We start from the raw sequence: 68,580 nt of genomic DNA on the forward strand, positions 1-68,580 counted from the left end.
TTTTTTTTTTTTGTTACAAAAAAAACACAAAAATATCCGTTAAAGAATTTAACGTGACTGTAAATGATTAAATCTGACTTTGAAACAAAGGAAAAGTCACAGAGGACGATAAGGTAGCAATTCAAACGCTACTGTAGGTCGACAGTCGATGGAACAAAAATACAGAGTACGTAGTCTCTGCTGCAAAATGTGTCCTTGGTGACATCAAGCTGACGTATGAAGGCGTTGGATCAACTCGAGGAAAAAGAAGGCGGTAAAAAAATAACACACAACCTGGAGTTTCACCTCGAGTGTGTCTCAACATGAAAACTCTGATTTATTTGCTTAGAATGTGCCAGCTTTGAGCAGCTGGAGTTTGGAAGAGAATAAACGTTTTTGGGTTTACCCCTGATGTTCATGTGAGCAACACAAAAAACAAAAAAATGAGAGAGAGAGAAAAGTGGACAAATCAGAGAGTAAAAAAGAAAACAGAAGCAGTTTGGATCTTTACCTCCGTCCTTTCTTTGGATCCGCAGTGTTAGGTTTGAGCCTCAAATGATCCGTTCTACCTGCTTTAAAAGGCCGACAGCATAGAGATGCTATGGTAGAAGCGGAACCATGAGTGAGCGTAGATTAAAAAAAATAAAAAATAAGGATGCCGCTGCCAAAGCACGTCAAAACGCAGACAAAGAAGATGCTTGTGAAACAGCAAAACGCACATGGGCCGTGTTGTCAAAATACCAGCTCATTTAATGGCCGATTATGCCTGGCAGTTTGTGATGAAAATGAGAGACAGGGAGTCTTTGGTCAGCCTTTTGGCGCCGGGATGCTGTGGTAATTTCCTTGATTGGAATACAATTTTGAGGTTCAATTAATTCCAAGCTGATTTAGACTCCATTGCAGGAAGACTGATTCATTTGGGTTAAGCTTCCATCGGTGCCGTGCGGAACAGTGAGGAGGCTTTGACAGAATCATAGTGCAGAAGTGCAGAATATTCAAGCCCCCCTGAAAAGGCATTAAAAGAGCATGAAAAGGAGCCAAGGGTGATACTATACCCCGACAACATTTGGTTAATTGGAGATTGGTCACGGGCTGTAATATTTGACTGTAATCTGAAAGGCCTGTGAAAGCAGGAGTGTGTGGTGAGGAAGAGAGAGAGAGAGAGAGAGAGAGATCATCACAAGCTGTGAGGAGCAGCCAGTGATAAGATTAAACCTATTCACATCTTGTGGTGGAAAGTGAGCGGCACTGGCTCCTCTTTATCAGCCTCGTGTCTTACATCGTCACTTTTTTTTTCTTTTTGCATAAATAACTAAATAAAAGACAACGCAACAATGCTTGTTTCCCTTGTAGAACATTCAATAACACGGACTCAATGTGGTGTTTGAATACCAGGAGGAATCAGAAGTGGAGAAAATTCCGGCGTGAACATCAGCCCTGGCCTTATTTCCCTCCCCGTTCCTCTGCATACCCAAACTGACTCATTATGAACTTCAAAGACACAGATAGGAGTTTTAATTAAGAGAAATGCTGCAGAGCAGTGGAGATAAGCAACACCCCCCCCCCCATTTTCCCCTGCCTCCCCTCTCTCTCCTCACCCCTGAGTGCTCAGACAGCATCATTAGGACAGCGCGGAGGCTGGTGGTGCGCGACATCCGAGCATCGTCTCACCGCATGAACCGTAAGCGCCGCGCGGCTTCCTTGTGATAATCCACGCATCACAGTTCATTTGTGCTGATGCAGATTGACACTGTGCATGTTTCAGTGTACGCATGCAAACACAAGCACGGGATTATCTGCAGCAGCAGCAGCAGCACCGTTGCCGCCAAAGGTAGCAAAGAAGCTCGGGAGGAAAAAGGTGTCTGGTTCTGCATGCGTTCTTTTCAGATTTACGTGACTCTCCAAAGGTCATAGTTGAATCTGCTGCCAATGTGATGCCTGTGAATAAAAGAGGAAAGATAAAAATTCACATTCCTTGAATTTTGGATGTTGTCGAAAGGAAGCGGAGGAAAAGATTGTAAAGTAACAAACAGAAAGATAAAACATTGATTAAAAAGTTCATCGTCGTGTTGTCTGTTCGTGCAAATTCAAGTTCCTGGTATGAACCTGGTATCAGAGTTCACCACTGATCCAGGTGATTCTGGTGTTGTCGAATGATTTGAAGGAAGGGCTCAGCGTCAGGAATCAAGAGGAGCCCCGAAAAACATCTTTCTTTTTCTTTCTTTTTTTTTTAAACGAAACACGGGATGATGTCAAAATGGATTGTCATCAAAGCAAAATCTATCGAGCCTCAGCTCCTAAAATAGAAGTCATGCTGAGACAAAGTTTTCACATTCATTTGTAGTCCACAAATAAAACTTCAACTGACCTACTTAGTAAAATTAAAGTAGCCAATAGAATGGGGGGGGGGGGGGGGGGGGAGCAGCCTCACGAGAACGACACAAAGTAGGGACAATAAAACGTGCTGTGACATTACATTAAGTGCTTCCTGAGACTTCCTGAGACTTCCTTAGACTTCCTTAGACTTCCTGAGACTTCCTGAGACTTCCTGAGACTTCCTGAGACTTCCTTCGACGGCTATCACACCTGATCTTGCATCACACTATCAGCCCTGCCAAGCCAGGTGAGTTCTGCCTCGCGTCTCAGGTGAATTCCCTCCTGCATAAATTGACGAGGTGAACTTCAGACCGCCCACACGCCCCCAGGGCCAGTATGCAGTGGAAACCAGTATCAACAGAGAGAAATCCCCCCCCACCACCATCCCTTGGGGTAAGGCCTGATGTTGGAGAGATTAATTGCAGACTACGGAGCTGCTGCATGCTGGGAGCGCACATCGCTCGCAGGCTCAAATAGATTCATTCGACACAAACACACACACACACACACACACAAATCTGGTCCCCCCCCCCCCCCCCTCACAGGCAGGATCCATCAGCATGTTGAATCCCAGATGAACATCAACCCCCCCCCCCCGCCCCAGAGGTGATGCTCCTTTGTCTCCAGGTAGCGCTGCCTGGCAATCTGCCCGCCACCTCCTGCTTTCATGTGGCCGAGGGAATTATCCTCCCTTTTGTGTGTGTGTGCGTACAAACGCCGGTGTGTGTGGTTTGCGCTGGAGTGTGACGCCTTCACAGGTACTATCTTTCATATCTGTTTTCTGTTCTGGCAAGTGGCCAGGCAGCCTACCTCACAGGTGGCTGGCTGGCTGGCCTGTTTTTCTTCCCGGAGGCTCCGGAGCAAGGCAGCCAGGCTGCAGTCAGCCGATGATTATGAGAAGAGCAGTCATAACTCTCCGACTGCTGCACTCTAGTTAGCGGTGCGGGGTTAGGAAGTGGTTTGCCATGTGTGTGTGTGTGGTGTGCATGCACGTACAAGTACGGTAAGTCGCTGAGGCTTTTTCATGTACACAGCGTGGCCCATGAAATGTTCCTCTGTGTGCTCACGCATTGATGTGTGTCTTTGCATCCCCCCCCCCCCCGTGTTTAGTTTTATTTGTACAAGGATAGAAATTAAAGGTACAAACCCACAGTGTGCCACGCCGTTTATTTTGGGGAAGCATAACAACTGGTATTTCCCACTCTTCAAAGGACGCTGTATAAGTCTCGGTTTTTGCCGTCTTCTGGGTGCGCTTTCCCGAGATCCCCACTGTGAATCCAGCTTAAATGCTTTTCCATCCCTCAAAACTCCGACTGAACCTTGAAGACGACTCCGGAGTCTCGGCTAACTTTTTAAAAACCCAACAGATCATCTGAAGCTCCGACGGCGCCTTCACATTTGCGCGCTGGCGTTTGCCAGTATGAGTCGAGTCCTGTCATCAGGTCCTCAATGAGTCTTTGGCTGTGTGTGTGTGTGTGTGTGTGGTGTTTGCAGTCTTGCCACCTCTTTTAATTCCTCTATAAACTCTGCTTTGTGTGAGTCATCACACATTCAGACAAAATAAAACGCTTTCACTGCAAAACCGATCGCTGATTTTTAGCGAAGCCATTTGCCCGATAATTGTCATCAGATGCTTGACATGCTACACAACAACCATGACTTATGCTTCAAAAAGGAAACCCGGGATGAATGCATTTTAACTACCGGCCTCCCCGTTCAGCCTTTCCTGGCAGAGGGTGTGACTCACCGCGGCTCCTTTCAGGCTTTACTGGAATCCAGCAAGGCCGATCCTTGTCCTGACCTAAACAACATCAGCACCCATAGGCCGCAAGGACCCTCACTGTGTGTGTGCGTGTGTGCGTGTGTGTGTGTGTGTGTGTGAGATGCCTCATCCCCAGAATGGTGCAGGTATGTTTATGCTGCAGCAGAATGGGCCTGCAGGATAAGCAGCAGGTGGGCCTTGTCTCTATAGTGACAACAGATCGGTCCCGTTTGTTGATACTGGGCCGCTGGAGGAGAACAGTGCTACCCACTACGCCACCGTGCCACCTATTTTTAAATGTGATAAAAAATATTTTGTAATTCTCGTATTTGTTTCGTTTGTCAATACAGAAAATGAACTAAATAAGAATATCCAACATTAAAATATGTATCGGGACTAAATATTCGTCTTATGTGCTTCTAAGAGAAACAGAAAAATAGCGCCGCTCAGACCTGATTTTTTTTTGCAGCTGAAAAACATTTCACCCGAGTGATGAAAGTTTACGATAGTTCAGCTTAAATGAATTCAATTTTTACATCCTGTAATATCACATAAGATAGGAAAAAGCCAGGTGCCTCATCACTTTACAGCCTTGAGTCAATATTTCTGCAAAAATAAAAATCCCCCCCCCCGCCTCCTTCTGTTCCCTTTGATGTGTGTGTGTCTGGCTCTTACGTCAGACATCAGGGTCAAAGTCTGAAAAGGCAAGTCAATTTGCAGACAGACATCAGAGCGAGAGGCTTCTCCTGCACAGGTAGGGCCAGAGCTCCGCGGCCGCCTGGAACAGACAGCTCGGCTAATGCAGGTTCATTGTTGGCTACGTTACACGCATCGATTTACAAGGCTAGCGCAAACATTACATCTTGGGTTTCTGATGGTTGACTTTGGTGGCGGCGTGTCCACCGGCAGCCATAAAGGTTTGCTCGTCGGTACTTCAAAGGCCGCCGGTGAGCGCATGCTCCAACAGCCAGCAAAGCGCTTTATGGTATTGCCGATTTGCTCATGTGCCTTTATCTTCCTGGCTCTTAAATGTAACTGAGTTCATTCAGAGAGACGCGAGAGGGAAGACGGAGGTGAGAGCAATCGGGCCTTTTGTCCAGAGCGGCTGATGTCTAAGTGATGCTGCGCCACGATGCATCGCACAAACAAAAGCAACGGTTGTTTACACGCCGGCGGGCGTATCGGAATTTGGCTTTGACCAAAGTTAAGATTGAACTTTTTAGCTTTGATGTGCATGAGGATTATTTGAACCACTGTAAGCAAGAAAATATATTTCTGGGTGTTTTTTTTTTTTACTTTGAACCGCATTGAAGTCAAGTGTAATATGTGTCTTTTTATGAAATGTCAGACATCAAATAAATGCATCAACGAGTAATAATAATACACTATTCCCCCCCCCCAAATCAGCTTCAGTATGTTTTAATCTGAACCCCACAGGAATGAGGGCTGTTTCAGAGAATTAATTGCTCTGACTATTAAATTATGAAATGTGCAAAAATCTTTGGAATGTTTGGCAAGGTTTTGTTTTTGTGGCAAAGAAAACGAGCTGCATTTTTGAATGCTCATTTGATGATGTGGCTGAAATACAATTGATTAAAAAATCAAATGATTCTGATTTTTGTGACATTAGATTATGGCATGCTGTGCTGTAATGCAGGAGGATGGAGGGAGTGGAGGAGGCTGACAATAATTCTGAAATAAAGGTAAGTGTTATAGAACAGGCTATGGGTAAACGAAGACAGATACAAGATTAGTCTTAGATATAAAACACAAGATAACTGCAAAGTTTGAACATCCCAATTCTGCAGAAGCAGACAACAATTCTCCTCCGGCTAATGCTGAGTATTGTGACTCCCAATTGAATAAATTGAAATGAAATCCACTTAAACACACTTTAAACCTTATTGGGTGGGTTTAACTTCAGAATCTGACTTCACTTTGAGGTAAGGAAGAGAACAACACATCATCAACAACTCTCCCTGTAATATAACGGATCTGGAAGGCATACATCAAATGTAAACCGGGATGAAAGACGCAGCCGACGCAGCTCCTGTATGTGCCATTACACGCAGTGGAGTTCATTAAGCTGAGTATGTGCGGAGAGATAAAGGCCTCTGGACTGCGGGACTTCCCCTCTGCTAGCAGACTGCCTGAACATGACTGCCGGTGTCTTTGAATGTGCCGCACATGGCATGGCTCAGGGCGTATTCCTCGTCGGGCCTCAGATCCCAGATCCTGTCTTCTTTCCGCGCACAAATGGAAGTTCCTTCTCTCACGCCCTAGTTATACTCCACATACGGCGATTGAAATATGCCTTTTAATAGGGAGGAAGGATTGATTTATGACCATACCTTTATCATAGCTCACTCATAACCGCTGCCTCCGAGCACTATCCTGGGGAGAGGGTTTTTTAGGGGGGGGAGGAAACCACCTGCTTTGATTTACAACCCTCATAGATTGAACGTTCTTGTCTGGACTGCAAGTGTCGCTATCCGGGGGTTAGACGCACCGCCAAGCTTTGGGGGCAGTACAGACTTAAGAGACTTATGGTTTGAATAATGAGCTAAACTTGAACATGAATCAACAACTAGCCGGTAAAAAATAATGCATGATCTACAGTGGGGGGGGGGGGGGGGGAGTGGTTGTAGGACAAATAAGACGACATCCACAGCTTGTCACATGGTGACGGTTATCGATTCAATCAATCAATGATGAACTAATATTGAATAGACTTTTGTTAGAACTGGTTTTCATCATAATGCAAAATCATCACACGTGAGTAGCTCTGAATAAAATATTCAGTAAAAAATGTCTGTGCTATTTGGATGCTTTCTTATGTTGTGGCTTTTACAGTTTTTAACTGTTAATTTAAAGTAAATGGGATTTTTTTTTTTTTTTTTTAGTTTAAGATTGACTTCTGGGATTTTCGACCATTACTATACCATTTTCCAGGATATTGGGTGGTCAACATGTTGGAGTTTTATACACTTTGATATTTTATCTTGAGGATTATTTTCTCTGTAGCTGATTAGATGCAGCACAAGTTACCATGACAATGTGCCAGAGTAAAAAAGTGAACAACTGTCATCACCCAAGGTGTCGTCTGTGTATGAATCATTGAACAACCCTATTTTCCTTTCCTTGGTGCATCATGTATGTGCATATATTTACAGTATATATATCTTATTTTCTTAGATAGATAGCGGTGTTTTTATATTCTCCTTTGTCTTTGCTATGCTAAGTCGACACTTGCTTGCAACAAGGAGCCATAGATGGGACTCCCTCAAGTAAAACACACTGGCAATAACCCAACAGGGACTTCTGATACTGAAATGTAGCTCATCTCCTAGGGCTAACCGGCTCTCCTCCATTGTTTCATGGCTATCTTGACACCCACTCACCAGAATGGAGGCACGCTGCACTGAACCCTGGGATCTGTGATCCTGCCACCGATAGGCACAGCAGCTCCGCCGATTCCATTAAGCTCCAAATTAAAGCAGGCACATCAAAGAGCCTGCAAGGAGGCAGCGTTGAGATGTGACAGCGAAGAGGGGGGAACGAAGATGAGTGTGGGGGGGGGAATCATAAATAAAAAGAAGAAGGCTGATTCACGTGATCCCCGAACATGACAGATTCTAATCAAAATCAATGCGCGTGAGTGGCAGAGTGCTGCAACAATGCTCGTGTGGAACATATTAGCGGAAGATGAAAGCGTCAAAATGGCCAGCGAGATGAAATTATGTCTTTCACGGGAAAATAATTGGAAAATGTGCAGAAAGCTGGCTTATTTTGATCAAATATAGACGTACTTATATGCAAACAATCTTGCTTTCTTTGGCCCATAACAGATATAACCTGAGTTTCAGTGATACCTGAGATCATGTGGGCTATTTCCCTACTTAGCAACCTAAACATTCATTAAATGCAGCCACACCAATGAACAACACGTCCTTAGTTTCTGACAGCAGGTTGATAGCATTGTCTCTCCTGATAATCGTGTTTATTTTTCTGTCCAGGGTGGAACATTTGCAACAAATCCCACTGTTTTATCACTTGATGCTTGTGATTGGAGAATGGGAAGGACGCTACCTGCATAATTCCCAAAGTCTGTCTCCAGGAGCTCTTTTCAAACATCACCCGGGGAGCCTCGGGGGGGGCGGATATAAGAATCTCTCTATGGTTTCTGACAGCGGAACAAGTGCAATAAGGGGTATCGGACAAAGGATATTGCGTTAGGGGGGGGGGGGGGGGTGATGATGTAGGCCCTACAGCAGTCTGCCTGATTGCGTCGCCACACAAGCGTGCCTTCAAAGCCTTCTCCTTCCTACCGCCCACTTCGACCAGATAAGGGTCCCCCTCGTGATGTGGTTCACCTAGGGGACAGGAAGACATGCAGAGGGGTCAACTGCTCCCTGTGTCCAACAAATACCGTACATCTACGTCAACGTCAACATCAACAAGACTGTCTCACTTTCCAAACATACATCCGGTCTTGAATGCTAGCCTGGATCCTCAGATGGCTTTGATGGCTCTATAGGTTTTGTATTGGGGGGGGCATGTGGTGTAATACATCCAGGATGCTTGTTTGACTGCCCATACAAGTTCCATGAGGACAATGCTGATTGAGTCAATATGTTTGCTCCCATTTTTGTGCCGAGGAGAAGCCTCTGTTCTCGTGCGGGCGAGGAAGGGAAGCAGCAGACTGCCCGGCGTTTACAGCCTTCCCAACCTGCATTAATGGCGGCGCTGCTATAGGTCAGCCCGGCGTGACGTTGCATTCCTGCGTGCTGCTAACTACAAGCATCGTAAGGCTGATTGACAGCGGGCACAACGCTGAAGACAAGGGTCATGTCGGAACACAACTTTAATCTGCAAGCAACAGCTCCAGCGCTCGTGGCATTCTCGGATCGGCATACCAACCCTGACCCCCCCCCCCCCCCCGACACCGCCACGCCACGCCACGCCGAGACACACACACACACATAACAGGATTTCCCATACCTTTGCGACTGGTCCTACAACCCTCGAGTCTGCACTTGAAGCAGCATCAGCAGCTGTCACAGAGGCCATATCATGTTGCACAGCCAGAGGCCGCTCGCCTGCAGGATACTGCTCTCTAAGGTGGCTTTCACGACAGCGTTTCATCTTTTCCTTTCTTTATACCGCCTTGATATGTCTCTATCTGTATTGGTTTTAGAACGAGACTTTGGCTCCCGGTGCTAACAGATTATCAAACCCATCAGGAGATAATTACAGTCATCTGGGTGCTTAATTAAGTTTTTTCCAGTATCTTATAACAGCATGGCTCTGTTTCCCCTAACTTTAGTCCTCCACCACAAAACTACAGCCTTGTGACCTCGCCGAGAAAAAAGGTGCTTTCCACTGTTTAGTGGGGAAGACCTGAGGGAGTTTTGTCTTTCAACAACTAGGGCCTCCCAGAATCAGAGATCGCTTCAATTACATCATTTGGTCCAACCATTTGACGAATGGAAGATTTGCTTGCTGAGACAACAAAGGACGTGGCTGCAGCACAGTCACCATGGTGCGTAATAAAACCCAGGAATATCACGGTGTTTAGTCATTTTAACGACAAGGAACGAGGACGAGCTGCTCCCCGTGCCTGAATCTCTGCAGTGAGGGGAAACTGTCACGTGTGGCCTCGTCAATGAGCCAAAGAAAACAGAATCGGCTTTGCATAAAAGCAGGAACGTTACACAATAGGGCCTGTAATACCTGGTCAAACAAACCTTTTCTGAGAGGGACCCCTTTATGCTGGACGCTTCATCCAGCAGCAATCCCATTGTCTTTGGGAAAACCTGCTTCATAATATGACTAACTGTTTTAGCATTTTGTGACCTAAAATTGACAGATTGTCAAAATGAAATCCACAATCAAACAGCTTCCGTTTTATTTTGGTATAATAATGAATAATGAATAAATATCGAACATGCGTGAATCCCGTTACCTGGTATGTGCATGAGAAACCCAAAACCACAAGTCTCACTAAAGGCCATGAGGAGATGCGATGAGGAAGAAATAACAAGGGCAGGGCAAACCCCTTCAGAGAAGTGAGAGAGAAGAGCGAAGCCGTACGGATAGAGTCGAATAATGAGGTTTAACATTGGGCATCAAGGACGAAGATAAATGTGGTTGAAGTGTGAAGGTAGCCTGTAAGATCTCAGGCAGTCGTGGATGAATAGAATGTTTCTGCAACCTTGCAGATGTTTCCATGAACATGTGGTGGCTATAAAGCACAAGATGTGGGGATGGATGACAAAATTGCACATCTCTGTGAGTCTGTGTGTGCTGCTGTATGTGCGTGTGTGTGTGTGTGCGTGCAGGGTTAGGGTTAGTGTGTGTTTGTGTTTGGTGAAAAGGGTGGAGCATCGAACAGAAGCCCCTCGAGCCCAGACTTGAAAAGGCATTCTTTCATCATTACTAATCTCCCAAACATAAACACGAGCGCATCCACGCTGCGGATCTCTCCCAGGGCCAATGGGTGACCCTCCCCTGACTGCAGACGAGGGGCTGCATGAGCGCAGGACGGGGCCCGTGTATCAATCACTTTATAACAGTTCGTGCTTGTTGACGCCTTGTGAGATTTTTGGATTTTTTTATTGGGGGTGTGTGTGTCTGGGCGGGGGTGCATGTGTGTGTTCCTGTGCTGCCGGGTGAATCAGGCGCTAAACCAGAGCATCACACGTGAGACAGTTTCATTCATAACAACCGGCAATTAGTTCCTTTTCCAACAACGTAAACTATAATTGCATTTCGTTTCAACAGAAGAAATTATGGCAAAAGCACCTAAAACCCAGACAATCATGTTGTGTGTGTGTGTGCGTGTGTCTGTGTGTGGTTTAAGGACAGAGTGAATCAATTGTGATTGGGGCCACGTTCTCGATGGGCCCTGAAATGGATTACTGTACACGTATCTCAAATGTAACAGCTAAAAGTGAAAATGCTTCCATCGAACCGTGATTTGTTTTCTTGCACCTACGAGAAATGAACGCTGCGTCGTTATGACGCTACGAGACGATGAACATGGCATATCAAAGGCATTCTAGTTCTTCGGCATCGCCACGTATGGCTTGTTAATGTGAGGACGTGGAACAGATCTGTTCACACCGATGTTGGGGTTAGAAAAAATTACCTGAATTACACCAAATCCAGGAACAATATTTTGAAACTGATCGCTGCACCCAGAGAGGGAGAAACAGAAAGCGACTTGCTTTGGAATGGCTGTCGGGTTTGGGGGCAGCAGGGAATGCTGATCTACCACAGGTGGCGCTCACACGCTCAGCTCACACGACACACACACACATGCAGGCCGGTGTATAGACACGCACACATGCACTGTACTATTGCCTGTGCACAAGCCAAAGCTGTTTTTGCAGAGCATTTAAGCGATAAGGCCAGTGAGTTAATGCAGACATACTGCCATAATCCAGCCCCCCCCCCCCTCCCCCCCCCGGCCCCCGTCCTTCTGACTCTCATCCCCTTCTCGTCGTTCTCCTTTAACAGCTTCTCCCACTTCAGCTGCCTATCTGTGACAGATTAGGGGAGATCACCACGGATTACCTCAACCAGACGTGGCCTCTACACACTGACCATAGCCCCCCCCCCCCCCCCCCCCCTCGACTCCCCCCACAGGGAGAGGCAGAGGAGTAAGGAGCCAGATTTAAGTTTAGTCAGTCCTCAACTGGAAAGTTGATGATATTTGGATTAGTAATTCACATCCTGTGTGTACCTGTGTGTACCTGTGTGTATACCTGTGTGTATACCTGTGTGTGTACCGGTGTGTACCTGTGTGTATACCTGTGTGTGTACGGTGTGTACCGGTGTGTACCTGTGTGTATACCTGTGTGTACCTTGGCGGCCTCTGGGGACGCTGCGGAGAGAATATAGGTCAGGCTTCATTTTGGTTGATCGTCTTTGATTGTTGGATAAAAGAGATCCGCGGTCCGTTGCTCGCTAATGATCAGACTTTACCAGCAGCACTGGTGTCCAACGCAAACGCATCTGAAAGGAAAGTCATTAGTGCTTAAATTATTTTTTGCTTTTTCTTTGTTCCGAACTGAATAACTTAATTTCCGTGCAGCGCACATCGCTGCCCCCAGTAGCCTGTTGGGGTACTGCATGCTGTGAGAATATTTTAAACCCAGTTAACACGTATGTGTAATATGTGCAGCTCACTTTGGATATAATCAAGCTTTTCTTCACATTCTCTGTCAAATCATTATTAGCTTTTACGCTATGGGGTGCTAAATGACTGACATGGATCCGTCACCAAATGCAAATCCAGTTGTGCGAGGCATTTGATGACTAATTTCATTAAATATTATAAACAAATCATTTCCCCTTCCAGCCTCTTCTATCTGCACCCGGAAGCCTGTAAACAAAAAAGTGTGTACGTGTGTGTGTGTGTGAGTGAGAGAGAGAGAGAGAGAGAGAGAGCAGGTGTGTGCAAGATAGGCAAATGGGGGTGGGGATGAGGGAGACCCCACCTGGACTCAGAAGAAGCCGGGGACAGACCGGGGACAGACACACACACACACACACACACACACACACACAAAGGGCTGGCGGGGCGAGGTGCACGAACGCCATAACACAGCCAAAGCCCCATTGTTCTATCCCTGTTTCATGTCCCCTCCTTCTCTCCAAATATTTGGAGGAACGTTCAGGAATATCGTGCCGGCATTGAGAATACTGTACTCTGTATATTGTTGAAAGGAACTTGGGCAGTCTGAGCGTTTCTCCCTTCAAAGATGGTTGCTTTGTTTGCTTTGGGTTTTGTTTGCTCGTGTATTTGAATTGTGCACCGTGGTCTCGTGGATATCTCGTTGTTTCAGCATTTGAGACTGTTGGACGGAGAAGCACCCACTGGTTCATTTATTTTGGTAGCATCACGTGGCTCATTGTAATTGCGACACACTGGGGGGGGCAGGCTAAAATGATGCAAAGAAAACGTGTTTGTGAGAGAAGTTTCATCCTCCTTCATCATTAGAGTTCCGATAAGTCCGTTCCTGTGTGGACTCTCCGGGCGCACATTTCCATACCCGAGCCAAAGGGAAGCCAATGATTAAAAATACAAGACCACAGCTTTGCTATAAGGTTCAAAAACCTGACCGTGTGGAGCTGTGCTATTAATCATGTGATCAATGGGGATGGGCTCGAAGCCCGACGATGCAGGGTTACAGCATCATCTTACACAGGGGTTGTTTGATGCCCCCTTTCCTGGGGACCCCAACATTTGATTGGGCCCTGAGGGTGCCCCCAGGCGCTGCCCCATCACCAGGGTCTGACTGACAGCGCTAATGAATCTTGCCATCGTCGGGGCAAAGGGACCGCTTCAGAACAGACACCGAACTTCAATCGGCCCGTGTGACGTCCACAGAGTTTTGATTTCTCTTGCAATGGCGAGGGGGGGGGGGGGCACACACACACAAAAAAAACCACACAGACCCCTGTGGGATACAGGCAGCCCCGGCTTGCCTTTGAATATTTCTCTGTTTACCGCATGTCGGTTCCCAGTGTTGAAGACACACAGAAGACAGACGTAAGGGGGGGGGGGGGTTGTGGTGAATTTTTTATAAGTGAAAAAAGAGGGTGGAGGGAGGGCAAAGGGGCCAATAGTCCCATGGGATTAGATGCTGTCATGTGAATGTTATTATGCCAGTTTATCAATACTGTGGTTTTGGTGTGGTTTACTTGGCAAGATAAAAAAAAAAAAAAAAAGCTGTCAGGTGAGGTTTCGTTATAGTTTAGCAATGACGGGCGGAGCCATTGCAGCCATCGGCGCCCTCTGCGTCCCTTTCTCCATGCGATGGAGCCTCCTCCTCACTTTGTTCTATTATTCACCATCTCTGGCTTCAGAACTCTCTCTAGGATCTCCACGGGGTTACACTCTCCATCCTGATGGAAAGACCCCTGCGCCGCTGAGAGCCTGTTTACTCCCCGGCCCTGTGATCCTCCGGAGTGTGCAACCAGAACCCAAATCCACTTCCACGCTTGTGTCAGAGCCATAGCAAAAAAAATACATCAAAAACAGCCTGGCGAGAAGCCATTTGTTCATCTCATGTTCGCCGGCGCTTTTTGAATCCACTCGCTGAGCTCAAGTGTCGTTTCTCGAGAAGGACGGCCCACGTAAAAGTGAGCGATGGCGACGTTTGGCCAGACGTGGCAGAAACAAACAAGCTGCTGGACGCCCAAGCGCGGATCTTTACAGCTTCACCCACCGTGAGAGAGTACGCTCCCCTCTCAGAATGCTCATTTGTACCAGCATAAATAGTTATTTGAGAGATAAAAGCAAACATGTTTGTTTTTTGTTTGTGTTTTTTTTTTTTTTTCTTCCTTTCCTCAACTCCCCGCAGGCATTTATGAGCACTTTGGTAATAAGGACCAGAGAAGGCTTTAGCTGAAGAAGAGGAGAAGAGGATGCTTTGATGTACTCTTAGATTAAGTGAAGTCTAAGGCAATGTCGACAAAAACACACACATGCTCCGTTAGATAGATCCCTCTCTGCTGGGCCGTCCTCTCTGGTCCGTCTGCTCCGTGGCAGCAGGAGACGGGCATGGACCATGTCGACGGCTTCAGATGAACCAGTCCCCAAAGAAAAACGCAAAGTGTGGAGATGTGTTTTCTTCCCCTTTCCCCTTCTCACAAGCTTGTTTTTATCCCCAACTCAGAACCCCCGCTGCCCCTCCCCAATAAAAAGAAATCTAAACTTTAAAAAGACCGGGTCCCACAGTTGCTTTGATTTTTTTTTCTCATGATGCGTTGCTCTGCTTAAAAGAGATTTAGCAACGAGGCAATGCTCTGAAGACGAGCATCGCCCGAGCGACTCCACGGGGCAGCAGCAGCGTGTGTGTGTGTGTGTGTGAGGAAGCAGAGAGTGTGGCTCCTAACTTGTTATTGGATTTTATCGATATATTATTTATGGGAAACAGTGGATTTGACATGATTAGCAATTGTGTGAGAGAAGGGTTTGCCTTTTTTCGTGTATTCCACTCATTTACAAACTTTTAGACAATAGGGTTGAATACTAAATTTACCAGAATCGACCCAATTGCATCCACGCTATGATGCCTGCGACTAACGTCACATGACATCATCATATTGGACTTGCTTTTACTCCACTTTTTGCGCACAACTTTACACAAACAACACCTGTTGGAGAGTCCCAGCCTTTGACTACATATTGAATTTGAGGATACGTCGAATGAATCATGAAATATAGATTTAAAAACCGAACTTGCTGTGTCATATGTTTGAAACACGTGAAATTTGGGTCCAAATCCTCATCGTGAAATTAGTCGTGAATTCATTGAACACTGTTAGAAATATTACAGAAAGCATTGATAACATAGCGGATGAAGATGGTGTTTTTTTTTCTTCTTCTTTAGGTAAAACAGACAGCAGCTGTGGTTTATTGCTGCCCTCTACTGTTTATTAATGATCACTTTGACACTGTCTTATTTTTTTTTGGGGGGGGGGGGGGGGGCATTGGTCAATGCTATACTAACTGGGTACTAATTCTGATGTTGCTTTTTAAGTGAATTATTTTTGGGGAGCTTGAAGCAAAAGATCCGGCCTGTGGGATTTGATGTCGTGAGGATGAATCATTTTCAGACATAATCTACAGTGAGGAAGGTTAATAATAAATCAGCCGTGATGGTTGTGATCCTGTCCGTGCTGAGTTTGCTGTTGGAAAGTTGACCCTACGAATGAATGAAAACAGAAACAAACCTTGTGATTCCACACATGAAGCGGCTCCACTGTGGACGATGATGCGGTGATCTGATGCTGACATCTGCTGGATGCTTCTGAAGGGAACGCGAACGCGCCGACTCGTCCTGCAGAAATTCAGTCCACTCCCGTAGAAAGGTTTTAGCCTCCATCCTCACTTCTGATTAACACACAGATCATTTTCCTGATTGATCTATTGATTGCATAAAAGTAATGTGAGGGACCCCACGCGGTTTTCCAAAACCCAAGTTGCGATCATAAAACCTTCTATCCTACCAAAACATTTTATCATACAACCAATGTGGAGTATTTTCTTTAGCTTGACAAACAATTAAAACAAATATTGAAATATTGAAATTATTGATGCATCTCTAAAAACAGTACGTAGTTTCTTTGGTAGAAGAGACAAATTAGTGACAGTGTTCTTGAAACAGAAGGAAGTTAAAAGTTGGACCATAATGTATTTGTAAAAATACTGGCTCCTGTACTGCCTCCTATTTTCCGGTCTAATTAACTCAAATGGATTTGATTTGTTCTGGTTCATCTAAAGATTTTCCACAGGCCTTTGATATTCAGTCTGCATTTATTAAAAATTCAGTTTAAACTTCTCTCTCGGCCTGTGTGCCTCTGTGTGTCTCACAACACAGGGGTTTGGATTTGATGTGTTATGCAGACAGAACTGCAGGAAACTTTTGTGAATATTTTTTAATGCTCTCCCTTCTTATAATTAGGGTTGGAAAGGGGCAGAAATATTCTGCTAAATTTCCAGTAAGTTTCTGGTAAATTTACATGGGAAGTTAAGATGGGGAATTAAGGGAAATATTCCAATCCATATCCGCTCTGTGAATTACGGATATCTGCAGCTGAATTGTTGATATTTTTCTGCAACACATATCCAGTCCAGCTGTTAGATGTTAAAAGGACTTGCCATAAGTCAGTGCATCCACAGAAGAAAGTCTTTTCGTTGCGCACTATTGTAATACCACCAGGGGGCAGCCAAGACTATCGAAAAGATGAAACGCTGCTCACATATCAAGTCAACAAATGCACAACTACTGTGTGGAAGCAAGCAATTTGGTTCATTCCTAAATTAATGGTGAATCCAGCTGTGGAAGGATCATATCGGTAACAAACATAAAAAGAGGTGTTGATCTTTAATCTAATTATTTTATCTGTTTAAATTAAAATCTTGCACAAAACGACTTGTTTAATGACGCACCAAATTTATTGGGATTCATTGTGCCAAAGTATTTTAAATGCAAACAAGAACTGTTTTCCTCCCACCTCCAAAAACTTGCATATTAGATCAATTGATTTACTCTGTGACCCACAAAATGGGAAAAACGGAAGAAACTGGATGGATGGATGGATGAAGTCCTGCATCAGTCAAGAATGGGAGAACATTCCACCTCCTAAAAGCAAAGCAGTTGGTCTCCTCAGGTCAAAACGGTCACAGGCGTTCGAGGCCAACATGATAATCTCAATAATCTCAACAAGGATTCCAAAGTTAAGAAATGATTTTATTCACATATGATGTCTACTGTATGTTTGAACTCATGCACACGAGAAACCAGAGTGATGTGAGAATGAACAGGAACATCCGTAACTTTGATAACTGTTACATCCCAGCAGCCAGTCCACCCTCGGTTTGACTGCGACCTTGGATGCTTGTCACAGCAGGTTAAAGCAGATCAGGGTTCGTTGAGCTCCGGGCTGGCCTGAGGCCAGCGCTACTCTCTTTCTTCGGCATGCGTGTTAATACACGCGGCTCCTGCTTTTATTCCCACTGAGTTCACGATGAGCCACCAAAGAGTCCGATTTATAGCGCATTGCATATGAGAAGAAGAGCGTGCACGAGAAACAGACAATAATAGGGGACTAAAACAGAAATAAATCTTTAACTATTCCGTGACCCAAGAACACCCCATGTTCTAAAATCAATCAAAATCTGTTTTCCATCTGTTGCAAATAATTATGAAAATGGGCCTCATTTTCATAATTATTTGCATCATCAGAAGTCTCTAAAGAAAATAGACTCTATCCATACTTCCATGGGTGTGTGTGTGTGTGGCGTTCTGCGCACTTTTGGGTTGGGAATGCGCACACGGATTATTCTCTCCAGTCTGCCAACCGGTTGGATTGCAAAACTATGGAAGCCCGTTTCCGCCAATCGAAGAAAAAAAGAGAGAGAGAGAGAGAGCGAGGAGGAGACGAGGAGACGAGGAAAGGACGCGGAAACCGTCACAGTCTCGTCGTGTTGTCGGGGGAAATGGGACGCGGCCCAGGCTAGGCTGCGCCTCCGCCGCTCACAGCTCCCTTGTTGTTCTTTGCGCAGACGTCAGCTGCTTTTGAGCGGGCACACCCGGACACACACGCACACTTACACGCACACACACGCACACACGGAAGAGGTATTTCTACCCGGAATGCCCCGCCGGCTGAGCTAAAGGCTAGCAGCGGTCACAGGACGATGGCTTCGCTGCGGATCGTCGGAAAAGTTGCGTCGAGACTTCTGGGAAGTCCCTGTGGAGTCAAACCGGCTCGTCCGGTCGTTTTCCTTCACCAGGTAATGAATACTGTCGGTAAATAAAGTAATTGGCATCATTAACTGTGCAAAAAAAATACAAATAAGTCGCGTAAATTCACCAGGGCGTGTTGTTGACGCGCTGGTTTCCTGGTCTTTGAACGCAACACGACACTTCGGTGGAATGTTGTGCGGGACGGTTCCGGTTCGGTTCCGGTTCGGTTCGTCTGTGATCTCCGCACCGTCAGATGAAAAGACGTAAATGTTATAACGTGTGTAATATAAAACGTAAACTTTGGCTCGGGAATGTTTCCCCCCCGTCCGATGATGGATGCGTCGGAATGGCATCGCTCTCTCTCTCTCTCTCTCTCTCTCTCTCTCTCTCTCTCTCTCTTCCTGTCTCTCAATCTCCTTTGTTTTTTTCTTTTACTGCGGGCTGTAATTTTCACGCGGGATCCTACAACAAATAAATAATTCAAGTACATTACGGATCTCCACGGGGGGGGGGGGGGGGGGGGGGGGTAATCCATGACTGTACTTCTCATCAATACATCAATACAAAGTATCTCTTATTCAATCGGTCCTCTGAAGATATTGATCTGCCCTCCGGTTTTAATATCTCATCCTTTCCTGGGACACTTGTGCACCATCGGGATGCTTGTTGTTGCCACATCTGTCTGCACCAATCAGAGGAATGCTTGCATTGCGAGAGATGTAAAGTGGGACACGCTGCAGGATGCAAAAAGGCCAAACATGGCAGCCGAAGCATCAGCGAGAGGTTTCTGTGGCGTCGTTTCACCCCCAGGATTATTAGAGATGTCGAAGCAGATCCTCCATTGCAGGAAAATGAGCGAGCTGCCAGTGCAGCATGAACAGTAAATACTGTATAGCCCCCCCCCCCCCCCCCAATCTGCTCTGCATACTGAGTGAATATTGAGGGTTTGAGGGATCTTGTAGTTGTTTTTTTTGCCCTGCCCGGAGCGAAACGTTCGCTTTAGTGAAATGCCGTCAAGCAGACGCTTCCGTTGTCATGAGACGCTTTAGGCGGTTATCGTTCAAGTCGGCCTCACTGAAATGTAAAGGCAATTATTTATTTTTTTGCAGCAGTGTTTGTTTCCTCGCAGCTTGTGGCGTCTCGCTACGTCACGGTTCAGCCGTTTACCAGCAGCATTTGTGCCGAGGACAGAACTGCTCAGTCTATCGTTGCATTCCCAGCATGCATCGCGTAAAGTTAATTCATATTTTCCTTGTTTAACGGTCGACTTTAGTGCCGAACGCTTTGCAGCGCTGCACAGGCACAAAGCTTTGCTTCCCACCACCTGCACGATGCGCCGCGTCATCCCACTCCATCACTGCTCCTGATCCGATGGGATCATTAACCGGATAGAAGGAGATGAATGCAAATCGTTTTCAGGGTCCCGCGCTGACTCTTCCTGCTCCCAACCACAACGGGGACTAATTCCATTTCTCATTCTGGCAGCCTCCGTTTTCTCTCCCTATCTGGTTCCTCTCCTGCCCGCATGGCGCAATGCAATTCATCACGTCATGGCAGGCGTGCGTGTGTGTGTGTGTGTGTGTGTGTGTGTGTGTGTGTGTGTGTGTGTGTGTGTGTGTGTGCGCGTGTGCAGAAAGTCGCTTTGCTTTGTTCAGAGCTACCAAACCCTTGATGGGTGTCGTAGGAGAAAACCTCCCGGAGCCACATTCACTTTATCCCCCCCTCCCTCCCAGTCTGAGGGCTGATAGGATAATAATGCAGATTCAAACTGTCCCTTCCGGCACGGCTGTGTCTCTGGGCGTGTCCGGTCTTTCAGAACTGCCTTTGCGTTTCCGGTGTGGGAGCCGTCCCAATGAAACGCTCTGTTTGTATTGATCAAATGAACCTCCACGCAGGAGGCTGTTGTGTAAGTCTAGTGCAGTGCCGTGCACGCCGCAGCGCGGTGCACGGAGGGTTGCTATTCATCACGCAGCTCCCAGGATGCAATTTTCTGCTGCCTTGTGTTTATCTCGAATGGCATTGATACGTGTGCGGCGTGCACGTGGGGACATTAACGGCCTGGGGGGGTGGGGTCAGTCGGCTGTTGAATTGCTTCTGGTCGATCTGGCATTACGCACACGCACACACACACACACACACACACACACACTCCTCCCACAGTAGGTCCAGGCTTGTCCTTCATGCTTCTCTGCAGATCGGCTGAACAAGGAACCAACGTGTGGATCAGGACTAACATGTGACTCGGCTCTGAGCGCGTTGGTCTGTTGGTCTGCTGGTCTGTTGGTCTGTTGGTCTGTTGGTTTGTTGGTCTGTTGGTCTGCTTGGACGTGAAGGGCGTTCTAATGAAACTGAAGCTGTATTGACGTCTCAGTCCCGTGTGTGTCGGCAGTCGGCGCCTGCGCTCAATCTAATGAAGTGCTGTAGAATGAGCGGTGTATAAAAGAAATCGTTGTGTTTGAGGGGGGGGTCTGTTTCCAGATTGCTCTGATTCTGGTGGGTTGGACACAAATTGTCCCCCTTGGATGGCAGAATTTCCTTTTTATTATTATATATATGACATGCTCTATATGTTCCTTATTCATGGCCACAGCGAAACGTTCTTTCAAATCTCCTAATTCTTCCTTTCTGTGTTTCGGATGTTTGTGCCATCATATTCCCAGTTGCACTGCATGCTTCACTGATTCATCCCTTCTTCCTTTCTTCCTCCTCCTCCAGGTCCAACAGAGGCGCCCGACACTCGGAAGCTCCCGTGCTCTTTTTTGCAACACAGCACCGCCATCTAGTGGTAACAAACCTTCACTGCATCCATTTGCTAGTCAACGGAGTGTCGCATTGCTGCTCTGTGACTTTAGAGTCACTTGTTAATCATGGGAGCTTGATTTCATCACCTCTGCTCGAGAGCTCAACAGCTTCCTTTGTCATTGCGCCGCAGACGTCTCTTTGAAGTACAAGTACGGCCGTTTGGTGCTGGAGGTCCCGTTGCCCTCCAGGAACGAGAAGTGCCTGTTCTTCCTGCGGCCCATGCTGATGACTGTTGGAGACCTGATCACAGATCTGCAGAGAGAGGACCCTGGAGCCATCGCATCCGTCTTCTCCAAGGGTAACGATGTGGTGTGATCACTAAGCTCGCACCATATCATTTACATTCTTTGTTGTTTAACTTATTTATATATATATATATATATATATACTGTATATATATTTGGTGACATCGGTAGGAGGGAAAGCTGGGGGAGCGACACAAACCCAGTTTGATGCAAAGTTTAACTGGAGAGTGCAAACCTCCCCCCAAGCAGCTCATTTCCTGACATGTGGATGTGTAAATCTATGCAGGCACGATTCTCGATCATTATTCCTTTTTTTTTTTATTATTATTATCTTCTTATAGCCATAATACTGCATTGTGTTGACCGATTCGGACACGTCTTCCCCTGACAGATGGCGAGCGTGTGGCTAACACCACGCTAGTCGACACCCTGCTGAACAAGGACTTCCAGCTCGTCATCAACAACACACTTTATAACGTCAGCTCTCCTGAAAAGGGTAAGAACTCTGTCCTCTCCAGTCAGAAGGCGGCGCATTTATTTTTCTTGCCCCTTGAGCATGCATGACGGAGAGATGTCCCTTCCTCTCCACGCGCACCACCCCGCCTTGCGTCCTCAACGCCTTTATTCCTCCTTGGGGTGCAGCGTCTGCATCCAGCGAGCACGCCATGGGGCTGGAGGACATGAAGTATGTCGTTCACCTGCTGCACACGGCGCTCCACCTGCCTGAGCACCACCAGCTGAAAGAGAGGCAGCTGCTGGAAAAGCTGGACAACCTCAAACAGGAGCTGTCTCCCCTGGAGAAGGTGGGAATGGCGTCTCGTCCGTGTGGCGGTAAGACTTCTGCCACTACATGGTCTGTTTTTTTTTTTTTTACTGGTGTGACAGATGAAGGCTCAGCTGTCCCATGCGGCGGAGTTCCACGCCTCCAAGGTCCTCTGGACCGGCATGGCGCTGTTATCCCTACAGGGCGGAGCGCTGGCCTGGCTCACCTGGTGGGTGTATTCGTGGGACGTCATGGAGCCCGTCACGTACTTCATCACCTACGGGACCAGCATCGGAGTTTTCGCCTATTATGTGCTGACCAAACAGGCGAGTCACTGCGCCGGGACAAGACGGTTCAGAAATAAGAACAGATGGTGAAAACACAAATTGGGGGGTGGGTTCTTCTCCAAATGACTAGTGAAGCAGTGATTTTGAGAGGTGCTGGTGGATGGATTATGTAAACGTCCACTGATTTTTGAATACGTAAATGGAGTTTTAATGTTTTCTTGACGTAAATCTGGATCAGATCAAGAATATATTTTGCATGATTCAAATTATTTTTTGGGTGAGTGAGCTGAATGCATATTTTACAAGTTTTTTTGTTTTTTTTAAGCCTCCATTATAAGTAAATCCGGGAAATCAGGATTTTTGTCCAGACAGAAATCCAGATTTTCTTTTTATCCAGACAGGAATCCAGATCGCTCTCAAATTGTAATGGGTTAGACCGTTAGACAACATCAAATATTACCTCCTTGGTGGAGGTAACGACAGCCCAATATGTGGAACTCCTCCTTTAACAGTCATTTACGCCAGATGTTTACGCTCCCAGATGTGGTTTTCCTCTGCATGTTAAAAGCCCTCTTAATTCTTTCCCACAGGACTACGTTTACCCAGAAGCTAAAGATAGACAGTTCCTGCATTACTTCCATAAAGGCGCCAGCAAGAAGACATTTAACCTGGAAAAGTACAATCAGCTGCGGGACGAACTGACTCAGGTTGGTTCAGTTTATTTTTCTTTGCATTATGGAGGAAAAGGCCGATGCAGATATGCTAAATCGTTGTCTGCTTTGCGTCTCAGGTGGAGGACGACTTGAGACGGCTGAGAAATCCAACGCGACTTCAGCTACCGCTCGAACAGATCCATTCAAAGCCATGAACACACACACACCTAAGCAAAAACAAGTTTATTTTGATCATGGTGCCTTTGTACAAAGAATCCATAGCATTCTGTGTTCTGTTTACAGTTTTGATAACGATGCCAATTATATATTTTAGAAACATCCAGAAACTGGGAACCATTGAAATAAAAAAGGATTTGCTCAACCTCAGTCTTTGTCTGTCTGACGTCTCCCAATAAAAAAAAAAAAAAAAACTCAAGTGTCGTTAGTGTGATTGTGGATGAAGAGAAGACGGACATTTGCAAACATCTCTGGTGTAAATGGTGAAATAAGACACCAACAACAACAAAGAGTTGCAGAAAACATTTAATACACAGAATCAGTGTAACCACAAAAACACTTCAGAGTATTGCTGGTAGCTTAGTGTTTCCTGAGTCATGGATCATGTGACACAGCTCAATGTATTTGAAGTCTACATTAGAAAGCCACCCCCACATCCCTGAGGAACCTTCGACATCGATGCTTGGCGCTATTCTGGGTGCCAATATGCATGATCAAGTTTAGTACCGTAAGACAAAATAACCGCACAAACATGAATTCCCTTTTTTGCTGGTGTGGGCATGAAGACAAACAGAATACAGTATACACGCGATGACTCAGCACTATCTGAGGTATTTATATGGTTTTTATAGACATGATCATTAAAACGCAATGTAAAAATCATATGAATGACTTTATTGTCTTGCTGTTATCTCCTATTTTCCAGCTTCCTGTTAGAATGTTTGGTCCCAATAATATGATTCAAGTAAAATGCAAATTGGACCACTTGATCAATCAACAACAGCATGGTAGCGAAGTGAATAGTGACGAGTATTAGAACAGCATGTACAAGAGAAATTATCATGGCAACGGATTTAGTGTTCTATATCAGGCGGTGCCTGTATGATCCTTTTTTTACGAGTCACAATTTGTCCCGCCAGCACGGAACCCACTGCAGGGCCGTTGTATCGGATGGATTACAACCTTGTTTCCAACGTCAACAAAAGACTCATTTAATTGGAAATTCTGCAAAAATATCAAATGTTTTGAAAGTTGTACGGTCAAATACAGATTTTGAATCCAGCAGCATCTTCACCTTTGCAAAGGCAAACATATCATCTGTGCTTTGGAGCAACTTAGCATCCTGCTAAGTTGACAAAGTCTTGCTTATTTCAGCACAACAAAGCCAAATCGCATCCTGACATTTTGAGCAGCTGAAGTCCTGCAAGGGGTGACCACGGTGGCGTAGTGGTTAGCGCTGTCGCCTCACAAAAAAAGGAGGTGCCGGGTTCGAATTCTATCTGTGCAGTGTTTGCATGTTCTCCCTGTGTCTGCGTGTGGCCCCCGCGATGCCCTGGCGACGCATTCGGGGTGCACCCAAATTGTTTCAGTGATTTAAAAAATCCCTGCATGTTGATTTTATTCGCATATTAAAAAAAAGTGGGAATGAGGTCGTATGATTGTCTACTGTATGTTTCCATGCACGCACACAAGAATCCAGAGTGATGTGAGGAATCCGGCTCAGATAGACAGGGAACTCTGGGAGAAGAATAGCGCGCATGAGAAACAGACAGTAGAGTCGAGGACTAGAACAGAAATAAATCTTTAAAATCCCTCCCTATTTATCGTTTTACACGTGAAGTCTGGGATTTACTTTTTAACCCGGAAATAGAGTTTCTTTGTGAGCATTGAGGCGAAGCAAGGCACTTGCTTCTTCCCGATGGAGTTGCTGTCGCTGCTGCGCAGGACGCTCCTCATCGACACTTTTCTGTTCACCAGCGTGAGCAATTCCGTGAATTCAAGGGAGGTCCCGTATTTCACAAGCAGCTCACAAAGGTCCTGGATGTACCAGGAGCCGTTAAAGGTGTCCCGATGGGAATAGTACCCTTAAACAACATGTGGGGGGGGGGGGGGGGACAGCAAGTAAAGACATTCATTCACTTCCTAGTTTCTGAACGGGATTCCCGTCTCATCCTTCAAGTATTGATTGAATAAAATGACCAATCATGGCACTAGATTTTCCAATCTCACCTTCGGCCACCGAGTAGCACATGATGAAATCGGCGCCGGCAGGGAGGGTGTGTATGGCGCTGGCATCGACCACCACCTCCTCCGTCTTTATCGCGTCCACGGCATCGCAATGAGTCACGGGATCGTCATGTTTGTCTCCTCGGCACGCCTGGGGACGGACACAGGCACGTCGCCTTTTGACTCCGCGGTCTCACCGATTTGAGCGTTTTTTATATTTACTTTCAGTACCTGTAATACAAAGATCTTTGGCTTTCCCACGAGGCCCCTGCATTTATCGCCTTTGAACAGGGCCGTGATGTCTTGAATCTTGATCTTCCCGTCGTACGTGTAAACGTGATCGTCCTCGCCGTGGCTCAGGAAGACGAGCAGAAAGCAGTCCACGTCTGAATGGTCGTCCTCTGCAGCTGGAGGGACATTGGCTACTTGTTTGTACTACAACGTGGTACTTGTTTGGTATCTTCTCGACAAGGACTAAGGAATCTTAATCGTGTGTTTTTCTCATCGTTGTGGTTTGAAAACTTTTTATGATATCCTGATTACTGGGTCACGATGAAATGTTCTTTGAGCACTTTTACACTTGTATACGTTTTACATGCATGTTTGCTAGGTTTGAATGGAAATAGGATGTTTTCACTGATCTCACAGCAAATCAAGTAACCTTGAATACAATTTGCCCGATCGGCGGGCCGGATTGACATAGTTTGCCCGTGCCTGTTCTAGCGTCATACGTGATCCTGCGCATGTTTTACCTTCATTGATTTTATCCAACACCTCCACCAGTTTGTAGTTATGATACGTCTTCACGTCAAAATGTAGTTCTTTCAAACTGAAAGAGATTAAAAATAAAAAAAACACACAATTTCTGTAATATGTCACCAAATTAGAGAGTTCAAATGTAGGTCAAGAACGTCCAATAGTCCCCGCCCAGCACCAGGCCGGGAAGTGTTACCTTCTCTCCAAGTTGTAGCAGTCGGCGTTGGTTCCGTGTCTGTCGTTTAATCCCAGGCGCCAGAAGAATCGCTCCTGGTTAAAGATGACCGCAAGTCCTCGCCGATTGTTGTTCATCTTGTACTCCTCCGCGGGATCCAAAGCTACAGCACTGCTTCATGATGGAAAGATGAACACCATTTGTGATGGGCCACTGGACCTTGGGAGGGGGGGGGAAATTAAAAAACTCCAGTCCAAAGCAAAGAAGAAACGGGTCTTACCTGCCGAAGAAGGAATCGGTCTCCGTTAGGTTCTCCGTGCATCCTGTGGGAAACAAACAGAAAGGAGAAGCCCTGTGATGATGGAGAACAGAATCGCGGAGCAACGAGGTTTTACAGCTTAATACTCGGACCACGTGATTCGAGGGGGGGGGGGGGGGGGCAGAAAACATTTATGATTCCATTTTGATCAGTTTCGAAATGACAGGCATTACAGGAAAACCATATATACCGCCTACACTGGAATAATGGAGGCAGTTTAATCTGATGACTGATATTACTGTAATTTATTACTGTAATTTGTGCGCCGCTGATAAGAAACTGGCCTTTCTTCAGGACTTTACTCTGAATAACTATTGGTTGAACTCGAACCTCCACAGGTACCTTGTGAGGCACTAACTAAATAGTAACTAAGTAGAAATACTCGCCCGCCCTTTTCGTTGCTCTTCTGCTGTCCTGAGCGACGACACTTCCTGGAAAGGTGAGACGAAGACAATTTAAGTCCCAACAGCCTCAAGCTTTTGTACTTCTTTGACTGGCGATGAAGAAAAGTGATTCTTAGCAGCACTTGTGAAAAGATCGTAATCCGTTCTAAACATATTTACCGGTGATTTCCGAGGTTACATGCAAAAGTAAAGTACTTGCGTTTATTTTTCTAAATTACCACGTCACGCTTTATGTGTCTTATCTTTAAGTCTAATGTCTCATCTTTAATGTAAAACAAATCACGTATTACCTCCACATCTGTCTTCTCCCTCAACAGACATGTTTACACGTCCAGTCCGACCGACGGATCCCAAAGACTCAACTTCTGTTTGGGCGTATCGACGAGTGTGGCTTTTAGCCCCTCCCCCTACAATTCTATTGGCTGAGTGTGAAAACGAAAGCCGCCTATTGGTTCGCACACTTGTCAGCCAAACCGGAACTTCCGCGTTAGCCACATTGCGACAGCGAGTCATAAATTTTAAATTGGGTTCAATAACACCATAAAGGGAAATATATGACTTTGGACCCGCACAATTATAAAGTGGAACATTCTTAATGTTTCGGATACTTTGGAAACAAACTTGATCATTTCATCACTTTTTTATTTTTTTTTAATTTTAGGATCCATGATCTCCAAACAACTTATGTGCAAAGAATTGTGAAAATTAAGATAACTGAAGAAATACAGGTAGAGTTATTAAAGTTAGCACATCTCAGAAATGTTACCAAAAAGGAAACAAATAAATATAATGCCTACAATCCCAAAAGGCACCTCTCCAGTACATCTGAGACAAATGAGTCAAGCCCTCGAAACGAAATATGATGGAAAGTATAAAGTCCCCCTCCTCACTTTGTTGTGGTGGAATAGAATTAAAAACTACTTTATTTATTTGAGCCAAGTTGGACAATTGAAACGTCAATCTTTATTCAGACAAATAACCATTTACGCATTCCTAATTCACTGAGAGCATTTTCCTTCCTCAAATATATTAAATGCCGTCATATGGACAAAATTCGCATTTGACAGGTGAGCTGCACGACGCTAAAGCCAAGTTAGCATTTTACTGGAATTAGAAAAACATGTTAAAAAAAATAACACTATCACCATAGAAACAATTGACAGTATAGGAGCGCAGTGGTTAGCGCTGTTGCCTCACAGCGAGAAGGTCACAGGTTCAAATCCAACTTGAGGCCTTTCTGTAAGGAGTCTGCATGTTCTCCCCCCGTGTTTGCGTGGGTTCTCTCCGGGTTCTCCGGGTTCCTCCCATCACCAAGAACATGCAGCTTAGGCAAATCGGTTATGCTAAATTGTCTGTAGGTGTGTGTGTGTGAATGATTGTCCGTTTATGCGTGGCCCTGTGATGAACTGGCTGCTTGTCCAGGGTGTGCCTTGCCTCTCTCCCGTGGACTGCTGGGATAGGCTCCGGTAGATCCCGCGACCCGGGTTTCGGATAAAGCGCTTAAGAAAATGACTGACAGTATAGGAAAACCTAATTCTCTACTCTAAACACGAGATATTAAATGCTAGATGTGTGCTTTTTTTTTTTTAGACACAAAAATACTCTAACCTTGATAAACTCTACAAGTCTACAAAAAAACGTTTATTGCCAGCAGCCCTCAGTGGTCTTCAGTGTAGTGCATTTTAAATCGGTCCTTTTTGCGAGCCTTGATCCTGTGGGTGAGGTTAGAGTTCCTTCTTCACTTCATAGCGACACACGCAGGACTCTCTCTGGCTGTCCAGGTATGGCTTACATCCCAAGTGCATCACGGCGTCAAACAGCAGAGTCATTGCTGACTCACAAGCTACAATGGGAGAGGAGCGAGAAGATCATGGCAGGGAACAGGCAGAACGTGGTTTGAAAGCAGTTTAACATGCACAATGCGTTCACACTTAAAGTACGCACGAAATCCTTAATGGATTGCACCGTCCAGCTATTTGAAATTTGCTCAAACCTTGCCCTCTGCTGGACATATCGTGTTTTACAACTATATGAATGCTTGCTAACGTGCCCAAGCATGTTCAACACGTTCCCATTTTAACCTTGTGAAAGCAGGAAAGCTCAAGTATTATCAATAACATCCAACGGGGGCTCTGTTATGTGCCAGTGTCCTCATAAGACATGGCAGCGTGTTGGCTTTAGTGTATTTCACTTAAGACAGAAAGTTATTTATATGGAAAGACAATTACTGAAACTACATTTTCAGTTAAATCTGGAGAGAATCATCTGAGGAAAAAAAAATCCCATTTACAGGATGAGCCCAGGTTGCATTGGTCTACCTTGAACACTCTGGGTCAATCCCAGGGTCTTTTGCACATTCCTGCAGATGGTCTCGAGACAATCCTGGAACTGCTCGTCGCAGTCGTGCTTCTCTCTGCCACAGGTGTCGTAGCAGCGGTCATGTCGGTTACAGCATTTAGTCATCGACGGGATGCCGATGTCAAACTGGAAAAGAGAAGTTAGTCAGTCAGTGTACTTAGGACTGACGCTATCCCAGTCTCAGCAAGTGGAGGCACTGACAGAGAGGAGGATGCCGTTGTTGGTTAGCATCCGGGATCAACCGCCATCTCCCATCCCCTCTAATGAAATGCTAGTTGTCTTTTTTTTAGCCCCAAGGCGTTAAACTGAGACACGTTCATGCTGCGTGCACGTATTTTTGAAGTGCATACTTTTGTTTTTAGGCTTTGTATTCATTTGGCTTCTGAGTTACTGCTCAGCTAAAACAATGTTTATTACAGGTGTATTACAGGCCCTTACCGTACATACTTTTTAAAATCAGAAATACCTACAATACATGAAAAGGTCTAATCAAAATATAAAACTACAACACAAGGGAACACAATGTATGTATTAACAGATATAACTTTGTCTCAGGCATGAATGGAACTTCTATCTTCCTCAGCACTTTCATATTACCTGAAATCCGAACATTGGGGACCCACATCCATTGGGGGGTGGATTCTTATATCCAGGACGCGGTAAAGGCTTATAACCTGCGCCAGAAGAGCAAAGGTGAGGACTCGGAGTGTCTTTCTGTAACGTTAAACATTCCCGGTTAGCATGACGACACACAGTCCCCATTAATGACGGAGCTAGCTCACCATCGCTACATTTAAAATGGCACAGGCCGTCATCGCCGCCAAACAAGTCCAGCGCTGCGTTCAGGTAAGTGTCAATCTTGTGTATTCCGTTCCGGATAGTTTTTAAAGTCGTCCTCCAGTCTGGAGTCTCGGGTTCGTGTCCGCAGGATGACACGTCGGGGAAGCGTCCACAAATAAAACATCCCAGCAGAAAGACACGCCGGTAAATGCTGCGCTGCATAGTACTTAATGCACATATAGCAGCGTGTGAACAAACATAGGCTTAAATTAAACCCAGTTATTCCTCAAAACGCGCTCTTTATGCCATCTAAACTTTCTGTGCCGGTTGTTTACATTTGGCTTCGAGTTGACGCTTATCTAATCTCTTCCGGGGTTGACGTTGTCACGTGACGCTTTGTAAACCAATGGGCGCGGCGTGGGAAATTGCGACTTCAGTGAACGAAAACTCAATAAAACGCAATTTCAATATAGACTCAGGAGTTTTAAAAACCGCACCACTGTGTTTTAAAGTCATTTTTGCTTGATTGTTTTGTGTTTTGTTAAAATCACGACCCGCATTATTATTTTTTGTCCCCTTGCGTGCGTTTAATGGTTATCTTTACAGATGCAGAGACGAGAACAAAAAATGTAAATAAGTGCCGCACAGCATTCTAAACGGGCAATATTCAGTAATGATTACGGTAGTAATCCCCCCCCCCCCCCTCTCCCCTCCCCCCCCCCCCGGACCGGTACACCCTCTGACGTCATCCCGTGGCTGCCAGTCTCATTCGATCACTCAACAAGGCTCATAAAAGGATTTATGCCTTCTGCAACTGTGACGGAAGGCTTCAAAGAAGCTTACAACGTGGTCCTGATGAGATTGTCAGCACAGCACCAGAGCAGCTTTATTGAATCCGGCCACAGCGATTAAATCTGACTCGTTACCAGAAGGCAATGTTTCATCGAAGCTGAAAACGTGTCTCAGAAATGTCTTCCAGAAAAGCTCCACGCCTCTGTTCAGCTGTCAAAGACAGTTTCAACACTCTCTGTTTCAAAACATGTTTTGTGACAGCAGCAGAAATCTCAGAAATGATAAAACAAACAATCGAAACCATTTTCACGGCAGCATTCCGTGAGCCGAGATAAAATAGCATTCTCTCAATCGCTGGACTGACTGAGCGACACGGATACACGCAGCGTTAGGGAATTTTACTTTATTAAACTGATTAGGCAAGCACTGAACTTTCTTAAATAACTGCATAAACTTTAAACATTCAAAAATGAAACTGTACAACAATTTATGAAAAACAATGTCCTTCTTGTTTTGTCTCCATCAACGTCACATTTTGAAGTCAACAACATAAAATGTCCTCTTTGCAGCAAAGACTATCTTCATATCCCGTCATCTTCGCCCACATATGGGCACGAGTAGAACGCTAAAAGTTCGTTCAAATTTATCTCCATTTTTCTTTTTCCTGCGTTCCAAGAAATGGCTGTAGGAATGCAACTCAACCTGGGAATTCTCATCTTAAATTCATGTTCAGCGGATGAAAGCCGTTAGCCGTCTGTTGATCCGTCGGGCGAAAAACTCCAGGGTTTTCACGCGTCGAAGAACGTGCCTTTACGCTCGCGTGTCCTCGTCCTCATTGTCAGAAAAACCGAAGGAAAGCGGAGCGAGACGAGAAACGCTCTGGGGCGTACAGTAGGTAGATCGGTTCATTAAGACGCAACAAGGCCCAGGCAGGAGGAGTTGGTGGGTGGACATGAGGAAGGAGGAACATTTTAAATCTTGAACAATCAAACTAAATAATTTCAGGAAGTTTTTTTTTTTTTTTTTGCTCCTAGTGTAAATTCTCTCTTTAAAAAACATGAACTTAAACATCTATTACACGTGATCTAAAAGTGTCCTACTCATCCGCCCCGGAATATGCTATTTAGTCTGTCCAGCTCCCTGCAGTTATCCATAGTCATAAGCTCCGCCTTCTTACGCATTCGGTCATCCCTGTATACCTTAGCGGCGTACAGCAGGTCTGTTTCTGCATGAGACAAACACAAAAACAATGATTAGATGACGTCTTGCTGCTTCTCCAGCACCCTCCTCCTCCACCCGTGCACACTCACTCGTCTGCCTCTCCTTCCAGCAGTTATTCCTGACGTTAGCGATGTAGTCTTCCTCGACATTTTTCTCAATCTGCTGCAGCGCCGAGCCTTTGAACTCGGACTTGAAATCTCTGGCGACGTAGAAGTCGACGCGCAGGTTTTCTGTCTGCCGTTTTACAGTCTGCCCCGTAGACCTGAAAGGGATGGCAAAAAGACTGTCATGATTTCCCCTGGGATGTTCTCTTTAAATCACACACTGGAGTGATGTCATGATGTCCGCTGATATGCTGAACCCTAAACACGGCATGAAAGCCGTGTGTGCGTGTGTGTGTGTGTGTACTTACGGTCTAGAATAGAGGCTGTAGGGGGGAGGGGACACCATCACCTGGCTCAGTATGGACACTAAAATCAGGACCAAAATGGGCATCAGCTGGATAAACATGGAGAAACCACCCTAGTGACAAAAAAAAAAAAGTACAGTTCAGCCAACGCATTGGTTTTTAGTCACACTTCAGTTCACATTCTAATTTACACTCGTGTAAATAAAATAACTTTCTACATACATCTCCCCTTTCTTCTGTCCTTTCTTGTCGGTGATCCGTCTGACGGCTGTAGCTCGTTCTGCCGTTGTTGAAAGTGTGCGGGCTTGCTGTCGGCAAAATAGGACGTGGGTCAAGATTCAATGCTGCGGAATGTCATCAATTACACCAACTCTCTCCATTCATGCTTTTCAGCATCTATTACGGGAGGAAAAACAGGCCTGGAAATCTCCGGATTCAACGGAGAGCTGAAAACATGTCATCTTCACATAAATTATGAGATCACTAACTAATAAACTGATTCTTGGGACACGTAAGAATGAAATCAACATTCTTGATACTTAAATGGGGCATGATGGATGATGAATGAGGGAATATTATTAGTAGATACGCAGGGGCTCACTCACAGGAGGGGAAGCCGCCACCAAAGAACATGTTGAAGAGGTCCTCCGGAGTGATGTCCGCCTCGAAGCCCCTGTGGAACTCAAAGCCTCCTCCGTGCGAGTGCCCCGAGCTGCTCGGCTCCTCTCCTCCCGTTAGGTCGTACTGCTGTCTTTTGTCCGGGTTGCTCAGCACTGCATACGCATTACCAATCTCTGAAGCAGGACACAGTTGATACATCAAAGATGGGGAAAAGCTATAGACACAAATCTTGGTTTTTTTTTCTCCCCCTATAGTATTTAAATATCATGCAAGCTACATTTTATCTGGAGATGACACCCCTCCCCTGATGGCAACCATATGTAAAAAAAAAAAAAAAAAAAGCTTAGTATAGTTACTTTTAAAGGCCTCGGTTGCCCCGGGTGCGTGGTTTTTATCCGGATGGAACTTGAGTGCTAGCTTCCTGTAGGACTTCTTTAGATCGTCATCACCGACTTCTTTACCGACGCCCAGCACTTCATAGTAGTCTTTACATTGCTTTATTCTGAAAGAGAGCAAAACTGAATGCAGCAGCTCGACCGACACAAACGTAAATGACATTAAAGCGCACACACCTCAGAGAAGATTAGTTTACAGCTCGACTAATCCTAATCATTTTTGAGGTTCTGTTCTATTAATTTGAAGTTTCCGTGCTCTCACAGACAGGACTGAGTGTTTAGAAAAGCAAAACTGGAAAATGATTTGAGTTAACTGGAATCTTTTGACATAATAGTACGAGTTGCCTTCCATTCGCCTGCATACGAGCAGCTGGGTCAGACTGAAACCGCACATTTCTAAAGACCTCCATGTTGTTTTCCACCATTTCACATTTGACTGGTGCTTATTAAAGATGTTATCAGTTTCCCTTGATTCTGCTATAAGTAGAAACTTAAATTAGCCTTTAACAAAACTTGTTTTTCAACCGTTCTCTGCTATCTCTTAACGTAAAACTGGAGCGTGTAATGATTAGCTGGAATGTAGTCCACACCTCTAAATACCGCTCACTTTTTCCCTCATGAGCAAGACACCATGGTGAAGAGGTTCCCATGGCGATGGAAGAGCGTGCATAAATTCGCAGCAAAAAACGTTAAGCTAAAGTATGACACAGAGCATTGCTTTCGTCTATGAAACACAGGGAAGCACCAAAAAAAGCTAGCCAAACTGGGACAAACAGCAGCGCCAACTAGTGGAGAGAGAGATACACAATGAAATGCTGAAATGGTCACCTGTGTACACCTTCCACCTGGTCTTTGCTGAAGACTTTAGCGGAGTCGCCACCTCCGGACTCCTGGCGTTCCCGTTCTGGATGAGCCTCGCTGCGTTCCGAGCTTTCTGCTGGCCTCCTGCGATACGCACCGTTTGCCGTTGAGCTGCCATTCTTTGTGAGCGCATCCAACAAAGCTGAGGAAACAAAAAGAGAGGGGAAATATAAATTAAAAATGATCAAAATCATTGCCACAAAAAAATATACAGGAACAATTGTGCAATTTTTCAGTTTTGATTTGATTTCAAGGTCCTAATTCAACACAATTTTGATTCTTTTCGAGGTTTAGTAAGAGTTACGATGCACACCTTTGTGTTCTACAGAATCAGAATGATGCTTTAATAATTGTTCGGCCCTTTAACGACTTGCGCAGCTACAATCTGCAGAAAATGTGATGCATAGCCACTTTCTGGCAGTGTCCATGAGGATTCTTGGTCCTTTCCTCTTGGGCGCAGGCTTCTATTTCTGTAATACACCTGTGATTATGTGCTGCAAGCATCTTCTTTTAATGCTAAGCGACATGTGTGGCACAAGCGCAGAGAGAGAACCAATATACACAGTACCAATAATACAGTACAGTGTAGTACTGTAGAGCTCAACTAGAAGAGCTAGTGAACAAAAACGAATAACTGCGTCTATCATTTGGGAATATTTTGGTTTCAGTATTGATGACACTGGAAAAAAAAAATCCCAGCTGGGATTTCGTGTGAATTTGTTGTCACGCAGACCTTGTCAGAGACCTTTGCAAGCACTGCCAAAAACTATATGACAAATAATCAGCCATTAAAAGCAAGTTAGAATAAAAGTCGCACTGAATCCAAAAGTGTGAGTTCACAGAACCACCGAGTGCCAAAGGTGTCAAACAGCACTGAAGAGTACAACTGTAAAGGAAGTAGTGCGTGTTCTTTTAGTGTTATTATACTAGTCTGTCTATTAATAGGATATAATTCTAGCAAGCTTTTTCTTTTCTGCAGGAATTGGTGCAAATTGCTCAGGCATTTCCACTGGTATCGCCTTACAATGCTGCAGCACCTGATGGAACATATCGCTGTTCGGGCCAGAACATATGGTGGCATTTGCCTGATAAAATTTGTTTGGTGTTGTGTGTAATTGTGTGTGTGTGTGTGTGAGAGAGAGCGAAAGAATGTTATGATGTCAGAGAGAGGGAGGATGTTACAATGTTAAAAATAGACAGAATGTTACAAGAACATATTTCATTGTCACAGAGAGACACTTCATGTACTTTTATTAAACTTTAAACTTCCCGCTGTGCGGGATCAAAGCAGTCTGCACCATTTCAACAAGACAAGGTTAGAAGTTAACCACCGTAAAGCGACTGATCCTCCATGTGCAGGTTCATCCGCAAGATTCTACAGTTTCCCAAAGTAGCCACTATTTTCATTCATCCAATGCTGATGCCCTGGAAGCATTTAAATATTGGCTTAGGCTAGACTTAGCTAACATTAAACCCCAGTTACACAGATCCACTTGCTTCATTAGCCTGTTATGCACTCATCCGAATCGTCCTTTTCACAACGGCACTAATCACGCAAGGTCAAATTCTTGCACATTGTAATTTAAACAAATTTAATTAAGATACTAATCAAAAGGGGACAGATCGTAATTAATAAGTGGCTCTTTGATGGCCTGACGTGTCACAGTTAGCAGGCCGGGACCAGTTTCCGTTCCTCTGGAAGGCTTTAATGTTTCACTGATAGCTAACAATTATTGACAAGTTACACCAGATGCTTGTTGAGAAATATAGCTAGCTAGTTAGCGAGCTAGCCAAGACACCGCTAGGTCCCCGACTTAACAAACGATAACTATAATGTTTACTACCTCATTTATTTATGTTTTGACAAATGCTAATTATAATACAAATGAGCTGTAGCTCGTTATCCAGTAGCCGCTAAGGTGTCAAACAGCTACGTGATGTTACCGAACGCCAGCTACTAGCTAGCATCAACGCTAAACTAGCCACGGCAGCCCCGAATGCTAAACCTCACCTCGGGCTCTGTCGGTTGGGTACAGCTTCTCTGCTTTATTAAGAAACTTCAAGGCTTTGTCTTTATCTCCAGCTTGGAACGCTTTCGTCGCTATATTGATACATTTTTCCGCTTCGTCCCTGTTTCCTTCCATCGTCATCCCTCTCTTCCGCCTTCGGCAGTCAGCTGACCATCTCCAACTCCACGTGGTCACCGGCACTGACAGCGGGGACAGCGCTTCACGTCTAACACGCTTTGATGTGTTTATTTTTTGTTGTCATTCACATGCGGCAGGACTTAAAATTATAGTCACGATAAAAGAATAGAAATAGAAAATATTTATTTATATATCTTTATTAAACGGTTTTGTTTCAGTCACATGGTATCACTTAAGCCGATGTGCGATAAGGGGCATGCTTGACCAAAGGCGAGTCCATGGCGTCGAGCGCTGCATGGATGCGGAAGTGAAGCCTCGACTCCATGTTGTAGTCTTTGTAGTTCACCCTACAAATGAGAGCACGCATTAGCCCTTTGCAAAATTGCAGCGCATGTCACACAGATTACAATTGCTGCTGTTTTTTTACAGGGCAGTTCATAAGTTTTTGATGATATTAAAACACATTAATAAAAAGAAGTACATATGTGGAACAAAACACTGGGCTCCTTGGACTAGAAACACTTACTTGGCATTTTCTATCACAGTGATGGCCATCTTGGTGTCACCTTTCTGCTTGTGCAACAAGCCTAACTCGAACATGGTAAATGGCACCAGGTAGCTGTCAAACTTTATATCATTCTCACTGCACAAATAACAGAAAATTAAAGCGTGCGATTAAAGTCAGATTCAATTGACATTCTCTATTTAAACTTAAAAACAGGAAACAAGAATGCAAACCAATATTTATGACTTTCATAAACATAAGAAAACAAATTAGTACACCATGATGTCTAACCACAAAGTTTGTTAAACTGTGGAAACATTATGACTATTTTCTTTTCTAAGTTAGGAACCTGCATACTGTAAGAAGGTGACTGTTCTGACAGCGCCGCGACTGTTAAGACCAACCTGGCAATGACCCGATTGAAGCAGAGCTCAGCCTGGACCAGACACCCCAGCTGTTTCAGACACAGGCCCTTTAGCAGCTGGACCACACACTGGTCATCCAGGTGATACACGGATGGATCTACACGGGGAATAAAGTTACTGCATGCACAATAAAGGAAACTTTAAATTTCTGTCCTCCTCCTTACTTTGGTCATTTCCAAGTTGCTCCTCTGCTTTCTCCAACGTGGACAAAATGAGTCTAGTCAACTCGGGTCTTTTGCCGACTATTGTGAAACCATTCCACACGTACATAATTTCCTTTCGAAAACAAAATAGTTATTTTTAAAATGAGAACTGGTTTGATAACCATGTATTGCTATTTCTTACCAAAGCAGGAACAACCAACTTCACAGGGTTATCAGAGAAGTATCGCTGAGCCTTCTTTGCTGCAAACTTCTCTGTTGGAATCGATTTTCCAGCAATCCTCAGTCTGAGACCGTCCACTTGCCTGCAACCCACAAGATGCCCCAGTTACCGTACGCTACGACGAGTGCAGCACTTGCAGCCGAACTGTGGGCGATGATAACGATGTTCTTGAGCACACCTGAATAATTCGACCACATTTTCTCCCAGTGCAGTCACTTCTTCATCGGGTAACATGCTTAAGATGGCAGCTTTCTGGAAAACATAGATGGCCTACAAGAGCCGTGTAAACCGGTCATAAGAGGTTAAACACACACACACACACACACACATAGCTTAACATCAGGACAAACGGTTACACAATTTACCTGTGACCATTTGCTCTCTTTGCTGAGCAGGTCGGCATATCGATACGCCTCCTTCCAATTTAGCTCAAAGGAGTAAGCCCACATCAGCTCCCAGTAACACAGGTGCTGAACCTGACGCCACTCGTGCTGCGCTGCAATGCATGCCAGGAACTTCTCCTGAGCCTGCAGAGAGACAGAATAGGTGCACAGTTTTCTTTCAAAACAAAATAGATTATTACTACAGTACTGAGTACTCACAAATGTGAAGTTCCCCTTGAGCAAAGCGATTCTTGCAGTGTAGAAAAGCATGAGGGCTCCCTGTGCATAAGAAACAAATCCATAATAATAATTAAGTTTCAATGAAGGGTGCAAAACAAAACACATTTTCCATCAGAATCAGCCATTTCTTTTTTTTTTTATAAGAACAAAAACGCGTTTACATTTGGGAACCTCTCATTGTAGGGCTTCAGCAGCACCTCAGCCTCCGTCAGGTTCCCATCACCAATACCTGCCCAAGAAAGACGGAAGGGCAAAACAAGGATTTTCAAACCATTAAAAAGTCCTATACAGAGTAATAAACTGCTGTTTATTGACAAATGAAGAAGGGATTGAAATATAGCAGTTTTTCTCACCCAGAATCACTGTAATGTAGAGATGAAACATCAGCAGGGTCAGGGTGCTGAGGATAGAGCGCAGGCTGTTGCTGGATGCTCCCTGTCTCAACTCAGACAAACCAATTTCCTGCAATAGTGACGATGCCACATAAGATCAGTTTTACAACTAGTATTAGGACTTCTCTTAAAAAGAAAAGAAATGGGCTCCATCTTTGCAAATAAATTGATTTGCGCATACCCTATCCCCTGAGAAGCCCAAAAACTCCATCAGTCTGAGGACTCTGGATGGAAAGAGAGAAAGCATCTAAAGAAAATGGGAGAGAAAAAAACAACTAATCCTCACGTGACTTATTGGTAAATCTTTGTTCATTCCCATTTCATTGACCTTCTATGTCACACAGCAAGACATCTACGCAGGAGAAAATGAAAGCCTGGACATACAATATGGCTATAAAATGTGATGTAAACTCTGTTTTAATAATGATGCTGCCTCCTATGGCTCTCACCAGGTTAAATGATCCAATGCCCATGTTGATGCCACCCTTAAAATGAGAATATGTGGGCCTCTGCACCTCCGTGTCTTTTGTCACATCTGCAAAAGCCTGGCAATCCCTGGCAGGCGAGACAACACAGTAAAAAACATTAAATTCTCCGGTTTATGACTACAGCATTGCATCCTCTTACTTGTAAATCTGGTAGCTGTTTCGCATCCTCATCCCTCCTTTGATGAAGCCAATTATACTCTCATCCAGGAACGAGAGAACCCCCTTCTGCAGGAGAACTTCAGCGTAGCAGAGCTCTGCGTGCATCTCAACTGTCGACAAGAACGTCACACGCAAAGTTAAGGAAATATAACGCAGCAATGTGCATACCGATTACATTTTTTAGATCCATGAACATTGTTGAAAATCCAATGCATCTTGACATTTTTACAATCTCAGCTGCACCAAACTCCATTTTTAATCGACCATCCTTTTCTCAATGATTCCCCTTTATGGTGAAGTCAAGAGGCTGCAGGAGTTCATCGCTTACCCTCCGTAGGCTTCTCAGCCGGTGTCCGATACCACAGGCTGGTTATGGTCTCAATTATCCCAGTTTTTTTCCGGAATCTAAGATCACATATTACATGGGGATAAATTCAGACGGATAGCGCCTCAACTCTTGAAGAGGCGATCAATGGATCAATGACCATCCCACACGTTGATGATAGTCTTAAACGGGTTCATTTTTAAATGATTGAAACCTTTGGCATGTCTGCAGGGATTCGCCCAGTGATGTCATCGCGTCCTCCATGTCCTTCGGATCAAACGTCATCCCTGCCTGCATTACCAAGATGCTGCTGTAGCCCACCGCGTGGTACATGCTCTCTCTCCTCCTGGAGAGGACAAATGCAATTATGCAACCGTAGTTGTATTTCAAATCAACAGTGAGGCACAACGTAACGGTTGGTAACTTACCAGGGTTTTAAGAGAGCCAAAGCATCGGCAAACTTGTTGGTCAGAAAGAGTTCAAGGGCGGCGGTGCAATCCTTCAGCGCAAGCTGCAAATCCATCTTAGGTGACCTGAATAAAAGCGTGCCAAATTTGTCATGAGACCTTCAGAGATTTCAGTTAATCCCCTCTAGTGCTGTAACAAACCAGGGCAAATTGTTGATCGTCACACTTTTATTTATTTTTAATTTTCAGATTACAATCAGCCCGTGTTATGTATGACACACTGGGACAGCATTTGTGGTATGATCAAAGGACAGGCCGGTTTACCTACCTGAACAACATTTAGCTAGCACATCACGTCAGTCGAGATATTTTGTGTGTGTTTGTCTGACAATTTTACTTTTACAGTTTATAAGGGCGATGGTGGCGCAGTGGTAGGGAGGGTCGTCCTATGATCGAGAGGTTGGCAAGAGGTTGGCGGTTCAATTCCCGGTTCAGGCACACGTGTACACTATCGTTGTGTCCTTAGGCAATACACTTCACCCACGTTGCCTGGGCGCGTGCGGTGACCAGCAGCAGACTACAGTTAGACTGGACGAGGGACAAAGTCAGTACCGGGCTTGCTAATATGATGACACGATAATTATAATTCCTTCATCAGCTGCTTATCCAAATTCGGGTCACGGGTTTTGCTGGAGCCCATCCCAGCTGACTATGGCCGAAAGGCGGGGCACACCCTGGAGGAGTCACCAGTCCAATCCAAATTGTCTATTTTTTTAGCGGCAGCCAGAAGCCGGAGAACCTGGCGGAGAACCCACGCAGAAACGGGGAGAACATGCACACCTCCTCACAGAAAGACCCAAGGTGGAATCGAACCAAGGGCCTTCTGTCCACCGTGCTGTCCTCTATTAGAATTATTGTAATAATTGTTTGCTTTTGATCATTGCTACTGGCGTGAATGAAGCACATGCAACACGTAGCTTAGCAACTTGACTGAGGGAAGCGCATTGTATCCTGATTATGTTTTTATTTTGACACCACTTTTGTTGTCGCTTTGCTTGATGGTCACATGAGAAAGTGTGGCTGGTTGAACTTGGTTCTTTATTCTGTGGCGACGACACGCAGTGGCCGATTGCGATGTAGCGTTCCGTCACAGCGTCGCCAATCTGAGGCAGATTAACTGGGGAGCACAGCGCTAATACACAACTGTAGGTGTGTAATCCAGTCAGAAACCACATGCATCAGACAGCAAGGAAAATAAACGTCTGGGAAATCAAGAACATCAAAATCAAAAAAGCCCAGTTCTCTCTACAGAGTCATAATCGTGTGTAAATATTTGTATTCATGGGTTAAAGAAACAAACAAATACATTCAGACATCATCTGTTGCATTTTTGACATGAACGCCGTTTGAAAGGACTGTAATATTTACATTGTTGCATGCATTATTATAATCATTATCACCATCAACAAACACACTTACATTGCATCCTCGCTGGAATTGCTTAGATCCATCTGAAACAGGGGGGGGGATACAATACAACAAAGATGTGTCACAAATCCTGATAACACTTAAATTTGCTTTTCCTTCATTAACATCTATCATTTCAGAGCATTTTCCATCTCCCCGCGCGCAATTAAGTTCATTCTGGTCACCTGTGTCGCTGCAGTCACCTGCTCCTCGATTGAAGGCAAATGTTTGGTTTCCGGTTTGCATGAGTTTATGCATTTCCGTGATTATTAAATTATGATACAGAACCAGCATCATTCAAACCACAACGTTGACATTCAAAAGGAAAACATAGAGAGAAAAAAGCTTTGCCCTAAAACATAACCAACCTGTTGTAGTGATTTTTCCATCGCCCCCATTTTCAGTGTCAGTTCAAAAGCAGCTGATGCCTTTTCCTTATTGGAAGTTAACTAATCTCTGTTGTTGCAGGACTTTTCCCGTCTTCCAAATGCAGCACTGAGTCCACATCTCCCGATATTTATAATGTAACATGACAGTAGGGGGCGAGGTTTCCAACATCAGCCCACAAACGTCTCCTTATCTTGACGCATTCGCAGATATTTTATTCCCCTTGAACTTTGAGCAACCTTTTTTTAAATTAAATTCTGAATGACTCATCTGAATCTGCACTCATCAAGACAACGAAAACTTTTGCGAATGAATACGTGATTCAACTGCAAGTGAATATCCATTATATTCACCCATACTTTATATAAACCGGATGTGTGTATAACATTTACTGTATTTAAAAATGAAGGTCAAGTTCATTATATTTATCACTTTGAAATGCAATGTTTTTTTATATCATTTTTATTAATTGTATTTCTATGCATTTCATTTGTTTTCATTGCGGAAAACAAAAATGAAAAAAAAAACACGTAGTTTTTTTTTTTACCTGAATGAGCCTCGTCGCTCGTCGTAAAAACTACATTACCCGTCATCCTTCACCCACTGCGCAGTTACAGTGAAAAAAAACAAAACAAAAAAAATGGCGGCGAGCAGGACGCCGACAGATAGCGAAACAAACATCCCAGACCACGAATACGTCGACGTCAACACCAAACCATTTCACATCGGCTCTTTTAGAAACGAGTGGCTGAAGAGACTGAGGCCGAGCGACTACTCCTACCGGGGGGAGGACGAGGACACGTTTCACGCCCGGTTCGCGACCGACACGGGGATCAGCGCGGAGACCCTGGAGGAACTGAAATCCATCTGCAGGTACGAAGGCTAATCCTTCTGTTTGCTAACGGGAGGGTATTCCTCACCAGGAATACGCATGAAAATGTTCCTGTTCGTGGGGTCTTTACATTTCCTGTGTGTCACGAATCAGTGACTCTTCGGCAGAGGTCACTGAGGAGGTCAAGAACCTCCCAAACATGCAAAAAAAAGGGGCATATATTGTCAGATATTCTTAGGAAGACTCTCCAAATCATGTAAAAAAAAATGGTTCTAGCTTCTACAACATCCTGCCTCTCCAACTGCGACACTTTTATTTGACATTGTTGTACGGTAGTGTTTTAGCATTTCGGTGATGGAGGATGACTTTTCTGTTTTTAACCATCTCTGCCTCTGACTTTCATGACTTTGTTTCCTTTCTTCAAGCCCAGATTCCCTCCATTGCCATCCTCAAGATCAGCAGCCCGATCCCAGCGTCGTGCCTCCAGACTCAACTTTGAGAACGCTCGTGTATGACCCTTCCCTTCGCTTGTTATAATTTGCGCTGCCATAAGAGAAACGGCGTGCGGACGTGTTCAACGCTGTCATTGTTTTGTTTTTTTGCAGACAGAGAAAAAAGCGACAGACTTGCAAAGCTTCGTCGAAGGGCGCCAAGAATCGACACGATCGCTTCGCAGAGGAACTGGTGGGTTTGTTCAGGATCCGCCCGTGGGAATAGTTTAGTGGCCTCCAGCAATGTGCATTTATGAATATGTCATGTCTTCTCTCTACGCTTGGACTGCAGGAGCGTCTAACTGTTGGCGTGATGGTCGAGTCAGTGGAGGACATGATCCCTGAAGGAGAGGTCATTCTAACCATCAACGTCTACTACCCATCCATCATTGAGAATGTGAGCTTCTTGCCCAAAACCTCGAAATCTACAAGTCTAGAATTGTCAATTGTGCTGAGATTTCCTCTCCCCACCACCACCCCCCCCACCCAGTATAGCAAAATCAGACCCTACGTGACTCTCCTAATGACGGGCTCGCACAGCTTGGCAGATCTCAGGGATGGCATCTGCTGCATCAACGACTTGCAAATCTGTGGAGAGTTTAGCAACACGCCGGGCATGGCTCCGGACTTCATCAGCAAAGTAAGGACGTGTGCAGTGAGTCCAAAGTCGCACGTACTCCGTGAGATCTGAACATACTGCGCATCCGACGTAGGATGTGGGTTCTGTATCCATCCATTAGGGGTACGCTAAAATGTCATTTCGGGTCAGTTTATTTTCGGTACATGAATGGCAGAAAAGAATGACTTAAAATGCTTTTATGTTTAAGAATGCAAACAGTATAATTTGTATAAATAATCCTGTGTTGGTTGTGGTTGAGTCGTATTCGGTGACTGGTTGTACTTGAATCTTGTATTTTGTATTTCAGGATCATTTCAAGTCGGCTTTCTTCTTCTTCGAGGGTGTTTTCTACAGAGACATGCGATTCCCAGAGTGCCAGGACATCAGCATGTACGTCTTTACATGGCTTTATGTTATTACTTAAATTAACCCTTTATAGGGCACTCATCAGAATGCATGTGAAAACTCAAATGATCAAAAATAGTCACTCACCCCATAAAGGGTTAATTCTACTCAATTTGAAACATTGCTTTTATTTCCACCGCTGTTGCTTAAAGGGGGACATGTTTCTACACTAATATTTGGTGGTTTGGGGTCATTAGCAACCCCAAAACTGCTAAATCAAACCATCCAGTCAACCCCAAAACTGCTAAATTAAACCATCCAGTCAATCCGGCGTAGTTTGCGTCGTTCTGTAATCAATATGTGACCTTTTAAGAAACCAAATTGATAAGACGAGAACAAGCACGTCTTTATTTTACAGGACTTTATACTCCTTGTGATTCCCGTTCTCATCAAGCTGTTGCATTGAGCAGAACACAGAGCACAAACGACCAGGATCATTATCTTTGATGGGAATCATTGCATTGACCTTCCTCCGGTCACACTGAGAGTCGTCTCCCAACTGAAACTGTGCTCTCATTGTTGTCATTCCCCGGAGTCGTATTTCCAATTAACCTCGTCCATGAGAGAAAAGCATTCAGTCGTTTGAGGAATAAACAAAACCCCACATTGTTTCTTCCCGAGTGGGGGGGTGAACCAGCGAGACGGGGATGCATCAGTGAGGAGTTTGAGGGGGGGGGGGGGGGGATATTGTACCTTACAGTTTACAATAAGCTGGAGAGCAACACACTCAAAGGCGACACAAATGTAGTCTCTTTCTTGGTATTTGATCATTACTGATAAAAAATGTTTTGCATCAGGGTAAGTAATGACCTTTGAGGGGAGTGGGTTTCTGACCGACTTGCTCAATCCGGAACATTAAAGAATTGCATGAATTCCAGACGGCGTGCGTGTGACGTACTTTCTGCGTGTTCACAGGACCGTCATCGACTGGGCAAAGAGCCACGGCTTCCCGTCCTCCGGCCAGGCCAACATGGACGACACGAAGTTCGTGGATCTGACTCTTAAAGTGGGTTTCCCATACCTCTACTGTCACCAGGGAGACTGTGAACACATCGTTATCTTCACAGACATCAGGTTAGTGAAATGCGTTTACTTATTTAGCACATCAAATGTCACGGAAAGCGCCCGTAAATATGAGAAATATTTTAACGCTGTAGAAAGTCGCTTGTTTCGGATGGATCCGTTGAGTCAAAGTATCAAATATACCTCATCCCTCTCCTTCCACATTCTCCAGGTTGGCCCATAAGAACGACTGCTTGGACAAGAAGCTGTACCCACTAATGACGCACAAGCACCGCTTCACCACACAGAAGTGTGTCGTTTGCCACGTCTTCATTGGACGGTGAGTGAACGCGGCGGCGCATCGGCAGCTTCGATGTGAAGTAAAGCACAAGTTGAGCGTCCCGCTCTCTCTCCAGATGGCTCACGACCAACGACCGGTTCGCTCCGAGCGATCCCTGCCTCTTCTGCGACAAGTGCTTCCGGATGCTCCACTACGACGATAAAGGGAAGAAGCTGGGAGACTTCCTGGCCTTCCCATACGTGGACCGAGGAGCATTTAACTGATGCGCCTCGTTTGAGCAGCTTCGGGTTGCAGATTACAGTTTTATATTTCAAAAAGAACTGTTACACATTTGAGAAACATTTTCTTACGTTCTCTTGTTTGAAATAAATATTTACTGGAAAATAATGAAGCTTCCCAGAAAAAGCTTATTTGTTCCCTAAAAAGTGATACGATGATGCAATTCCTGTAAACTGTTATCCAAGTTCGGTGAAGTGTTTCTGGACCGATGACGCATCTGTGGCGGCAGGCACTAGTGGCCGTGTATGGGATTACAATAAAAAAATAAATGCTATTTAAATATATGCACAGACACAAAAGGATGGCTTTTGTCTATGAACTACTTTATTATTCTGAAACAGCTTATCATAGGCACGAAAAATACTTATTTACATCTATGTTAAAAACAGAGGGTTGAGCAAACCGTAGATTTTTATCTGTGGGGCTATGCTGCGACAGAGTCGTAATGCCTCGAAACCAGAACTAAATCAATGGACAGCGACTTAAAAAAGTGGAGCGTCTATATTCAGAGCCAGATCTATAAATTCTTGGCCTTTTTAATTTATTTATTGTAGCCTTCACACTGAGACACGAAGATAGACGGTACACAAGTTAAAAAAAATAAAATATGCAGTCAGTTTCCGAGTGGGGGGGTGGGGGCTCTTTGCACAGAAACCAAACGACAAACTGCTACTTGTTACCGGACACGAAGGAATGATTGGATGAGAGATCTCGAGTCAAAGCTTTGAAGACAGCAGCAAACATCCTCTTTTCTTCAAGCCGACTCTTCCTGAGCTTTCGGGCTGCAAAGACAACAAACGGGATCGTCGGTTAAATCATCAGAGCAAAACAGCCGGCCTCCGGCGTGTCTGAAAAGCGGGGAGCACCGGTACCTGGAATTTTCTCCGACTGAGGTCTCAAGAACCTTCGTCCTCTCGGATTCCTGGTTCTTCTCAACGGTCTCGCCATTTGACAGCTTGTCTTCAGGCGGCACAAAGAGAAACACAGACTTCAGTCATACGGAGAACCCACAGCAGCACGTGACGACAAGTCAGGGTCCAGACCTCTACGGGGGATAAATTACATTTTACGTTGATTGGGCATGCCCTGCTCTAATGGACCTTTCACAGACACTACCTTTAGGCAAAAACAGTGCATCGATTGAGAGAATGAATGGGGGGGGGGCGGGGATTATTCGGCTGCAGACATCAGATGAGAGCGTTATGAGTCTACTGAGAACATCGACCACAGGCGTCCTACGAGGGAACTGAAGAGTTCAATGTCTCCGTTCCTTTTCGGGTTTACAACATGACCCAGCTGCTCATAATTGATTCAGCATCAAGCAGCAGACCGGGTCCCATGACGCAGCCCTCATCGCCGGGGCGACGCACCAGCGGTTCAACCGTGCTTTGGTGAATCAATCGCTGAAGGAGAAGCTGATTGGATTTGGGTGGCCGGATGATAGTTTGGGTTAGTTCCTCTTTAAGTTTCTCTTTCGCCGTGCGCCAGGAAATGGAGACGACGCTCCACCTGCACACGTACGGAAACACTTCAATGATCTTTATCACAACCCCCCCCCCACACCCCCCACACACCCTACACGACTATCAAATTTCATACACATCGGCCAATAATCAACAGATATTAATATTCCGAAGCTCCTCTGACTGCAACGCTACCGAAAATCTCAAACTGATCCCTAATCCAGGATCTCTTCTGGATCATCTCCAGAATTGAGTCGTTTAAAATGTCATCAAGATCCGTCCAGAACGTTTTGCTACCAGACGCCGGCGATGATGATGCTTCACGGGTACCTGAGCTGTATTCCTTGGCTTGCTCCACTCTTTTCAGCGCTCCTTTCTTGGCTTCCTCGTGCTGCCGCTGCTCAGCCAGAGACTTGTTGAGCACCTGGCTGAGCACGCAGTCGCCCTCCCCCACCAGGAACATGCTCTTAAACTTGTTGTACAGCATGGTGGCCTTGTCCACGATGTCCTGGCTGGCCTTGAATCGGCGAATCTAGAAGACGGAGGGAGAGAACGCACTCAGGAACGGAGCTTGAAGGCGCCCCCCCCCCCCCCCCCCCCCCGACGCGGCTTGGAGGCTTGACCTTTTTGAGCGTGGCGATGAGCTCGCCGTGTTTCTGGAGGTGCTGTGTCGTCACTTGGAGGGCGCTGAGCTCATCCAACACGTCCAAACACTTCTTGACATCCTTACCGGGTTGGGAGCGGGAACACCGAGGGGGATAGAACAAGAAAGCGACGATGATGAGGAGGATGGCGTTTAGGCAGTCCATTTTTAATGAGCACTTTCCAGTATAATCGTGTTTCTCTTGTGGCGGGAGGTTTCCGAGATGCTTCGAGATGAAAATGTATTTTCACGGACAAAACGTTAGAATGCGCAGCAGAACCTGAATGGCTTTAAAAAACAAAATTATTCAATGCTTGAAAAGCAGCAAACGCACGAGGATGCGTTTAGAAACTGAGCGTGATTTCACGGAACTTACAGGGTTGTCGATTTTCAGTGAAATCTTGATCTCGCTGTGGAGCCTCTGGAGTCTCAAGTCGGTGGATACTTCTGCGGAGCAGAGAACAGGAAGTGAAGGGATTACCTAACGGCTATTTGTAACAGAACGTCAATAAAGGCTGTTTTTTCTCTGTTTAAGAAAATACATTTGGAGTTATTTCGACCGCTTGCGTCTTTGCCGCCCGTGCCGTCCTTACGCTCTGTTGTGTTTTCAGTGATAACGCCATGGAAACCATAACCTCATCTTGTTCTACGACAGCGTGACTCTGCCCAGTTTGTTAAAATAAATAAATAAATAAAAAAGCCATCTTTTAGATCCATGCCCGACGGCGGCGAGGCAGGATGTAAAGCTCATGTAGCTGGTTGCCATGGCAACACACCAACCACACCGTTTTGTAATTTCCAGTGTGACACACACAGTTCACCAGTAGCACTCACCCTTTTTCTTGACTCCTGTCCTCTCCTCATTTTGCTTCACATCGTCTTTGTTTGACCTGCAAAACATTTATATTTTATTCCCCCCCCCCCGATCAAATCAGAGCCTGGATTTTTAAACTGGGATCTGTCGGAGGGACCAGGAGAAGGAACGCAGGTATTCTAGGTATATAATTCTGCACTCACTCCCTCAACTCATCTGCTTTCCGCCGCCGCGCGTCTTTGTCACCGTCGGGGTTTTGCTGTTTCTTTCTGCCTTTGTTTTTCTGCGAATAACAGAAGTGAAAAAAAAAAAAAATCACATTCCGAAGACCAGATTCAAACCGCGGAGGGCGGAACACCTGCCTCTTCGTCGTCGGAGCCCGAGGAGGTGCCGTCCTTGGGCGGCTTCTTCTTCTTGGATTCAGGCTCCTGGGCGTCTGCATCCTTTCCTTTGCCCTCATCCTCCTCTCCACTTCTGGATTTGTCCTCCGCTGCTCTCTTTCGCTTTCTGTCGGACTCCGTAGCGTCCCTACACGGGAGGAAAGGATTCCGTTCAGATCCACGCCGTCAACTAGGAAATCAGTCCTGGGTCCGACCAGATGGTAGCCGACCTCCGAGACTGGAAACTGCTCCTCTTTATCTTTCGCTCTCAGTGTACTCATTCATAGCTTAAAGCTTTCAAACCAATCTGTGTGTGGCTCATTTCATCATATTTACATTTCACTTCCTGAGCCTTGCTGCTCCTGCTGCTGAAGCAAAAGTAACTTCTCACTTTTGGGCTTCCTGCCTCTTCGTTTTGGACCCTCTGCAGCTGAGTAGGACACACACACGCACGCACACACACACACACACACACACACACACACACACACACACACGCACACACACAAAAACAGATTCAAGTAAAAGGATGGCTTTATGCTCATAACAAAAGATAAAATGTTTTACAGTACATTTAAAGTGATGCCATTCTCTATCACTTCTCACCTGTGGGGCTAGCAGGACTAGCGGGAGCGTTGTCTTTTTCAGTGTCTTGCTCAACATCACTCTTAATAAAAAATAAATAAATCATTAATTCAATAAATAAATAAAAGACTTGAATATAAACGCAGTAATTAATCCTCCCAACCTTTTTCTTTCTTCCTCTCTTGGGTTTACAGACTTCTGATTCCGGCTGCGCTGCGCCCTGAATCGTGACACATATGGTTAATTACAGGACAATTTACAAACCGGTAAACCGGTACACGACCTTTGGCTGTACATGACCTTTGGCTGTACACGACCTTTTCTTTAGATTCACAGACAGCTGCTAAAAAACCGAAAGCCAAGTGGACAAATAAGCAAATATTCAGTCTTGAACGACTGAATGCGTTACTCGTTATTCTGTCAGCACATTTTAAATGTTACTGCAAATACCACCATCTAGTGGACAAAGGTCATTTTGCATTTTCTTTGTACGCACCATTGTTTCACTCCACTGTGTCCAAACACACACACACACAGAACGCGGTATTTACTCCATGATCTGGGGAAATAAGCAATCTAAAAAAAAATAGCAAACAAAGTGCTGTTTTCATCTTTGTGACCTTTCTTGATACTTGAGGCTTTAAATGGTTCATTTCAGCAAATAATCAACTGATACAATTTTTTTTTTTTTTTAAATTGGCTTATCAGAAGTTCATTTGTAGTTTTAAGAACTGCAGAAAAGACACGGGATACCAAAACATTTTTTTTTGGTTTTTGCCTTTAACAACTATTTATACTCCCTTACAGCTGTGAGCAACTCCAGTTTCTGGAATCCTGAAAAACAGCAAGACTCTTTCTAGACATAAACTGAGGTAAAACTTACCATTCCCCCAAAGCACACAGAGAGCCATGCAAAAAAAAATGAAAGCACACCAACTACCAGTCGCTTTGTTGGATGCGCATCCAGGAGGCAGGACAAGCATCAACCGAGTCATCAGGGTGGCCTCACAGGAGAAGAAGACTCGCTTTCACGGCAAACCTCGCTCCGACCAAACTATCCGGCACCCTCGCGTGTTTCTGGCCACCAATAAGAACTCAGAAACAAACCACCAGTGTTTGCATGCTTCCCCGTGGAAATGGGACGAGGTGACCTGCACCGATTTATGGCATCCCAGCATGCAAAGTACGTACATCCTGGTTCTGAGGACCCTGCTCAGAGATCAGAGACCCCTCCTCCTCCTCCTCCTCCATCTCCTCCTCCTCCTCCTCCTCCTGCTCAGCCTCACTTCCTGGAACCTGAATGCACCCAAGACACAGCATAGGATGCAGCGTGGTGGGGGCTAAACGAGTCTTGAAAGGGAGAAAAGTTAGCGAGCAGCCTTCTGTTCCACAGAGGCTGCTGTTGCACTCATCGATCCGACGGTCATCGTCCGTGCCGATTCGGACTTCGGCGCTAATCAAATAGACGAGCGTGCAGAGCAGAGGAAAACACGGCAAAAGAAGGACGAAGCTGACAACACAAAGCAGTGAGGCGGTCGTGGGCGTGTATTTCCTACAGGGGGCAAAAACGTACTTTGGATTTGATCCCCTTGTCGTCGGCGTCCTCGTCCCCTCCCGGGCTGCAGTCTGAATCTTTTTCAGCGAGAGTCTCTGGGTGCACCGGCTTTAAACAGAAGAACAATTTGGATTCAAAATAAAACAAAGTAGGCAACCCCCCCCCCCAACATCGTATGCCACAGGATCGGGGGTGCAGGCTCGGAGGATTACCTTGGGCGCCGTCAGATCGACCTTCGGGTTGTTCTCGATCTCCCACAGGCCTTCGTTGAAGCCCTTCCTCTTGTTGGGCTTGGCGTACTTCTCTTTGTTGAGCTGGTATGGGTAGATATCTTTGGGGCCAAGAAACGCACTGTTTGAATGACAACGGTGCACATTTCATTCATTCCGATGCGAGGCGGCGGCGGAAAGAGGCCGAATATTTATTCGGCCACTCGGGAAAATCTCTTTGTCATTAAATGAACAAAACGCTGAGCAGAGGAAATGAAACAAAAGCCTCCTTTGCTGCAAGTTACGAACGTTTCATGGGTGCCGAAGAAGAAGATGGGGAACTTGATATTGGAGAGCTTCACAGCGCCATCGGGGACTTCATCGATCTGGTGGAGATAAATAAATAAAGTCTATTTACTCGTAAACAACAACAAGTCACCCCCCCCCCCCCCAGATGATGGGGCAAAACGGTGACGGTCTGAACGTACTCTCGCAGGCCAGTGTGGATAGCCCTTCATTTTAGCAAAGATCAGGTCTCCGGGTTTCCAATCTCGAGTCATGCTGGAAAAGAAGTGAACAGAATAACTTCCATTGATGCACATAAATGGAAGTCTAAAGGACCCCCCCCCCCCCCCCCATCACCCACACAGCCACGGTTCATCCCAACATGACGGTCACGATCAGCCTGACGGACAGACAGAATGCAAACTAGCTAACCAGCTGGTTTAACGAACGCGGATCACTAGTTAGCGCAGCAGACAGTCATGCTAGCTCGACCGCAGCGAAGCGACGGCCGTTCCCTTCACGCACCTGCTGTTCGGAGAAGAACGGAACAGGAGCGGGACAGTTCGGTCCGGCGTTGTTGTCTATAGGAGGAACGCACGGCGGGCCTCTCCCTCAAAGCCGGATGCACGTTTTCCGCTCCCGCGCAGGACGTCAACAGGAATGTACCATTTCCTGTTAGGACGAGGGGGAGTTCGTTTTAAGGCCATTTGTTTTTTTAATTAATTTATTTTTATATATACCAATAGATAGAGTCAAACTCGTTGAAATCTTTACAATATTATAAATGCTTTAAAGTTAAAGTGCCAGTCATAGATATATTATTAACCGTAAGCTTTTGTAATATTTACTATGCGGAGCATCCAGCTGTTACAAAGATCGTCAATACTTTTTTTTCTGTGGAAAAAGTGGGCATCGATTTGTGCGCATGCGCTTTTGCCATATTGTTTGCAACCAGAATCACAGTATTTTCAGGCTTTGATTCATAAACTCGATGGAGCAGTCCTCCAGTAACACCCACTTTCTAAAAATATGTGACTCGTGGAATCCTAATTTAGAATTTTTGATTTTGTACGCGTATCAGTGGTTGACTTGTGGATCTCGTACGTAAGACCCGCCACACCTAAAATAGTATCAGAGTGGGACGTCTGCAGCTGGTCGGGTTGGTCCTGATGCTGAGGCGGATGCCGGATCCATCTTTCACAACCATTTATATCTGGAGCTGCAGAAATAATGTTGGTTCTTTTCTGAAACACTACGAACGTCACGCACATTCTTTGCTGACTATTGTTACGCTGTGATCCCAAATGCTGGACCAAATGTCCCCTGATCTTTTTAATTCATGATATTATAATTTATTACTCAGGATTAGCGTATCATACCTTGCATGTAGCATTGATAGACAAATGATGTACAAAATATCGACTATAATAATCAACTGGTTGTTATTGAGTGACCTCTTGTGGCAGTAAACAACAGTGATTGATTGCTGACCGTTTTTAGTATTTGTTTCATAAAGTTTATCCCACAGAGCATTAGAACTGTAACCTACTTTTTAATAGAAAAATTAGCAGAAGGTGGAGGCGCATTAAGGTGACTTAACATTTATGGCCACACCGACAAAACAAGCAAACCTTCATGCGTTCAAGTCTATCCATCTGTGTGTGTTAAAGACAACAGAAGACACTAACAGTTGAAGGACAGACTCATCCTCCACAGGGTCCCAGAGCAAAACAAAAGGAGACAAGTAAGGTGGAGCCCAGGTCCATGCCCAAGAATAACTCGCAGGTGCTACCAGCCCCCCTGCCCAGCCTGTGGGGTGAGAGACCTTCATTGTTGGACCCCAGCCAGCTCAGTGGGGGTTCCTGCTCAAACACACTGCTGGAACAGAGGCCAGTGATGGAGCTATAGACAAACGACAGTGTGTGTGTGTGTGTCTGTGGATATGAATGCGAGTGTGCATCCTTCACAATGGCAGATGAGGTGTTGGCAGAACATCCCAAACCGCTCCGTCTCAGAGGGCCACAAAAGTCCTGTTACCCTTCCTGGCTCATTTGTTAACCTGCCTCTCATTTTTGCAGCATTCCACACACACACACACACACGCACACACGCGCGCACACGCACACACACTCACACACACACAGGCGTTGCAGACGCCAGATCTCTGAGAGGACAGAATTGATTAGACAGAGCACATTGATATAAAGGCGGATTCAACTCGTGAGCACAAAATAAGTGTCGATGCGACGCCCCAAACCCACAGAATGTCACATTACCTAAATACACAGAAGCCACAAGATGTTTTAGCTCACAAGAGCGTCTTTCAGACGAGCACGATATCTCAGACACGTTACATCATACGAGAAAATGAAGGCAAAGCCACACGACTCGGTTTTTGAATTTACCGGTATGACCTAGATGAGTGCATTCAAGTTGTGTAAGTGCAGCTCAGAGATGGACACAGCGTGAAAGAAAAGTAATTATCATTATTATGAATTCATGTTTAAAAGTCCACCACATCAAAATTCAGAAGAGAACATTTAGAAGAGACAGAAACACGGTCAGATGAGCTCTGTTGATACAGATGCATTCACTGCGTAATCAGCTGATAAAAGGAAATATGAATTGAAAAATAAAATGGTTAAAATCTATATGCTGGAATATTTCAGGAAGATATTTCTCGTTTTAGATCGTGTGTAAATATTCCTGTTGATCGTCGTCTTCCAGCACACAGGGGGTGAAAACAGAATATTAATGTACATTTGCAAACATATTCATTTGAAAATTGTTGATAATCAAGCGTAAGAAATCGGAAGAAATCTTTGCTTTTGAATGAAATTTCATTTTTCAGATTTTATTACACTCTCCTTTCTGGCGCTTTCTAAAGGGCACCTTTTCTGCACTTGAATGAATGATGGTGTCCTTGAGCTCGTGCGTGTTTTTCATGTGTGTGTGTGTGTGTCATACACATCGGATTGGCATCTTTCCCCTTACTGCTGGCAAACCATCAGCATGTTGGGGAAAAGATGGGGGTGCCACTGGAGAATGATAAAGTAGTCGCAAAAGCCAGGTCAGCGCATCCATTAACGCCATCGCGATATCTGGTGATAAATATTTCTTAATTTAGCAAGGACTTGGCAAAGTGCGATCTCAGTGCGTCTCAGAGGCCATTTTATTAGCATCGACAAAGGAAAAGAGAAAAGAAAAAAGGTGAGTGATAACACTGAAACTGTCGTGTTTTCTAAACGTGGCCTCAACGCCATCACCGGGAAAACTCAGAGGAGCGGGAGCATGGAGAGAAGGAGGTGCGCCGCGGAGGAGGAAGGTAGGAGGAGTCAGGCCCTCGGACAGCAGGTGAGGGCGCGTAGGCAGAGGATGACAGATGCTTCTGTCAGCGTGCCAACAGTCACCGCTTTTTTAGAGCGGCACAGATGCCTCCCCTCCCTCTCATCCTGCCTCCCCCATCCAGTCACTCCTTACGCGGGGGGGGATAACAAGATGGGAGCAGACCTCTCAGCGGTCAAGTGACCACACTGGCACGGTGCTACATGCAGGAGGCGGAGGTGATGGAGAGGTCCAGGCCCGGGCCCAAGGCTTGAGGGGTTCTCAGCCGTGGCAGTGGTGGTGGTGGGGGGTTATAAATGTGGGGGTCAGTGCGTGAGGACAGGGAGAAGGGCTCTCTCTCTGGGCTGCGGGAACCAACCGAGGGCCGGGGTCCGCGGCTGTCATGCCTGTGAGGAAAGCAGATGTTTTCACTCGGGGACGAGCCAAGTTTGCAGAGCAACCTTCAGCTGCTTGGAGGTCAGGTCTCCAATAAGGGGGCCGGGCACGGGACACTTTGGAGGCAAATGCTTCAACTTTGATACAACAACATATTAATTATGATGGTCCACCATAGGGCAGAGGGCTGGAGAGGAACAACCCCCCCCCCCCAACTGGCTTGGAGCCTTCATTAGGCTGACAGGCAGGTGTAGCGCTGTCCCAGCACCAGCCTGCTCGTTCAGCCAGACCTCCCCGATGTAGCGGATCAAATGACTTCCAACAAGCCTTGATTTGCCCCCCCCCAAAAAAAGCGATGTTTTTATATGCGTCCTTCTCAGCATCAAAAGCAACAACATGTTAGAAGGATGAATTTAGTTATTTATTAGTTTATTATTAGACATGGGATGGGACTGATAGAGACGGGGCTATAAATAGGACTTCAAATAAATCATGTTTCATAATATATGTAATAACATGTTAATTAAGTGTCACATGTGTGTGCAGATTTGACCCCTCTTCCCTGCGGGGTATTCGTCTCTGTGGATTAACTGAATTGAGGGAATCAGTTCAGACTGCCAAAATAAATGAGATGAAAGTTAAACATCCAAAAACCAAAGTGACCCAGTTTTTGAGAGAGAGAATTCTGGCCCAATACTCAACAGGTGGTGAGAAAGATGACGACGACGATGATGAAGAGGTCTGTGCAGTTATGTTTAATCACCGTAGGTGTTTTCAGTCAATTTAGCTTATCTGTAACTAAACTTTGAGATAAACTTTGGTTGAGTTTCACCGCTTCTCACCGTCTCACTGTCGGTAGAGGACATTTGGACAAGCCAGTCGGCTGCATGAAATAGGACAATTAGTTTCATCATGGAGCCACAATGACTGCAAAAAAAAAAAAGCGATTCTATAAGACTTTATCACTTCCCATCCCGATGAGTTAAGAAGGGAGTTTCACCCCATCTCAACCTTTGCATTGATTTTTGAGCAAGTGGGAGATCTGAGGATTACTTTGGAGAGCAGCAATGAAGACCCAGCTTATTGGGCCTTTTTTGTATTTGGCAAATGGGCTTGACAAAGATGGAGGAGACAAAATCTAGGGCTTACAGCTGCGGCACTCAAACGGGGGGAACTTGAAAGCTGGGAGAGTGGGCACCTCATTTAGGAGTGGTGCATTTGGACAGGGGTGGGGTGGGGGGTGGGGGTGCATAGGGAAATGGTTAAAGTAAACCACAGAGGCCCCAACAATCGTCAGGAATTGAGACGTTTTAAACCTTTAACGGGGGACTGTGATCAAAGCAGCAGCGGATCCTCACTTTGAGTGTGGAAGCGGAACCGGAGGGAACAGAGGGGATTGGAAGGGATCATGGCAGGTTGGAAACGTAAAATCAGCACATTAGCTTTATGAGGGCGTCAGAATATAGGATGATCGGGGGGGGGGGGGGGGGATCATTGGACCCATGGGAACCCGAGGAGAATCCAGTACGTAGCGAGCTGAGCTGAGGAAAAATGAGGCCACTGCTGGCAGGAGAGCTTTGCTTATAAATGATGCAGCGAAAGTGGGAATAATGATCAATTTCTGTGGAAAATAAGTTCGCACACAAGTTTGTGCTGAGAATTTGTCGATTATCAGCGAGAGGTCTAAAACAGATGATCCTAAAACCTTTATGCCATATTCTATGATGCCAGGCCAAGGTATGGAACTCACGTCTCCTTCCCTTTCAGAACTCACCTCAAACAGAACACAAATTAGCCAGGTCCACCCCCCCCCCCCCCCCCCCCACCCCCCTCCATACAGCAGCCTCTTCCAGTCGCAGGGCTAATTCAGCCTTGGGTAGCAGGGGCTCTCGCTATGCTGAATTATAAATCAAAGTGCACTTATACGAAACCACTTGCTAATTGCGTGTTCTCGTTGCTCCTTTGCTACCTACTGCGCCACCTTTTACTGGCTACAATCTCTGGGAGGTGGTGGAAGGTACAGAAACGTATACGACTGGCTCTGGGAAAATCAAGCCTAAGCAATCGAGCAAAGATGAGTGCAATTATTTTCCTGTGCTCACCATGCACCCCCCCCCCCTCCCCGTTGGCGGCGGTATACCGACCACTTGATTGGACTAACGAGTGCTCCATAGCTGAGTCATCAAAAAGTAGAGGCCAAATTTGCACCGGTACCAAAGTTGTCTCATCTGTTCCTTCAGCTTAAGATATTTTGATCTGCTAAATTCCCTTTGCTCCTGCACTGTATTTGTGACTTCCTCATCCCCTTCATGTCCTCTGAGTGTCATTCTCCACCCTACCACCCCACCCCTGTGCCCAGCCCGCGAGGCAAGCCAATTTATCACCGGCCGAAGGAGGGCCTTCACCTTGTCTGTATTTCAGCCTTCCCGTCTCCTAACGAAGGGGGGGGCGCTGCCTCCTGGTCAGTCCAGGGAGATTTGAGAGGTCAAGAAGTCCAATTCCAAGTCCAACTTGGGAAAGTAATTGCTCCTATAGTGGACCACTCAGAGGAGCTCTCACAGCCGGCCAAAGCAACTCACGCGCCGTGGACTTTCACTTACGGGCCCGTGGCCCAGTCTCCGGCGTTACGCATCCCCTGCTGGATGTCACATGACCTAGATGGGGGGGGGGGTGATGCGAAGGGGTCAGCTCAGCACGTCTTGGCCAAGGTAGCCGGTACTGGCAAAAGGATCCGAAGACCGGTGCCAAACTAAGCATAGGAGCGGGAAAAAAAAATGAGGCGATGGAAGAGGAGGGGCCTTGACAGGAAGAGGAATTAACTGTCAGGGAGAGATAAATAATGAGGGGAAAGTGGGCAGGAGGTGACCCGCGATAGGGCTCCCTCGTAGAGACAGCGACGGGCTGACCTCCGGGCTGGATCTCAAGGGGGCCACCCACTGGCCGCCTATACACTGTCGTGCAACGCCAGTGGACACCGAAACTGACGGCGAGCTGCTAACCAGATCACGATCACTGGCAGACAGTATTTAAAAAAACGAAGCCCAGTGCCGACGCGCTCTGGCCAGAGGAGGAGCTTTAGGCCAAGGTGTCGGCTCGGGAAATGTATTATTACATTCATGGGCCGTATTCAACTAGCTATAGTAAAGGCCTCGTTCATTTCTATCCAGTGCTCAAATGAGGTCCATTCATAAGAAGTGAATGGATTTAAATGCTTCTTTAAGTAACTCTGTTTCCTATCAGTTATACTTAAACTCAACTTGAATCACTTGTGTCTTTATTGGCTTTTAACATACAAAAAGTAGAAACTAGAGATTTACTGCAAATATTCGCTTGATAATCCTGGAAAAACTCCCTCGGGGTGTTTTTTTTCTTCTTTCCTGTCCTCCACTTCTTTCATCAAGAACCAGTGCCTGAGTTTCTAACGTAATTTACGTCAGTCAGATGCCTGATCTATTCCTGGTGGTATTGATCCCGCCTCTCTGACCAATTTGAGATCTGCCTCCGCAGGAGCCGTTGCATCCATATCTGCACCACTGAACCAAACCAGCGTCTGTCCGGCTACAAAAGCACACGTTCAATTATGGCATCAAATAAACTGCATTTTTGAAACTGACTCTGTTTGTTTGAAATGTATAATCAATTGCTGAATAAAATGAACTCTCAGTCATATGTTCTTTATTTCTGTTTTATTACTATACATTGTTTATTAATAATTGGGTGCAAGACCAAACCCTGTGTTACCAAATCCTAATGAATCACATTCCTCTGTGCCCCCCCCCCCCCCCCCCCCCCTCAACATATTAATGAATCACATAGTCTTTTTTCCTTTCTTTCAGTTGCTCGGGACAGAGGGAGGAAAGCAGCAGGCTTTTATTAATAAACATCGTTGCTATTAAGGTGGAAATACTTGATATTAATCCTTCTTACTTCCCTTTCTCTGGCAGTAATGTCTGAAAAACATTTTATACTGAAGGCATTGCAATGAAATGTTACTACAGAGCAGGAAGTAAGTTCAAATGTGGGTCACCTCCTACTATGTATTAATTGAACAGCATTTCAGCATCATTTAGTAGCATTTTGCTATTTTTCCTGACATCCCCCTGCTCGAAAAGAAGCAATTAAAAGCAACAGACACTTTAATTAAATTTAACGGGTCACAGTGAGTAAACTGATTTCCTGTTGGATCGGTGTAAGAGGGTCCTGGAGAATTGTAGCATTAGTTCATATTTTTTATTAGACAGTAGTTTGTGGTCCGGAGGAGCGTCGTCTCCCCCCCCCCCCCCTGCAAGACAAGAAGGCCCAGATCAGAAGTTTAGGATCATGCGTGTGGGTGAAAGAGGGTGTGTGTGTGTGTGTGTGTGTGAATGGGGCTCTGTGCTCTCATCCAAACACAGCTCAGCCCAAGGCAGTCAAATGAACCCTATCCCATAATAGTCAGGGTTCTGCACCGAGGAGAGGTGACAGCGGGGCCCGGCTGGAATCGTCATGGCAATGGCCCGTGCAGGAAAGTCGATACTTGGTGAGAAGGGGAATTGAGGGGAGGGAGCGGCGCAAGGGTTGAAGGAAGAGCAGATCAATTTTGCTGTTTGATCTCGCGCAGGCTCTGAATAAATGTATATCTTAAGATGACTTTCTCTCTCTCGCTCGCCCTCGCTGCACAAGCATCGGCATTCTTCGTGCTGATTCTAGACTTTTGTGGACAGAGACTTGATTTTATCCAGCATCTTGGACTTGCAATTCTTGGGGTGGTTCTCCTCTGCTTCTGCAGTTGGGCTACGGTGGCTCTGCAGGGCCAAAAAGCGCTAACGGTCGTGGCTATACGATGCAGGGACGCTGGTCTTTGGGAGCACGGCGGGTGGTAGTTGGCCTCCGTTCACACACTACCACACCTCCACTTGCAGCTCTCTATTTGTTGACGGTCACAGACATTTCAAACTACATCGATCTTTCTTCTGCGCAATTAGCTCGCCGACTTTAACTCGCAGCTCAAGACACGTGCAAGAAAGAGGACAAACATTGCTTCTTTATTCAAAGCTCACTGATGCAACAGTGGCGCAAAACGCTCCAATGCTCGGACAATACCGGATATCAATGCACAAATGGTAAACAGCGTTGCGTTATGGTTGCGTCGGGCTCCAGCGGCGCTCATCAGACAAATTATACGAATCTTGATGCTACTGTAAAAAAAAAAAAAGGCATCTTAACCACACAGTGTGAGTAATCTGAGGGGAGGAAGCTTTTTTTTTTGTTATTATTGTAAATGCTTTCATAAATCAATATCAGCGATCAATGTGTTTGAACTTACTTGGACAGGCCACGAGAATCTAAATTTACATTTAAACTTTTCTCGGCTGAGTTCTCTGCTCATGAAGACGTTCATGTCTGTGTGATTTAAATTCACCCTCCGCAAGGTGCCGATGGTCTGTGAGGATTTGGCCCATTTGCAGCCCTCTTCTCCTCCTCCTCCTCCTTCATCTACATGGCTATCCCTCCATCCCTGCAGCCTTCCCTGTCCTTGATCTGGTTTAAATAACAGGCAACACTGTCATAATTATGATCTTATCTCATTTAACATCGCTGGATTAAAGCGATTCAAGGTTGTGGGAAGATTGGAAATAAAGAAGGATTTGAGCAAGAGTTAATGAATTACGCCAAATGGACATTTGTCTAAATTATTTATTGTCTCTATGATATTAAAACTATATGGTGATTAGCAATTTAAATGTATTGAGGGACAGTTTTATTACTTTCAATATAGGGTATGTAAAAGGAAAAATAAAACTGCTGCTTGTCAGGCCATGCCTCTGTAATGTGGGTTCAAAAGGCATATTTACTCTCTCATTGCTTCAGATACATAAATTATGTAGTTGACTGGATGTGTTTAGGTTAAAAAAAACAAAAAGAAAACATCACAGGGGCTGAAATGATGAAATTCAAGATGAAATGAATGAATTAAATCAAAGAGAAAATTAGAATATTGAATATATGAACATTAGATTGTACAATTTTTTAGGTTTTATCAGACATTTAGCTACAATTTTGTCCCCCCCCCCATTAATAAGAAATTAATAAGAATTTGATTCAAACCTTGGATTGAGGACAACAAAAGCTCGTAAAAATCATGTTTGAGTGTGTGTGTGTGTGTGTGTGTGTGCATGTGTGTGTGCATGTGTGTGTTTGCTTCATTCTACCAAAGGAACTAAATCTCTTCTGCAATTGAATTTTAAAGCAAGGTAGTAAAACTGAATGATCTGCACCAAGAGGAATATTTGACATACGGAGACAACTGGGGTGCTTATGGGATTCCACTCTGTCAATATGGATCCTAATGCCGCTCAGCTTTTCTATTTTATGTCGGCTCAATATGTGTCAGTGAGTGTGCGCACCAGGAAGTAGCCCCCCCCCCCACCAGAAAGTATTATCTTTGAGAGCGTATTCTATTCTGTATTCTACTGTTGACAGCCTAAAGTGTGTGTCTGCATGTTTGAATACTTCAGCGGTGTGTAGGATCCTCATTGGAGCTGCAGAGGACCGCGGCGTGCGACCTGCACCGGCCCTGGGCAGCATGACCGTGAGCTAATAACATAGCAGCGGGCCTGCAGGGCTCCCCGGAAGCCCCCCCCCCCTCTCTCTGGTGCACCACCCCACTGCCTGACCTGCTGACCTCGGCCCGAGCTAATGAGCAGGTAGGACGGCTGAGCCGGGGCCTTAGAGCAGGTGAGATCCGCTCCGGGTTCCAAAATAATGACATTCGTCCTCTAGGCTGAGGGAGCGCGAAGGAGGCAGCTCCACAGCGAATGTTTCGCTCTCTCAAAATCACAAGAGGCTTCGGGTAAACACGCCATGCGAGTGCACCAAGGACAGTCGCATTAATAATTCACCAGCATTAATTATGACATGCCTGTATCGCAGTCTGGTGCCATTGCTGAGAGCATGTTAATGTGGCCGCCCCTTCCTTTTCTTTCCTTTCTCCATCCTCCCTTTCTCCCTTCGTGGGACCAGCCACTGCTACCAGGCAGCCACAGGGACCTAATTAACACAACATAAATGATGGGATGCTGATAAAGCAGTCACAGGTGACATTGCAGGGCAGCACGCTGCTGCGCCGGCTCTCTTTGTCCACGCAGCAGTCCAACAGGGCCAACTGTGTTTACCTGGTGGAGTGAGTCTTTTTTTTTTTTTGCCTTGCGGAGATGTGGGAAATAGCGCTGTGTGTGTGTGTGTGTGTGTGTGTGTGTGTATGCATTCATCTATATCTGGCCAATGCCACTTTAGTGGGAGTGTGATTAACTCAAGCCTGGCAGTTCACAGATGCTGCGCTAATTACTGCTCTGCACATTTTAAGAATTTCACCGTCGTCCCATCATCCCATTATTTTTTGGGGGAGATTTACCAAAATGTGTGATTAGGTATTTCTTTGTATTGAACAAGTCATATAGCAGGAACCGCTGGTTTCTGAAAAGGAACATTTTGGAAGATCGATTCGGGGGGCTACGCGATGAGGTGTCGACAAAAGATTTCAAAAGAAACACAAAGACTATGTAATATTCATCTCACATAATTTGATCTTCCGATTCGGAGAACAGCCAAGGCTGCTCAGCTCAGGGTTCAAGAGGATAAAAAATCAACCTGCCGATAAATCTTGGAATCCAGTCTAATACATTTTAGGGCTGGTATTTTTATTTTATTTTCCACCCTTGCAGGTAAATGGGAAGCGTGACCTGTGTTGCTGAATGAATTTGTTAATCCAGGCCTCTGCCCATGTAGGTAATCTTTGACGGAGCAGCAGTAAGACCGTCAGACATTATTGCGACAATTGGGACAGGCTTCAGCTATTACAAGCCATCAGCTCCAGAAGTTTGTTGCATTATTAAACAAAACAATTCACACTGGAATAATGGAGGGAGTGGGTTTATTGCACATGCAAAGTGAAGCAATGCTATCATAAGTGATTTCCTCTGAAATATGTTGGCTAATATAGAACAAAAAAACCAACAGTCCCTGTTATGTTTGTACAAGGGTTTACATCCTCGCAGTCTTCTCTTCCCAACCCTCAAAAAACAAAAGGCCATTTCACGCATAAAGACACGTTAATGTTGAATGGCCAAGCAAACAAGGAAGTGCAATTCACAGTAAAATCAGAATTAACCCTCAGAACCTTTGTGCCTTCCCTTGAAAATACTTCTAAATTGCTGTTGAGCATTACAGTTCCAAAGGAAACATGTGAGATTATTGCATTACTGCAAGATAGAATCACCAAAGAGGGATGAAATGAGATTTACTGACTGGAAAAATGATGTCTCAAGAAAGTGATTTCTTTTCCCATAGCCACGTCGCTCCTCAGTTAAACCTGCGCCATGCACATTTCACATCGGTCAGGCCGGTGAAAATCAATGTTGGGCTTCAAGCGCGGAGGATTGGGCCGATAACATACTTTAAAATGTTGTGGAAAATTGTTGTCGGAAGTATTTTGAGTGTCTGACAACAGAAAAACTCTGCATGGTGAGCACCTCCCAAACACAAAACAGCAAAACTGAGCACGACTCTGAAAGATTATTTAGAGAAATGTAAGCAATCAAACAAACAGCATCAAAACTAAGTCAGTGCATCTTAAATGGGTGGCAGTGCTTTCTGATGCCGCATGACAAAGCCCACATGAGGGCCTGGGAGGAGGCTCGGGCGTAAAATGAGTTATCAAAAGAAGACGAAAGAGTTGACGGTGGCCCAGCGAGCGACAAGCTGAGACAAGAGGCGGGCAAAGAGGCGCTAAGGGCATGACAGCTAGTTCACAGAAATAAAGTGAATGAAACGATGGGCTGATGAGCCATGAAAAGATGGAACCCACTGGCACCAGCATCCCCCCCCCTCCAAAAAAAAAAAAAAAATGCTGAGCAGGTAAATAAATGAGGGGGCCTGGGCAAACAAAGACAATTCCTGCAGCACTTGGCTCTGGAGGAGAATCAGGCAGTGCTCAGGTAGCCTTGTTCTCTGTTTATCCGAGAACAACAGAGAAATGGGCCGAGGTGAGTTCCTCCAGGTGCATTGTGGGCATTGCCCACGGATGCGTCGTTTGATTTGCGCTCTGCTTTGCTGTTGTGCTTGTCTGTGGGCTCTTGACATGTGCACTGCCGCATGAATAATTGAGGCCTCGACGCAGTCAGGGTCCAGCAAGCACTGCTTGCTGTCTCTCTTTCGCCTTCCCTCAGTCCTCCTTTATCTTTCTCCCCATCCCTCAACCTTCCCTAAATCCTGTTGTCTTACTTTCCCTTTAACCGGACTCAGCTGCCAGTTCTTATAGACTTGGGTTGGAAGTCTCGTGACAATCAGGTTTTAAGGAGATTATAATTGAGCCGATTTTGGGTGTTCAGTTACCCAATTGTGCTAAAAAAAACAAAAACCACAACCAGATATCAATTGTGATTTCATTTATATCCAACCTAAAAGAGGTGTTCAACTTAAGTTCTGTCTGACTAATATTGGGTCTGTAGGTCAATTCCATGTTCAGCTGCTTTTACTGACACACACTCAGTCAAGTCCAAAACGGAGGTCGAAACTGAAGCGTGAGATAAAGACAGAGCGTTATACCTGGGTCAGGCTGTTGATGAAGACATGCTAAATCAATGAGAGAAGACTGAACGAGATGAGGATGTATGTCTGGTCTCGTTGTATCTCTCTGCAATTCTCTCTCTCTCACCATCTGCTTGATTTCTGATTCATACAGCCGCGTCAGTTATCAGCCCCGGCAGATAAAGCAGTCTGGCTGCTAGATATAAGTCCAATATGAGAAACTCAATCAAACCTGCTGGGAATAAGAGAATAAAAGTTGTCGTGCCCACAGGGCAAAAAAAATCCAAGGTCTCTTTTGCCAAATAAAGCTCCTTCTCTTCCGTCTTTTCTCTCACTTATTTATCTTAGAAAGTAAAAACTATTTAACTATTAACTATTTTTAATTTTTTGCGAACACGATCGCCCTCATTTTCTTTGTAGTGTTTCGCTGCGCTTGGCGTCTTCATTCTTAATTTCACGACACTGTTAGCTGCAGGGTCCGTGTTTCTGAAGTCTTCTTCACGCTCCGTCTTTTGCCTGTAGGCTCTCTGTGATTTCCACTTGTCAGCAAGGACCAGTCATGCAGAGGAGATGGAACCTGTGCATCAGAGGGAAAGAGAAAACTTAAAGGGAAAAAGAAAAGGAAAAAACATGTGTGTGTGTGTGTGTGTGTGTATTGAAGGGTAGGGAGAGGAGGGGGGACTAGCTTTGACTGGACTCACTCATGCTTTGACATTGATGGCCCTGGGAGAGTAAAATAGGACCAGCTACCCCAGAGGGCCATGGGGAGGGAGAAAGAAAAGGGGGGTGAACTGCCAGAGGCTGCTCCCGGCTTTGATGCAGGGACTAGAAAGGGCCGAGGGCACTGTTAGCCCCCTTGAAGTTGTTCCGCCACTTTCTCGGGCATCGCCTAAAGCTGTGGACGGCTCGGTCTTTCAGGATGAGGTCCCACAATGAACTCCGCAGCACTGATGCTCACCTTGATGTGGTGACTTGGATCAATAGTCAAACCAGCGAGCCACTGGAACCAGCATGTTGTGATGATACACACACAAAAGTAGTTGAAATGATTTTCAATGCTTGCAACGCTTGGAGAGGAAGCGACTGCTGTCGAGATCATCTGAGGAGCACACTGCAGGGCTACAAAAGACGAGCTGCGACGGGCCCAGTCTCACGCAGCTGCTCTGTAAATGGAGGAAAACGACAAAGGCGAAGACACAAAACAGTGACGAGACAACTTCAAGTTACATTTCTAAGAATTTTAGAAGTAGATGTAGAGTAATGACGCATGAATATATTAAGCTAAATTTCATTTCGGCTGAATATTGGATCTATTATGTCTCCAGTCTCATATATGATGTCTCATGTATTGCTTCCTCTTTATAAAGGGGCTACACGAGAATTAAGAAAGAGTCAAAGTCATGACTGTCACTGTCTTGAAAGGCCAAAAAAAAAAAATCGGACAATCAAGGTTCAGAGAAGACAAATCTAAAGCCAAACTAAGCAGAAAGAAAATGATATAGAATGAAGGCTAATGAGGGAAGGGTGAGACTGAACAGGAGGTAATGCCACAGGGCAGAATCAGACAAGAGCGGGAGGTGAAGAAACACAAAACAGAGTAGGAAAGAATGAATAAATTACATTAAACAAAGGAGAAAGTAGTCGGAGCAACATCAGAATCTCCGATCCACATGCTGCCACAGCTACTGCAGCCGATGTCTTCAAAGCTGAATGATTGCTGCAAAAAAACAAAAACAAAACCCTACAGCTCCGTGAAAATGTCCCCACCCAGCAGCAGCAGCAGCAGGTTTGATCTACATCCAGAATACGCATGAGCTCTCTCTCCTAAAGTGCATTCCCTACACATTGAGCCCTCCCCGTCTCGCTATGATTAGGCCTACAGGCCAGCCTGGTGAACTCGTGGCACCTCTTATTTCTTATTCGTGGTGCACGTTCCCCATTTTTAAGGACAATCTTATTTATCACATATTTCCCTCCATAAAAACCTGCATCTTTGTTTCAGTAGCCCAGCTCAATAAATAGCCTGAAATACTCCCGCTCCCAAAGTACCCACTAAGTACTATTAGTATTTACTGCCTGTGTTTCCTCTGGCCCCTCTTCTGGCCTCTCCTCTCCCCCCAAAGATAGATTACATCCAAGACAGCCTATGACCGATTGATAGGGGGGCACAATGCCTGAAGCCTTTGGAGAAATATGCGCTTATGAAAACATAAATATTATCTCAAGCACTAATTAGCATTAAGAGCACTGGTGATTTTATTTATCAACTTTAGCCACAATTAATAACCGCAGCCTTGAGAAGTGCACGATGCAGATAGGCAGGCCATGTTGGCCGCGTCAAGGCCATAAACCCATTACACACATAGACTGATTGAGGCAGCCCCCGCCGGGGGAATAAGTAATTGTGCCTGAGAATTTTTAATTGCTCTGAAATGCATTCTAAATTACACTACCTTGTTTTTAGACAGAAGTAACACGGCTGAAGGGCCGGGGGTAACGGTGGCGTGTCGTGAGTCCGGTTCGCGGTCGCTAAATACCAAACGACCTTGTGTTTACCTCACAAACTCTAATGAGAGCATTAAGTTCTATTTATGATGAGAAATAAGATTATTATTATTTTATAAACTCAGAGATACATCCATCGATCCTCTCATCTCAACTCTCTGCTAGTTTCCCCCCAAATATCCTCATATTGATATTCGAACAGTTGACGTTTTACCTACTCGTTAGCCCACCCCATGAGCGAGAGGCTTATTGGTCTGACAGCTATTTTACAGAACGCGGCTACATGGTGGTGAGGAGACGGAGACAATGAGTGAAGCACAGTTCAAGGATGAAGGGGGTGCGATATCCAGGGGATACGGGCTGGCGGCGGAGGGGCTACGGGGCGGCTAGTGGTCTCATTGCTAATTATCTTTATTGTGCTTCCTTGGCAGTTTTCCTGTGCGGGGCTTGTCGCTGGCTCTTGCCTTGAAAGCCCTCCAGAGCCCTCCTTAGTGGCCCCCCCATCGCTAATAACGGCCTGAAGGAATCGCTACGAGGTCACCAGTCCTGGCTCTGTGGCGTTTCGGTCCCCGTTGGATTCATGGCATGGCGAGGAATATGTGAAAAAGGACTGATTCCATCGCTGCAGCACATGCCCGACAAGCCGTACTTTGTAGCTGGTAGGCTTTTTGAGAGTTTGTTGAAGTTCACATTGAAGAGGAATGTCTAAAATGTGGCTTCAAGATACGCCTGAGAACAAAGCGTGAT

General features: G+C 45.4%; 7 protein-coding genes across 8 annotated transcripts; 2 read left to right on the plus strand and 5 right to left on the minus strand.

The window, feature by feature from the left end:
* The first annotated feature begins 18,127 nt into the window (after positions 1-18,127).
* LOC137906341 (calcium uniporter protein, mitochondrial-like) lies at positions 18,128-24,957 on the plus strand. The gene is made up of 8 exons (XM_068750591.1): positions 18,128-18,431; positions 21,100-21,169; positions 21,317-21,484; positions 21,823-21,927; positions 22,074-22,234; positions 22,317-22,520; positions 23,072-23,188; positions 23,272-24,957. The coding sequence occupies exons 1-8, from the start codon at positions 18,336-18,338 to the stop codon at positions 23,347-23,349; spliced, it is 999 nt and encodes a 332-aa protein (XP_068606692.1). The 5' UTR covers positions 18,128-18,335; the 3' UTR covers positions 23,350-24,957.
* A 33-nt stretch (positions 24,958-24,990) lies between these two features.
* LOC137906342 (caspase-6-like) lies at positions 24,991-27,369 on the minus strand. 2 transcript variants are annotated; one of them, XM_068750594.1, is made up of 8 exons: positions 27,323-27,369; positions 27,015-27,059; positions 26,590-26,632; positions 26,331-26,480; positions 26,131-26,207; positions 25,610-25,785; positions 25,382-25,529; positions 24,991-25,236 (listed from the first exon to the last, which is right to left on the minus strand). In XM_068750594.1, the coding sequence occupies exons 1-8, from the start codon at positions 27,351-27,353 to the stop codon at positions 25,001-25,003; spliced, it is 906 nt and encodes a 301-aa protein (XP_068606695.1). In that variant the 5' UTR covers positions 27,354-27,369; the 3' UTR covers positions 24,991-25,000. The 2 variants fall into 2 exon arrangements, with proteins under 2 accessions (XP_068606695.1, XP_068606694.1); XM_068750593.1 differs by having other exon boundaries at positions 26,331-26,483; positions 27,323-27,353.
* A 397-nt stretch (positions 27,370-27,766) lies between these two features.
* pla2g12a (phospholipase A2, group XIIA) lies at positions 27,767-30,512 on the minus strand. The gene is made up of 4 exons (XM_068751160.1): positions 30,173-30,512; positions 29,988-30,064; positions 29,351-29,516; positions 27,767-28,875 (listed from the first exon to the last, which is right to left on the minus strand). Exons 1-4 carry the CDS (start codon positions 30,390-30,392, stop codon positions 28,757-28,759), a joined length of 582 nt encoding a protein of 193 aa, XP_068607261.1. The 5' UTR covers positions 30,393-30,512; the 3' UTR covers positions 27,767-28,756.
* Positions 30,513-31,113: 601 nt separating this feature from the next.
* On the minus strand, positions 31,114-36,616 carry dnajb14 (DnaJ heat shock protein family (Hsp40) member B14). Its single transcript, XM_068750789.1, has 8 exons — positions 36,481-36,616; positions 34,437-34,611; positions 33,570-33,715; positions 33,198-33,386; positions 32,815-32,900; positions 32,596-32,705; positions 32,273-32,445; positions 31,114-32,187 (listed from the first exon to the last, which is right to left on the minus strand). Exons 1-8 carry the CDS (start codon positions 36,611-36,613, stop codon positions 32,063-32,065), a joined length of 1,137 nt encoding a protein of 378 aa, XP_068606890.1. The 5' UTR covers positions 36,614-36,616; the 3' UTR covers positions 31,114-32,062.
* A 232-nt stretch (positions 36,617-36,848) lies between these two features.
* Positions 36,849-42,189, minus strand: LOC137907183 (tetratricopeptide repeat protein 39B-like). Its single transcript, XM_068751504.1, has 18 exons — positions 42,160-42,189; positions 41,804-41,835; positions 40,346-40,450; positions 40,132-40,263; positions 39,921-39,997; positions 39,573-39,702; positions 39,395-39,500; positions 39,127-39,192; positions 38,907-39,015; positions 38,715-38,782; positions 38,533-38,592; positions 38,296-38,457; positions 38,109-38,200; positions 37,892-38,012; positions 37,711-37,822; positions 37,526-37,643; positions 37,143-37,259; positions 36,849-36,963 (listed from the first exon to the last, which is right to left on the minus strand). The coding sequence occupies exons 1-18, from the start codon at positions 42,187-42,189 to the stop codon at positions 36,849-36,851; spliced, it is 1,752 nt and encodes a 583-aa protein (XP_068607605.1).
* Positions 42,190-42,818: 629 nt separating this feature from the next.
* On the plus strand, positions 42,819-46,352 carry snapc3 (small nuclear RNA activating complex, polypeptide 3). The gene is made up of 9 exons (XM_068751506.1): positions 42,819-43,051; positions 43,436-43,519; positions 43,616-43,694; positions 43,794-43,898; positions 43,992-44,141; positions 44,428-44,510; positions 45,441-45,599; positions 45,760-45,867; positions 45,944-46,352. Exons 1-9 carry the CDS (start codon positions 42,819-42,821, stop codon positions 46,089-46,091), a joined length of 1,149 nt encoding a protein of 382 aa, XP_068607607.1. The 3' UTR covers positions 46,092-46,352.
* A 64-nt stretch (positions 46,353-46,416) lies between these two features.
* psip1a (PC4 and SFRS1 interacting protein 1a) lies at positions 46,417-52,676 on the minus strand. Its single transcript, XM_068751503.1, has 17 exons — positions 52,567-52,676; positions 52,245-52,317; positions 52,066-52,142; positions 51,760-51,898; positions 51,566-51,655; positions 51,184-51,288; positions 50,156-50,212; positions 50,014-50,074; positions 49,744-49,837; positions 49,390-49,555; positions 49,231-49,310; positions 49,048-49,103; positions 48,590-48,660; positions 48,194-48,295; positions 47,901-48,102; positions 46,980-47,067; positions 46,417-46,889 (listed from the first exon to the last, which is right to left on the minus strand). The coding sequence occupies exons 2-17, from the start codon at positions 52,314-52,316 to the stop codon at positions 46,862-46,864; spliced, it is 1,488 nt and encodes a 495-aa protein (XP_068607604.1). The 5' UTR covers position 52,317; positions 52,567-52,676; the 3' UTR covers positions 46,417-46,861.
* Positions 52,677-68,580: the final 15,904 nt, after the last annotated feature.

The sequence above is a fragment of the Brachionichthys hirsutus genome, chromosome 17 (genome assembly GCF_040956055.1).
Source record: "Brachionichthys hirsutus isolate HB-005 chromosome 17, CSIRO-AGI_Bhir_v1, whole genome shotgun sequence".
Lineage (NCBI taxonomy): Eukaryota > Metazoa > Chordata > Actinopteri > Lophiiformes > Brachionichthyidae > Brachionichthys > Brachionichthys hirsutus.

Bases quoted from the DNA above. Each gene is read 5' to 3' on its own strand.
- snapc3 (XM_068751506.1), top strand. From the start codon at position 42,819: ATGGCGGCGAGCAGGACGCCGACAGATAGCGAAACAAACATCCCAGAC. The intron at 43,695-43,793 runs GTGGGTTTGTTC...CTTGGACTGCAG, and splicing joins ATCGCTTCGCAGAGGAACTG to GAGCGTCTAACTGTTGGCGT. The intron at 44,511-45,440 runs GTACGTCTTTAC...GCGTGTTCACAG, and splicing joins GAGTGCCAGGACATCAGCAT to GACCGTCATCGACTGGGCAA.
- LOC137906341 (XM_068750591.1), top strand. From the start codon at position 18,336: ATGGCTTCGCTGCGGATCGTCGGAAAAGTTGCGTCGAGACTTCTGGGA. The intron at 21,928-22,073 runs GTAAGAACTCTG...CTTGGGGTGCAG, and splicing joins CGTCAGCTCTCCTGAAAAGG to CGTCTGCATCCAGCGAGCAC. The intron at 22,235-22,316 runs GTGGGAATGGCG...CTGGTGTGACAG, and splicing joins AGCTGTCTCCCCTGGAGAAG to ATGAAGGCTCAGCTGTCCCA.
- psip1a (XM_068751503.1), bottom strand. From the start codon at position 52,316: ATGACTCGAGATTGGAAACCCGGAGACCTGATCTTTGCTAAAATGAAG. The intron at 51,899-52,065 runs GTTCGTAACTTG...TCATTCAAACAG, and splicing joins TTCTTCGGCACCCATGAAAC to TGCGTTTCTTGGCCCCAAAG. The intron at 49,838-50,013 runs GTGAGAAGTGAT...TGTCCTACTCAG, and splicing joins TAGTCCTGCTAGCCCCACAG to CTGCAGAGGGTCCAAAACGA.
- LOC137907183 (XM_068751504.1), bottom strand. From the start codon at position 42,189: ATGGGGGCGATGGAAAAATCACTACAACAG. The intron at 38,593-38,714 runs GTAAACGCGTTT...TCTTATGCACAG, and splicing joins ACAATGAGAGGTTCCCAAAT to GGAGCCCTCATGCTTTTCTA. The intron at 38,013-38,108 runs GTGTGCTCAAGA...TGTGGGTTGCAG, and splicing joins AATGTGGTCGAATTATTCAG to GCAAGTGGACGGTCTCAGAC.
- dnajb14 (XM_068750789.1), bottom strand. From the start codon at position 36,613: ATGGAAGGAAACAGGGACGAAGCGGAAAAATGTATCAATATAGCGACG. The intron at 33,387-33,569 runs GTAACTATACTA...GTCCTGCTTCAG, and splicing joins GGCAACCGAGGCCTTTAAAA to AGATTGGTAATGCGTATGCA. The intron at 32,188-32,272 runs GTGAGTGTGCAC...TGTCTCATGCAG, and splicing joins CTGGAAGGAGAGGCAGACGA to AAACAGACCTGCTGTACGCC.
- LOC137906342 (XM_068750593.1), bottom strand. From the start codon at position 27,353: ATGTCTGTTGAGGGAGAAGACAGATGTGGAG. The intron at 27,060-27,322 runs GTAATACGTGAT...TCACCTTTCCAG, and splicing joins GGGAGAAGACAGATGTGGAG to GAAGTGTCGTCGCTCAGGAC. The intron at 25,786-26,130 runs GTAAAACATGCG...ATGTCCCTCCAG, and splicing joins GTTGGATAAAATCAATGAAG to CTGCAGAGGACGACCATTCA.
- pla2g12a (XM_068751160.1), bottom strand. From the start codon at position 30,392: ATGCAGCGCAGCATTTACCGGCGTGTCTTTCTGCTGGGATGTTTTATT. The intron at 30,065-30,172 runs GTGAGCTAGCTC...CTTCTGGCGCAG, and splicing joins CCATTTTAAATGTAGCGATG to GTTATAAGCCTTTACCGCGT. The intron at 28,876-29,350 runs GTAGACCAATGC...CTCCCATTGTAG, and splicing joins ATTGACCCAGAGTGTTCAAG to CTTGTGAGTCAGCAATGACT.